The sequence below is a fragment of the Humulus lupulus genome, chromosome 6, assembly GCF_963169125.1.
Source record: "Humulus lupulus chromosome 6, drHumLupu1.1, whole genome shotgun sequence".
NCBI lineage: Eukaryota > Viridiplantae > Streptophyta > Magnoliopsida > Rosales > Cannabaceae > Humulus > Humulus lupulus.
In genome coordinates, this window is record NC_084798.1 from 196,346,630 (window position 1) to 196,418,718 (window position 72,089).

At 38.0% G+C, this 72,089-nt stretch overlaps 4 protein-coding genes across 4 annotated transcripts; 2 read left to right on the top strand and 2 right to left on the bottom strand.

The window, feature by feature from the left end:
• The first annotated feature begins 19,301 nt into the window (after nt 1-19,301).
• LOC133782918 (ABC transporter I family member 1) lies at nt 19,302-20,916 on the top strand. Its single transcript, XM_062222370.1, has one exon. The coding sequence runs from the start codon at nt 19,859-19,861 to the stop codon at nt 20,543-20,545; it is 687 nt and encodes a 228-aa protein (XP_062078354.1). The 5' UTR covers nt 19,302-19,858; the 3' UTR covers nt 20,546-20,916.
• A 301-nt stretch (nt 20,917-21,217) lies between these two features.
• LOC133782917 (probable CCR4-associated factor 1 homolog 7) lies at nt 21,218-22,833 on the bottom strand. Its single transcript, XM_062222369.1, has 2 exons — nt 22,257-22,833; nt 21,218-22,122 (listed from the first exon to the last, which is right to left on the bottom strand). The coding sequence occupies exon 2, from the start codon at nt 22,098-22,100 to the stop codon at nt 21,303-21,305; it is 798 nt and encodes a 265-aa protein (XP_062078353.1). The 5' UTR covers nt 22,101-22,122; nt 22,257-22,833; the 3' UTR covers nt 21,218-21,302.
• A 155-nt stretch (nt 22,834-22,988) lies between these two features.
• On the bottom strand, nt 22,989-24,537 carry LOC133782916 (uncharacterized). Its single transcript, XM_062222367.1, has one exon. It carries the CDS (start codon nt 24,424-24,426, stop codon nt 23,224-23,226), a length of 1,203 nt encoding a protein of 400 aa, XP_062078351.1. The 5' UTR covers nt 24,427-24,537; the 3' UTR covers nt 22,989-23,223.
• Nucleotides 24,538-25,149: 612 nt separating this feature from the next.
• On the top strand, nt 25,150-27,396 carry LOC133782919 (small ribosomal subunit protein eS12-like). The gene is made up of 5 exons (XM_062222371.1): nt 25,150-25,292; nt 25,778-25,813; nt 26,174-26,474; nt 26,832-26,897; nt 27,108-27,396. The coding sequence occupies exons 2-5, from the start codon at nt 25,806-25,808 to the stop codon at nt 27,165-27,167; spliced, it is 435 nt and encodes a 144-aa protein (XP_062078355.1). The 5' UTR covers nt 25,150-25,292; nt 25,778-25,805; the 3' UTR covers nt 27,168-27,396.
• The last annotated feature ends 44,693 nt before the right edge of the window (nt 27,397-72,089 follow it).

Genomic DNA, 72,089 nt, shown 5'->3' on the forward strand with positions numbered 1-72,089 from the left:
TTTTGGCCAAATGACTCGATTAGCGAGTTTAGCACTATTTAGAAGGCACACCATAACGGTCCCTGGAGTTTAGGGCGTTACACCAATCCTGAAAAAATCAAGGCATTGTTGGAAATGAGCCCACCACGGAGCAAGAAGGAGGTGCAATGCTTAACTGGGAGAGTAGCATCCCTCAATAGGTTCATCTCCAGATCCACTGACAAATGCCTCCCTTTCTTCAACATCCTAAAAGGGAGCAAAAATTTCGCTTGGGATGAAGATTGTCAGGAAGCCTTTGCTAAGCTAAAGGAACACCTAGGAAAACCACCCCTTTTGGCTAAGCCAGAAAAAGGGGGAAAATTGTACCTGTACTTAGCCGTATCAGAGCATGCTATAAGCGCTACCCTGGTCAAAGGAGAAAAGAAGCATCAGCAGCCCATATACTATGTAAGCAAGCGGTTAGTAGACGCAGAAACCTAGTACCCAGAAATAGAAAAGTTAGTGTATGCCTTGATAGTGGCTTTGTGAAAGCTGAGGCCCTATTTTCATGCTCATGCTATTGAAGTTCTCACCAACACCCCTTTGCGTCAAGTCTTGCACAAACCGGAGACTTCGGGAAGGTTGTTAAAATGGTCGATTAAGTTAAGTCAATTTGACATCACTTACACCCCAAGGACCTCAGTCAATGGGCAGGTACTTGCAGATTTTATAGTTGAATTTGCACATCGACCCCATGAGGAGGGAGAAATAGAAGAGAATGAACCGATGGGTGAAAGGGAAAAGTAGCCTGAAGAATGGAGCCTCCATGTAGACGGGGCGTCTAATGAGGGAGGGGTCAGCGTTGGCATAGTAATGACGGGACCTGAGGGACATAAGATGTATTGTGCATTAAGATTCAGATTTGAAGCTTCCAACAATGAAGCAGAATACGAGGCACTACTGGCTGGCCTGCGGCTGGCCAAGGAGTTGAAGGTAGCACGTTTGCATGTCTTTAGTGACTCACAATTAGTAGTGTTTCAGATGAAGGGAGAATATCAAGCTAGAGGCCCAAAAATGGTTGCATATCTCGCCAAAGTGAAGGGATATTTGGATCAATTTGAAAAATACACCATAGAACAGATCCCAAGGGAACAAAATGCAAATGCTGATGCTCTCGCATAACTCGCCTCCACCCGAGATGAAGACATGCTTGAATCCATCCCTGTTGAATACCTCTCTAGGCCAAGCATAGTAGAAGAGGAGGTTCACGTGGTCAATAACCCTGAAGAGTCATGGTTTGTACCCATCTCGAGGTACTTAAGTGATGGAACGTTGCCTTTGGACAAAAAAGATGCCCGCAAGCTAATTTACAAGGCCGCCCAATACACCCTAGTAGATGGAGTTTTGCATAAGAAATGCTTCTCCACCCTGCTCCTGCGATGTATAGACAAGGAGGAGGCTTTAAAGGTCCTGCAAGAAATACACGAAGGGGAAAGTAGAAATCATGCTGGGGGCAATCCACGGCTAAAAAGGCCATGCGGTAGGGATATTATTGGCCTACCACGGAGAAGGATGCGAGTGATTTCGCGAGAAGATGTGATAAGTGCCAACGACATGAAAATTACCCCAGGCAGTCACCAAATGAGTTGGCGAGCATGACCAGTTGATGGCCCTTCACTGTGTGGGGGATTGACTTGATAGGAGCACTACTAGCAAGAAGAGGAGGAGCAAAATACACAGTTGTAGCAGTCGATTATTTTACTAAATAGGTGGAAGCAGAGCCTCTAGTCAACATAACGACTAGGAAAATCACTATCTTTATCAACAAATTTATCATCTGCATGTTTGAAGTACCCTACAAGATAATCTCTGACAATGGGACACAATTTGAAGGAGGGGTATCTAAAGAATATTTCCGAGAAAAGGGAATCAAGAGGAGTTTCTCTGCTGTAGTGCACCCACAAGCCAATGGATAAGTGGAGGCCATCAACAAGATCCTAAAGAGGAACCTGAAAACAAAGTTGGAAATGTTGAAAGGGGCCTAGGTCGATGAACTGCACAATGTGTCGTGGGCCTACAGGACCACGTCTCGGTCCACCACTGGAGAAACGCCTTTCGCCTTAGCCTATGGGTGCGAGGCTGTCCTTCCAATATAAATGAAAATTAACTCCTTCTGCATACAAGCATATGATGAATAGACTAACCTCGTAGAATTGGCCAAACATTTGGACTTGTTGGAAGCAAGGAGAGAAAGGGCACAACTGAAGTTGGCTACGTACCAGCAACGAGCCGTAAGATACTATAATTCAAGGGTGCGAGAGAGGACATTCAGGGTTGGAGACCTCGTGTTAAGGAAAGTCCTGCCCAACACTCGAGACCTGAGCGCGGGTGTATTAGGGGCAAACTAGGAAGGGCCCTACCAAGTTGCCCAGGCGGTGCCCCCTAACACCTACAAGCTGGCACTTTTGGATGATACCATGGTACCCAGAGCGTGGAACGCAAAGCATCTAAAAAAACATTATCAGTAAGACCTCCATGTTTAAGGCAAGAATATTATTGCTTTGTCTAAACATGCAAGTTTAATGTAAAAGCTATTTGGTGGAGGGCTAACTTGGACCCCTTTATTTGTAGTAGGAACAAAGTCACCATAGGTTACCATGTACTTTTCTCATTTCCAATGAATATGTTTTGGCATCAAATGAATATATAGTAAGAACTCTTGTTTGAGAAAAAGGATCACACTATCTAACTCTCATTTTCAATAATTATCAAAATGCGTGAGCGAAATGATCAAAGTGCCCGACAAGATAAATCTCACCAACCACTTGGGGGTAGAGTATACAGCCAAAAAAGAGTCCTAAACGAGACCCTTATATATATATATAAAGACCTTGCAAGGCACCACTTGAGTTCACGAGCATTAGCTACCCTTATGAACATCAAGGAGGTCAAAAGGTCCTACAAGAAAATCCTCCTAATAAAGGTTGATACCTCCATGAGAGGAAATACCTCAGGAAGAGCATCCACCAATAAGTCTAGAATGACCACTAAGCCACCTAGCCAAAAAGGGTCCTAAAAGAGACCCTTGCAAAAATAGTACTATGCATAATGAAGAGAAGGACACTTCTAGCAAGAAATAATAAGGGCGCGCAAAAGTATATAAAAGGATGACTAGAACCCAAAGGGTCAACATATCCTTATAGATACAATCAAGGTGCACCAAAGTGAGACCTATCGAACCCTTTTTTGCGGGCTCAAAAGGACCTCAAACATAGATGAAGAGCCCTTTGCCAGGGCCTTCTCAAACTTAAGCATGGTATCAGTGAGTTCCCTCTTAAGCTCCTGAACCTTGACCGTTAGACGGTACCTTTCAGTGTTCGACGAGGAGAGGTCCTGCGCTGAGTCGGCGAAGCGTTGGGCCACCAGAGAAGCCTGCACAAAAAAAAACTCGTATATAAAAAATAATGAGGATGAGCAAACAAGGAATCCAAAACAAAAAAAAGGGAAAGAGTAAGGCCAATGTAAGACGCATGAATTCACCCAAGTTGCGGAGCGCACAAGAGTCTCCCCAAGATCCGACATGGAAAATTTCCTGAGACTTCTCCACTCAGTCTCAGGAATACCCTCGGCAACCCGAGCATACCTTTGTCCATAAGAGGCCGCCATACGACCCACCCAGGGTGCCCCCTCCAAATCAGGGGTGCCCGGCTGAGTAGGGCCAGATGACCCACTCACCGAAGGAGGAGGGGGCGCAGGAACACCGGGAAAATGGACCCCTGACGGACCAGGATTGATGGGAGCATGAGGAAGAGTAGCGTATTCCTCAAAAAAGGGCACAACGAAGCACCCTGGCATGGCCTGCGGACTGTGGGAGTGAGAGACCATGTCATGGTCCATAGGGACCAAAGGAGGGCACCTCCTGGGAGACGAAGATGACCAAGATGGGCGTTTGGGCTTTGGGGAAACCTCCTCAGAGCCCATCTAGTAGGAATGTTGAGCACAATTTTTCTAACTCCTACCATGAACCTCCACATAATGTCTGGACTAATATAGATTCCTTAGAGGAAACATTATATACAATTATAGAGGAACAAATAAACTTTACTGAACACATAAGAAACATTACTAAACACATTATGGAGGAACTTAGAGAAATTCGGACTCATTTCAGAATTGACCGACAAAGTTAATTCACATTATTTCAACCAATTCCAATCAGATGAAGAAACAATGTTACCAATCTCTAATCCTATTTCCTACAAATTTGATGAGGATGATGTCCAACCAGTTAATATTGATCTCCAAGCCCTTTCATCAAGGAATTTGATAAAAGCTTTCATCCTTACTTTCCAGTATGGATAGTTTGTATCATTCAGTAATGGAGGGCGAGTGATAGATCCTCCTTCTACAAAGATAGACATTTCACAAGAAACAAAACAAACAGAAAACCACAAAATCTCACTAATATTTTAGTAACCTGGCTCTGATACCAATTGAAATTTTGTTTTTAGTAATTACCAAATTATTTAATCCATGTGAATTAATTAAAGTGCGGAATGGTAATTAACTGTTTAAACATATTGCAGTCCTGTCGAGACATAATTCGAACTTGTTACGACAGAAACTGAACACAATAAAAAGACAGTGCAAAACAATAAAGAACACAACGAATTTTTACAAGGTTCAGAAACCCTTTCGGATACCCTACTCCTTGGAGCCACGCCTAGAGAATAAAACCAATTAATAAAGAATCACAAGTACAAAATATTGACTTAAACAAAACAAGACTCCCTCTTGAGATTTGCCGCAACTTTGTTGTACTTCTCTTCACTAATCTGATCTTGATTGAAACGCTTAACCACTTGAACTCCCTTCAATGGCCAGCGAGTGCTTGCATCCTCCCGACGCAAGGCTTGTAAAAATCCTCTCCCGAAGACTTATAAAAGTTGTGTTCAAATTACAATGTGTATTCACTCATGAACGTGGTATAAACTCACCACAAAAACTAAACTCTCATATTTCTACAAGATCACGTGAATACTATGATCTTGAATACAAATAAGGAACTCTCACAAATATTACAATACACTCACAAATTATGCATCTAAGAGTTCGCCTTTTCTCACTGCCTTTAGAGCTCTATTTATAGAGTCCTTTTTTGTGCTCATAATGGCTGAGAAAGAATCTCCTAATAAAGGCAAGAATAATTGAAGATATTCTTGATTGATGAAGAATTGCCTTTTTTAGAAGATGCTGATCCGACAGATACGATTTTGGTGGGGACAACTCAGACCTGTGTCGGATCGAAAACATGCTCAAGATAGAAATAATAATTAATGATATTAAATATACAGTTTCCTGAATTTAAAATCTTGAGCTGCACGAAAATATAATGTCAAATATTCCAGCAAAGATTTTGAGTAAGTACTGAATATTTGCAAGATATTACTTCCCTTTATAATCAAATAAAGTTAAATAGGAATGTAAATATTCCACAAATCACAAGAAAGGGAAAGTTAATTCCGAAAAACACGAGAAAGGGAAACAAAAAATTGATCTTTTAATAAAACGATATTTCTATAAAATATGCCAATTTTAGGATTTACAATCTCCCCCTTTGGCAATTTTATAGACAAAGCATATCTATTTTTAAAATATCCCTGCAAAACACAAGTAAGTGCTTAAAATCACAAGAGTCACAAAATGACTCCCCCTGCCAAAAATAACCAAAGCACAAGATAAAACAGTTAACAAAAACCAATGAGAAACGGGAGAAACAGCAGGTCAAACAACATAATCAAAGTTCCAAAAATAGAGTTACTCTCTCTCCACCTCATTGTCTAAGAAAATGCCAAAGAACAAAGGAAACGAAACCAAAAGAAAGACACATCTAATGTTCTTTTACATTTAGAAAAATTAAATAAAAAGAAAGCAAAAGGAACAGTAACCAGCATGGAGAGGGAGAGGTAGATGCATTGATGATTGCCAATGAATCAAGAATTTGGCGCTGAGCATCTTCCATGTTAGTGAACCACTCGGAGAGACTTGCAATTCCTGTATGGACAGAAGCGAGAGCAGTCGGGACAGCAGGGGTGTTAGGCTCCTCGGTCTTCATGGCTGCTAGAAGAGGAACAAACGGAGACACACAAAGAACAAAAACCTAAACAACTTGGGTACAAGTGAGCGAGAAAGAAAAACAAGAAAAGACTAAGAATTAAGCAACCAAGGTGAATCCGAATATATGGAGAATTCGGGGAACAAATGAGGCAAGTTCGAAAATGAGTAACCAAAAATGGGTAACCAAATTTAATGTGATTTATGCCAAAACATCTCCTTTTTAAAACAAATTCTTTCACACCTCAAAATTAGAAACTTTTTGCATGATTTTGAATTTATTGAGATAAAACAAATAAAGTGCATCAATTAATTTTTCAAACTTTTTTTTTAAGTACACGGTCCAAAATAGATTTTATTTTATCATTATATATATATTTTTTTTAAATTGTCGAAAATAGAATGTAAATTTCCATACCATACGTGTCCATGTAAATGCCAAGTCCTGTTCAAAAGAAACAAGATAAACATATTTTTCACAAATTAGAGAAATGAGTTATAATTCAAATATTAAGTGACCATAATTCGAAAAATATACCAATCACAAACATATTTTAATCAATTCATTATATGTATGAGTCTTACAACCATCTTACACAGTCTTGTCAATAGGCATGTGTGTGTGCATGTGTAATCAATTTGGCGTTTCTTTTTGGCCTTTTAAAGCTAGGGACATTGCCCATATTTGGCAATTGTAGCCTTTTTCAAATTGTAACCATAATGGAGGCTATAACTCTTATACTGATGGTAGCCCTTTACACTGGTAGAGTATCCTCCAATATAATTGCTAATTACCTAGTACCAACTTACTCAGTGTCGACTTTCACACATCAGTATAGGTAGCTCTTTTCCAAAATGGAGCCTGAAAAAAAAACTGGATTAAGGAATGCTCATACAAACATAATGATTTGATCAAATATAAATTGGATGATCTATAATTTTTCAAATATGGTTTTTTTTTTATTCCTAACAAAGTATAAGACTTATAACGTTCATTTTCTAAAATACAAAAAAAATGCTCATCAAATTTCTTCCAAACAGGACAAGAGATTTACACAAACACATATGCAAGGCAAGATAATCAATTTATTGGAAATTTCAAATAAAACAAACCCCCAAAGATTTCTTGAGGGAATCGAATCTGACCGTGTCTAAAGCTTTAGTAAAAATATCTGCAATTTGTTTGTTAGTCTCAACATATTCTGAAATCAATGTTTTGTTTTCAACAAGTTCCCTAATAAAATGATGATGAATGTCAATATGTTTGGTGCGAGAGTGTTGAACAGGATTTTTGGAGATATTAATAGCACTTGTATTATCACAAAAAATGATTAAAGTTTTAATATCAAACCCATAGTCTGCCAACATTTATTTCATCCACAAAAGTTGAGTACAACAGCTACCAGCAGCTATGTACTCAGCCTCAGCTGTTGACAAGGAGATGGAGTTTTGTTTTTTACTATGCCAGGAGACCAAATTGTTTCCTAAGTAAAAACAACTACTACTTGTACTTTTGCGGTCATCAGTGTTTCCTGCCCAACCTGCATCACTATAACAGACAAGGTTAGAGTTTGTTTCTTTGGAGTACCAAATGCCTAAATCAAGAGTATTATTGATATAACGAATAATTCTTTTTACAGCAATCACATGAGACTCCATGTGGTTCCCTTGGAAGTGAGCACACACTCCAACATTGAAACATTTTTCATGGGAAACTTTCAAATGTTTTCCCAATCGACATGGTTCACATTTACCAAAAAAATATTTACTTAAATTCGGTAAATCATGAACATGACTCACACTTCCAATTTTTCTCAAATTTTCAAAAACCACATGACCATGTTTTTCATGACACAAATTAGTATCACTCCTTGTGTTTGTGTGACAACTGTGTGATTGAGATAATATGTAACAATTGTCAACAGATTTATAACCCTTCAAAACACAATTTCCATTTTGGTCAAGCACAAAACAGTTATCATGAGAAAAATTTACAAACAAGTCTTGGTCACAAATTTGACTTATACTAATTAGATTAGTTTTAAGTCCATCAACCAAAAGAACATTTTGCAACTTTGGTAGTCCTTCATAATTTAGGGTGTCACTACCAAGTACCTTACAAGACTTACCATCTCCAAATGTGACTTCCCCATTTTTCAAAGTCTTGAAGTCAGTGAGTATGCTTTTATTACCTGTCATATACCTAGAACAACCACTATCAAAATACCAAGAGTTAAAAGCACATGTTCTAAGACAAGTAAAGGCAGCAAGACATTTGAATTCATTTTTATTCACCCAAACTTTCTTAGGTTGTGTCCTTTTCTTCAAGGGAATGTCTCAAATTGCCATCAAACGATTATCTGAACATACTTTCAACCATTGATCATACATGTTTTTGTATGATTCTTTCAAGGAATCCTCATCCAAATCAGATTCATTTGAATCACCATGGGAACTCTCATCTGTTGAAATAGTATTATTTAAACAAACAGGGTTCTCATTCACCTGCACAGAAAGAGGTAAGCAAGAAAAAATAGAAGTTAAGGCAAGATTAGAATTTTCTTCCTCATCACTACTTTCAGAGTCCTGGTCACTCCAAGTGACTGCCATGACCTTCTTATTTTTCTTTAAGGTATTGGCACATTCGGATTGAATATGACGAAAACCTTCACACTCCCTGCATTGAATACCTTTGTTATTAGTAGATTCAAAAAGTTTTGAAAAATTATTACCTTTGGAGGATTTATACATGTTTTTCTTGTTACCAATCTTTTTCATAAACTTCTTAATTTTTTTTTGATAACAAGATAATTTCATCATCATTGTCCTCATCTGAGCTTTCCATTTTCTCTTTGGAAGATTTCAAGGCAAATGATTTCTCTTTCACGGCAATTGGTTTCTCTTGATGGCGGATCTTTTGATTAAATTCAAAAGTTCCAAGAGAACCCATCAATTCCTCAACTTTCAAGGTGTCAAGGTTCTTTACCTCCTCAATGGCTGTGATCTTGGATTGAAACTTGTCAGGAAGAGATCTAACGATTTTCCTAACCAAAATAGAGTTAGACAACTTTTCTCCTAAAGCAAAATATTCATTAGCAATGTCAGACAATTTTTCATAAAATTCAGTGAGGGTTTCTTTTTCTGACATGCGAAGATTTTCAAATCTAGTGGTCAACATTACAAGCCTAGATCGCTTAACATCAGTGGTTCATTCAAATTGAGTTTGAAGGATTTCCCAAGCATCTTTAGCAGACTCACAAGAGGAAATCAATTTTATATAAGTTTCACCAACTCCATTAAAAATTGCATGTAAAGCTTTATTATTATAAATTGACAATTTATCTTCTTCATTAGACCATTCAAGTTAAGATTTTACCTGTGTCTTACCGGATTTTGAATCTGTCTCGACAGGTGGTGTCCAACCAGTTAATATTGATCTCCATGCCCTTTCATCAAGGAATTTGATAAAAGCTTTCATCCTTACTTTCCAGTATGGATAGTTTGTATCATTCAGTAATGGAGGGCGAGTGATAGATCCTCCTTCTACAAAGATAGACATTTCACAAGAAACAAAACAAACAGAAAACCACAAAATCTCACTAATATTTTAGTAACCTGGCTCTGATACCAATTGAAATTTTGTTTTTAGTAATTACCAAATTATTTAATCCATGTGAATTAATTAAAGTGCGGAATGGTAATTAACTGTTTAAACATATTGCAGTCCTGTCGAGACATAATTCGAACTTGTTACGACAGAAACTGAACACAATAAAAAGACAGTGCAAAACAATAAAGAACACAACGAATTTTTACAAGGTTCAGAAACCCTTTCGGATACCCTACTCCTTGGAGCCACGCCTAGAGAATAAAACCAATTAATAAAGAATCACAAGTACAAAATATTGACTTAAACAAAACAAGACTCCCTCTTGAGATTTGCCGCAACTTTGTTGTACTTCTCTTCACTAATCTGATCTTGATTGAAACGCTTAACCACTTGAACTCCCTTCAATGGCCAGCGAGTGCTTGCATCCTCCCGACGCAAGGCTTGTAAAAATCCTCTCCCGAAGACTTATAAAAGTTGTGTTCAAATTACAATGTGTATTCACTCATGAACGTGGTATAAACTCACCACAAAAACTAAACTCTCATATTTCTACAAGATCACGTGAATACTATGATCTTGAATACAAATAAGGAACTCTCACAAATATTACAATACACTCACAAATTATGCATCTAAGAGTTCGCCTTTTCTCACTGCCTTTAGAGCTCTATTTATAGAGTCCTTTTTTGTGCTCATAATGGCTGAGAAAGAATCTCCTAATAAAGGCAAGAATAATTGAAGATATTCTTGATTGATGAAGAATTGCCTTTTTTAGAAGATGCTGATCCGACAGATACGATTTTGGTGGGGACAACTCAGACCTGTGTCGGATCGAAAACATGCTCAAGATAGAAATAATAATTAATGATATTAAATATACAGTTTCCTGAATTTAAAATCTTGAGCTGCACGAAAATATAATGTCAAATATTCCAACAAAGATTTTGAGTAAGTACTGAATATTTGCAAGATATTACTTCCCTTTATAATCAAATAAAGTTAAATAAGGAATGTAAATATTCCACAAATCACAAGAAAGGGAAAGTTAATTTCGAAAAACACAACAAAGGGAAACAAAAAATTGATCTTTTAATAAAACGATATTGTAGCGTCCCGGAATTTCACTTAGTTAGCTAGATAGTAGTAGTTGTAGTATTTTAGATTCCGTGGATTTTGGTTCAAACCAAGACTTAGTTGTAAACTCATAGCAATAGTTATGAATTTTATAAGTTTAACCTATAGTTTAAGAATATTAATTATAACATAAGGTTTGATTAATATTGTTGGTCCTAAGTGTATTTATTTATTATAACCTAAGGTTTAAATAGAGCCAATAAGAATATGACACTTTTCATAAGCATGATTAGTAGGGAATTAGAGTTTGTTATTTTATGGTTAGTTAAGAAATTTGTAGATTAGGTAGTTATTTAGATAATTAAATAGATTTTCCCGTAACTTTAGAGTACTGTAACTTCCGACCTATTTTTGACCTAGTTATATTATGAATTTTGAAAAATAGTATTTCTAGAAAGTTGTAGATAATTGAATTAGCTTTTTAACAGAATAAATATGGTCTAAATTGGAGTCCTACAGCTACAGTTATGTTGATTTTACTACAGCTGAGTTTAGAGTTACGAGATTTAGGAAGTTAGAAGTTAGGATTTTATTTTTTTATTTTTATTTTTAATTTTTAAAACAAGTTTTATCTCCTTAGACCTACCTTTAAACGATTTGACCGAGTCCTAAGCCTTTTACTGAAGAATATTCAAATATTTGCAATTAAATTCATTATTTTTAATAAAAGCCAAAAAGAAGATCTTTATTCCTAGAACTCTATAAATAGGACTTAGATTCCAGCCCTTCCATTCACTCTTCAGCTGTGATTAGACTCCAAGGTGCTAGTGAGACCTTAAGAGTGATAAACACTTGGGTTGGGAAAAAGCCTTGCCATTCTTAAGCTTTATCAAACACTTGGGAAGTGAGGATTAGAGTGTTTCTGTATTGGAGTTAGACCAATCCATAAGGTCAACTGAGGTACCCTTATTCTTAAGTTCAATTCTGTTTTATTCCTTAGTTTCTTTAGGTTTCATTCAGGTTCTAACTTTTGTTATGGTTTTGTAGTTAGATTTTTAAGTTCTTTGAACCTAAGTTGTCTTTTCGGTAAGTTTCCTCTTGGTGGCTTAGTTCTATTCCTTTCGTCTCTTTCCTTTAGAAATACTCACCATTTTTATTGCTGGTTTTAGGAGTGTTCCAAGTCCCGCATTTGTTCTCAATTATCTCGGTGTTGGTAAGGAAAATTAGATAGTTTAGTATTATGATCTAGTTTATGTAATGTATGATATAGTTTATGTTTGTATGACCTAACATTTCAGGTACAATAAAGGGGTAAGTGTGTCTGGACCTAAGGTGTCCAATGATGTACGACAGACTATGTTCGGTAGGCTCGGTTGCCAAAACTTTATGACGGACCTATGTCCGGTGTATGATGGACTTTTGTCCGGGGCTTAATTTCCACCCCTGTATAAGCACTTATCTTTTTATTATATCTGACGTGTTATTTTTTTAGTTATGATTATGATATATGGCCTATAATTATGATTTATGACCTATGATTTATGATCTATGACCTATGACCTATGACTTATGACTTAGAGTATGACCTGTGATCTGTGACTTAGATTTATGATTTAGAATTATGACTTAAGATGTGATATGATCTAGATGTTTGTGTTTGTATGACTTTGGTGAATATATGTTATGTTTGATTATATGACTAACCCTTGTTTGTATTTTCCTTACTGAGCTTGGAAATTCACTCCTTATGATGTTGTTATTTCAGGAAATTAAGGATAGAAAGGCCGGTGGCGAGTGGGACCTAAGAGCTTCGTGATGTATTCGTTGGGGACCATATAGTCGAGCAAGATCAAGTAGGCCAAATTTTTTTTTTTTTTTTAAAGTTTGTTTTATTTAAATGTTGCTTATTTTTATGTTAAAGACAAGTATTTTATTTTTATAAAACCATGGATCCATGTATTTATTTTTTTAAGTTTTTATTAAATAAAAGAGCAATATTTACGATTATGACCCAATGCTGTGTTCTCGGTAGTCTATGAGACATTAGGGTGTTACAAATATTTCTATAAAAACATGCCAATTTTAGGATTTACAATGCCATTACTATTCGGAGTGAAAATATTCCTCATGCTGAAATTCTTCTAACAACTCCGAATGAAAACAAGTGTTATCATATTGATGTGATAAACCTTATTGTGGAGGAAATTCGAAAAAATTTCTCAAAGAATCAATCAAACAATTTCCTCCACGATACTGAAAACGAACATTTTCTTTACCCTGAGAATGTTACTAATACTTCCATTTTTGAGACACGAGATAAAAGAAAATTCATTTTTGATACTGGATAGTCAAGAATATTGAGTTGGTGAACCAACCTGAGGAGACTTTTCTCTGGTTTGCCAAGACTAATCAGGTTCTATCTTTCCTTGCTTTCTTTATTTCTAGTATGTTTTATTATTTATTTTGTTTTTCCTTTTTGTTATTTTATTATGATAGTTTGTCTTGTCATTTATTTTTCTTTTTCTAAGAATCAATATCATATCATTTTGTAGTAGCTCACTCTCTACGTGTTCTCATTTCACGCTTCTTATGTATATATTTTTAAACAATGAGGACAGTGTCTGATTTTTGTTGGGGATGGTGAGCATATTCATGCACGTTCATGTTGATTTTTGTCATATTAATATTTTTACGGTCAATTTTTTTTAAAATTACTTATTTATTCTTGCAAAATGTTACTTTTGAGTCAATTTTTGCTATCTTTATTACTAAGAGTTTCTCTAGAGTTACCTAATTCACATGCCAAACATTGTGGTAAGATGGTTGTTAGCACATATTTTCTTAGAAATTTGCCATGTTTAAGTAATTCATTCTTTTGTGTGAGAGGTGAGACTTGAGAAAATAACTTTTAAATTTTTATTGATTATTAGAAATTGTTGACTGCGTTTTTGGCCAACGACGTGAGAACGTAAAAAATGATGAAACCTTCAAGAGAAATAAAACGACATAGACGGTTTTGAAAAGAAAGTAAGTAATACACGTAATTTTTATAGTGGTCCAGCCCCAATATGTCGGTAATAGCCTAATCTACTTGGAGTTGTGATTATAGATCTGTACTCAAGATCAGATGAACCTGAGTCAATTGAGTTTCTTCAGTACAGATTAAAAGAATACAAGAACTCTCTCAACTACAAGCACTTCTCTCTCTAGAAAATAAGAGTTCAAAAAAGAAGAGTCCTTTCCTAATCCCATACGCCATATATTTATAGGCTTAGGATCATACATCTGCTATCCCCTAGAATCGGGATATTTTATTATATTTATTACATTTAAATTACAAAAATATTCAAAATGTAACAGAACACCAAATTTGTGGGAAGAATGAGAGATTCCCGCGTATACCAAGACCGATTCTTGTTGAAGCCGTTTCTGGGAACCTTGACGTAGTCTGTTCTATCTGGTTGATGAATATCACCTTCTGGTCGGCCATACCTCTACTGGGCAGTTATGCTCTTGACTGGGTAGTCATGCACTCGACTGGGCAGTCATGCACTTAGCTGGTAGGACATGCACTTGGCTGGTAAGACATGCACTTGGCTGGTAGGACATGCACTTAACTGGTAGGACATGCACTTGACTGGTCGGCCAAGTTCATGCCTGGTCGGACAAAGTCATGCCTGGGCAGGCAAGGTCACTCCTGGGCAGACAAGGTCATTCCTGGGTAGACAAGTCACTCCTGGGCAGACAAGTCACTCCTGGTCGGTCATGACACTTCTCAAGCCAGTCAAAATTCTTCAATGGCCTACCCGGCTACTCCTAAGCCAGATCACTTTATCACAACTTTGAGGAGCCAATATATTTATTGACTTATTAATGTGTCTTTTACGGACCATGTACTGCCACTTGTCACCTCTATTGCCACGTCATCGATCTCCAATTTTTGGGGATAATAGAAATGGTTATAGTTATTTGGACAATGTATTGTGGTATGAATGGATGATGTTTTAGGGATAATATTTTCTAAAGACAAATCTTATTAGAGAGCCTTTTCATTATGTTCTTCATGAAAAAACAAATAAGAAAACGAAAAAGAAGAAAAAAAATAGAAAAAAAAAAGACAAGAGCAATAGTTCTATCATTTTCAATTATGATTGCCTCTTGTGTCCCAAAAAAATGTGTGTTTATCAATTTCATGTTTTATTTCATGGCTCTTTGAATTAATGTAAAGTTGTCTATTTAACTTAGAATTCCCGAAAAACTGGTTTTGTGGTACTCTTTATGGTGGTTGTCAAAATAGTTTATTTACTATCTTCGTTTCAATGATTATTTAAAAGTTTGTCCTAAATATATATTCATTTGATGAGTGCTTACTTCTTTATTTCCAACTCCATGTGTGAAACCCTTAACTTTGAATATTTTCAATTACATGAGAGGTTAATGGAGTTGAGACTTTTACTTGACATAATTTCGAAGGCTTTATGTGCTATAGTTTGCGGTAAGACGGTACAAGTTTGGTGCACACACTCACAACTTTAGATTTGTTCAAAGTAATTTTGATAACTCTTATTGACTTGTTACTAACATTTTGTGATAATACTTAAATTTGATAATTTTTTACCTGAAATATATCATGTTGACATTTATCATTTCACTTGAATTGCTAGAGACTAGCAATAAGCTGGTAGGGGGTTGTGATTAGTGCTCAAAAATATCATTTTATTAGTTTTATAGTTTAAAATTAACTAAGTTTTAATTAATATTTTCATAGATTTATTGTAATATATTTTATATTTAAAAATATTAATTTTAATTTAATTTGTGTTTGATTTTCAGAAAATAAAATGTATTTTGACACAAAGAAAAAGAAAGAAGAAAGAAAGAATTATAATTGAATAAATCACTATTCATACTCGCATTGGGCCTCCACCGCGACGTTCCGCGTGTGGAGCTCGCCTTGTTAAGTGATTTCTTTGAATCTTGAAAGCCAATGAAGGTCACAATGCTTATCCTTTGACCCTCCTGAAGCAGCCGGACCATCGAAGGTTGGCCTCGATGACGAGAAGACTGAGGTTCATCTCTTCCTCTGGTAGTGAGTTCATTTTCTTGAACCTTTCTTTGTAGGCATCAACGAAACGTGTGCGATGGAAGGGGCCTGAAAAGAAAATGGTTGAGACCAAGAAACAACTACAGGCTAGTATGAACGCAATATATACACTGTCTGAGACTCCATTGAAGCTTGCTCAAACAAGCTTCAAACTCACTAATATCAAAGACTCGTGGACTAGAGCTCTTTTATAGTCTGAACCACGTAAAATCTCTGTGTTATTTTCTTCTAATTTCTGTCGAGTTCTTAGATTAGGTTGATAGCGAAAAATGTAGTCAACAATATTAATATAATTATTAAATATCTAATTTTGTATAAAATATTATTATAATATTTGAATTTATATTAATATAATTATTACTCAAAATTTATTCATGCAAAATTTTATAAAAATGAGGATTAAATATTATATATTATATATTATGATAATAATAATATATTTTATAACATTTGAATTTATATAGATATAATTAATAAATATCTACTCTAGTATTAAATATTATTATAATAATAATGTTTTATAACATTTGAATTTATAATATCCATTGATAATTTATAATTTTTGAATTTAATAATAATATTATATAATATTTGAATTGGTTTTAAAAGTATATTCCGTTAAATATTTGGAATATTCTGATCGAGTTAACAAAAGAAACGGTTAAAATCAATAATTTTTGTTATCTACACACTTTTTATATTTACTAGATACAAGCAACGTGCAGTATGCACGTTTGCTTAGTTTTATTTATAGAATTTATTAATTATTTTTATTAAATTTATATTAATGTCATATAAATTTTAAATAAATATCATATTTTAATTAAATAATTTATTTATTTTTGTTTAATTTTATGTTTCTTCTAGTTTTTTAATTTAGGAGTGACAACAAAAAATTATATATTATATATTTAATGTAATATTAAATATTATACGTGAATTTTAAATTTAAGTTTCTTACTAGTTTTTTAAAAAAAAAAAAGCAATTTGTTACTAATTCATAGTAGATTATATTATATGTTTAATATAATATTATTCTAATAAGTGAGTTTAAGTTTAATTAAATTTTATTTAAGTTATAAAACGTATAATTTTATTATTTTTAAATAATTATTATTGTAAATTATCTCAAAAGTATCATATTTTAATTTGTTTAATTATTTATTATTTTAAAATAATTATCATTCTAAAATATCTGAAAAATATCATATTTTAATTTATTTAATTATTTATTATTTTTAAATAATTATCTTTGTAAAATATCTCAAAAATATCTTATTTTAATTTTTTTAATTATTTATTTTATTTTATTTAAGTTTAAGTGTTTACAAACTACCGTTAAATATAAGAATATTCTGTTAAATATAAGAATATTCTGTTAAAGTTAATATTAAAAAAATTAAAAACCGTTAAAACTAAGAATTTCTGTTATCTACACACTTATTATATAGAAGAGATATAAAAGAGGTATCATGTCAAATGAATTTGACCCATTTTTAACTCCTATCTAATTTTTCCAACCCTGACACACAAAATTTGTGTCATTTTCAAGTTAAGTTGGGGCGTCGAAACCTGTTTTTCCAATATTTGAAAACTTTGGGTTATTTGTTTAGTTTGCTAAAATTTTTTTCCGGCAGTGTGAGATTACAAAATGGGTACTTTTGTTTGTCTTATCAACAAAAAGTTGAGAAAGTAAGTTAAAAATTTAAGTATAATGGTAGTTGTTATTTAGACTTATTTTAGGTACAATGTTTAGAATTTCAATATTAAGAGTTGTTTGTATCAACCTTAGTTAATTATATATGTATATATTTTTGCTATAATTAGATTGTTCAGAATATCGTGGATAGTAATGCAGCAAGGTGATTTGAAATTTTATATATTTCTAATATAATTTTTTTTGTTGTATTGGTATTTTTTGAAAAAAAAAAATTAATTTTATTTGGAACAAATAATATTTTTATTCTTGTGTAATTCAAAATTTTCAAAGAAAAATTTGACAATTGAAGGATTATTTTAAAATCAAAATAAATGAGTTTCTTAAATATTCCTTTGTGCTACCACTAGTAGAGTGGTGTAGTGGTAAGACATCACTCCATGTTTGTTTTGGTAGAACTTATTGAAATTTCGTATTTTATGATTGTCAGGTGAGTAGAATTAAACAACTTAATTAAATGGAGAATATTGATTAAGTTGTTTAAACCGATTACTGTGTTGTTATTACAACTAATACGAATGTCAAGACAAAAATACAAAAATGAGTAAAAATCGACACGAAAATTTTTACGTGGTTCATAAATTCTTTCGGATAACCTACATCCACGGGACCACACCCATAGAATAAACCAATTAGTAAAGAAACAATGTGTACAAAAGCATTGACTTAAACAATGTAAGACTCTGTCTTAAACTATTGTCGCAATCTTGTTGTACTCTTCTTTACAAATCTGGTTTTGATAAAACGTTGCTTTTCTTGAAATTCATTCATAGAACAGCAAGTGCTCTCTTCCTTCCGAAGTGAGTCTTGATGAAATCTCCTCCCAAAGATCCTTAGGAACACATTCACAAGAGATACCACATGTTACACAAGGAATAAGATAGATACATAGACAAGTGTCATCGATACACAAACAAAGATTAAGGTGAACAACTTAATATTTACAAAAAAACACTCCTAAATAATAACAACAAGTGTTTTCAAAATTCAAAATGGAAGAGGTAACTTTTCCAAAGACCTTGGCAATGTATTTATACCTAAGAAAAACGTCCAAGGCTAGCTCTTCTGAAATCTTGTAATTATTACAAGACTATTTACAAATTTATTTGATTGAAAAAATCAGTCAGCGAAGTTGATTCTGTTCCGACAAATCAAGAAATTGCTGAATGAGCATGATCATCTGTCTTGACTGACTGTAACGAATTTGGTCATTTTTCTTAATCAGATTCATTTTCAAATTTTTCTTATCCTCAAATATTCTATCTTTAAAAATACTCAGTCAGAATAAGTCAAATATATTATTCTACCAATAAAGTCTATTTATGATAAAAATGGTAAGGATAATATATTCACGCTAATAAAGATTTTCACATTAAGAATAACTATTTTAATTGACAATCACAAATCACACAAGATATTCCATGAGATTTTCTTCGAGGGTTGTAAAAATATTTTGTTTAAGTTAGTTAATCCAGTTTTACACTAATCTTTCATATAACTCAACATTTGAGGGGATTCAACCCTGACCCTATAGTTGGCTAGTGGTGCGTAGGATTGTCTTAAGGATCGAAGGATCTTGAGAAAGATCTTAATCATGCAATCTCCCTTCTAGGTAGCGAAAAAATAGATCCCTTTGCCCTACAAACGAAAATATTGCAAAGATTGTATGACCTTAAGCCCACACCACACCGATATTGTAGTCTTGCCTATCTCTTTTGACAATCTCATTCTCGGGTACATTGCAGTCCCTCCATTCTCATTCAGCCCTCCTTGAAAAATGATGTTGGTAATAGATGATGTGAATCAAGCTCTCCCATGATCATGGAGGTTGGTCAATGTTCAATCTTTTTCTTGCTGTTTCACTTCTCTTGTAACGTTCCAGAAGTATGCATTGTCCTTAGATTAATTGTTTATAAAATCCATTTGAGTGTCAATGAAATGTGAATTGTTATTTTTCTGGGGTTTCAAACTTTTACATGATAAAATCTTATGCTGTAAACTTTGCTATTCTTAGAAACGACTTCATCATTAAACGACAGGTCGTTTAATTGTAGCAAACAAAGCGACATTTATTTCTAACACGATTACGCATTACTCATTACTCTCTCTCTACCATCTTCATGACTTCATCCATCGAATCTAATCTAAGCTTCTTTCTCTCTAAGCGCCGCCCAAACACCGTCGAAGCCTCCGGCGACCCGCCGAGCAGTTAATCCATCAGGTACATATTTATAAATATAGACACACATATACATATACAATTCCAAAGCTCTGAAACAAAATGTCTCTGAGAAAACCCCAACTCCCTCGCCTTCTTCTCAACAACGTTTCGTGCATGAGAAACGCTCAGCAAATCCTCCGAAACGTGAACGCTACCATCCACGACGGCGGCTCGCTCGTCCTCACTGGCACGAACGGGTCGGGCAAGACGACTTTCCTCCGTATGCTGGCCGGGTTTTCCAAGCCATCGGCCGGAGAAGTCCTCTGGAACGGTCACGACATAACCAAGTCAGGGATTTTCCATCAGTACAAGCTTCAACTCAACTGGCTCTCTCTAAAGGACGCAATCAAGAGCAATATCACGGTATTGGACAATGTTCAGTGGTTTGAGGTACTTGAAGGGAAACAAGGTAAGTCTTTGCCTGCATTGGAGTTAATGGGGCTTGGTAGATTGGCCAAAGAGAAGGCCAAAATACTTTCAATGGGTCAAAGGAAAAGGCTTCAGTTGGCTAGGTTGTTGGCCATTGATAGGCAAATTTGGTTGCTTGATGAGCCATCTGTGGCTTTGGATGATGATGGGGTTAAGCTGCTTGAGTATATCATTGCAGAGCATAGAAAGAAAGGTGGGATTGTGATTTTGGCTACCCATTTGCCTATTGAGATTGATGATGCTATGGTTTTGAGGCTGCCCCCTAGATTCCCAAGGAGAATGACTTTCGTGGATATGCTTGATAGAAGAGACTTCTAAGTTCTAAGGTTTGAACCATCCATTATTACCTATTTTTTGTATTGTTTTGTTTTGTTTTAACAAAACTAGAGTGGGAAAAGAAAAGGAGAATAATTTTGTCATTTAATATGTTAATCTTATCGCAAAAAGGCTCAATCTTGGCCTAGTCTTTGTATTCTGCAAATCTCAAGTGATTTGCTTCTTCATGTAATAGTAGTAGGAGAATATTTGTTTTCTTTTTCTTTGTTTGTAATGGAGTCTTACACAATCACTCACTCAACCACTTCTACTATAGCTAGATTGAAGTGGGTGCCTCAAATGGAGCAATAACTTTTTCAGGTATTATAGAAGCAAAGAAAGAAGTGAAGGCAATATCTTAGAGAAGTGTGTTAGACTATGCTTACAATCACTAATTTATTCTTCATGTCATCTATTACTTTGAGTAAATAGCATAGGCTGTTTTGCAAATGAAGTACGAAGAGAGGGATGAATATTGAATTGAATATGGCTTCATTTGTTATTAAAAGTAGAAGAGGAATCAAATAACGAAAAACAGGCAACTCTCATCAAGAACTTTCTGAAACCGGTGTCCCAATTCACACAGATATAGATATTGACATATACTCAATGGTTAGATGTAGCAATACTAATAATGATTAGAAAAGAAAATGGATCACTCCATGCAGACACAAGTACTAAAGAATTTTCTTTTGCATATATTTAGTTTCTACAATAATTTCATAAATGTTTGTGTTGTTTAAAGGAGTATTGTACTATTTTATCGTCTCAAACGTCCAACTCCTAAACCGTGTAATATTCCTACTTGTTCCTGAGAAATTCCCAATAGCTCTCTAAATTTCATGAATGTGCAGCAAGTGAGCAAACTATCGGAGCCAGCTAGGTGACTCGTACCAATTCTTTGCACTCCAAGAATCGACGAAATCGTGCTCAAACCACCTTCTACACGTCGGAGTCCCATTAGATACTTGATATCATAGAGCTTAGGGAAGTAAATTCTGATCAATTCAAAGAAACCCGCCTCTGTATCTGGAAGATTTTTCCCAGTAAGGAGCTTTAGCAGGTATGCAAAATCACAACTACCATGGAATGTAATCCAGTGCACCTCATCATTCAGCACTGCCCCCGAAGACATTAGCAACTCAGCGAAACTAATACAACTAACACCCTTTTCATTGTTCTTCATAAAATCGATGCCAGATCGCCGTAACAAATTAATGGAAGCTTTGGCACAGAGATCCCGGTCAAGAACAAACTCGCAGAAATTGAATTGCCAAACACAGTATTTATCAGTCCCACAAGTGGGAAGGTTTCCATTCTCGTCAGAAAATGTAAAACCGACTTGAATCAACTTCGTGAGGTTCACATTGGTCTTCATATTTTCATATTCTCTGTTCTCCCAGGAGATAGGCTCCACAACGGTTCCGGGATACTCAGTATCCACAGATACATAAGGGTAAGCATCCACTATATCTCGTATCAATCTAAACTCTTGGTCAAGATTGTCACTCCAAACTTCCCTAAAGTGAATCGAATCATTCGTCAACGAAACTTCCATTTGTGCTACTTAAACATCAAGTCTGGAAAAAAAGAACACAAAAGCACACCATCCCATATCAAGAGAAGAGAAAACAATACATCCACACTCGGTCATATGCCAATACATAATCCAGAACAAGAACAAGAAATATATATGAAAGATTTGAGGCCTTACATTAAATGCTCTGAAAGTCAAGAATGCCCGCTCAAGACGTTGAGAAGAAGAATATCTTGAACGTTGGGAAGAAGAAGAATATCTTGCAATGAATGAAGTTTTCTGACTACTGACCGCTATTGTAGATAATTTCTTTACTAGTACGAGGCGGCTTGGAGGCCAACAAACGAGGGTTTCGTTGATAATGAGTTGTGTGGTTTGCAGAGAAGAGGAAGAAGAGAAAAAATAAGTCACAGAGGGAAGGATTTCTTTATTTCGTTTGTTGGCCTTGATAAGAGTATTTTGGGGTGGACAGAGCAGTTAAGAAGAAGATTTTGGTTTTTAACGAGTCGTGTTTATATAGGGGAAAATTTAAAAATACCCTTTTTTTATTGTTTATTTTTTAAATTATCTGTTTTGTGCAGAGACGTTATAAGGTTATTTTCGGTGTAAAGAACTCAATCAATATTTACATGTACCTATGTAGTACGGTACAGCAATATCAAGAAAGAAAAGAAAAAGAGTAGAATAGATTAGAAATTTATGTATCTAAATTAAAATAGAAGTTATAGTTGGCATGCTAAAGTGTTTTTTTTTCTTCATAAATTGTAAAGAGCGAGAGATTTATAAAGTAGTGGAAAAAAAAAGTTTCATAAATTCAACTGCATATTCTAAATATTCTGAAAGTAGTAGTTATAAATAGACCTTTCAATCTTTAAAGTCAGTACTGACTAGAGAATGATGCAGAAGACATGAAGAAGAAGCCCTTGTTAAATCCTTCACAATAAAAGTCTACACTTTACATTAAAGGAAGAAAAAAGAGTTTTGATAGAAACCAAATACACAAGTTAGTAAAATGGACATCATAATCTCAATTATATCAAATGTTTCTTTCCAAATATCGATCATATTGAAGAGATAACTACAAGAACCTGGCCAAAAGAACAGATCACCAGTCCATTCCTCCACCACTTATTCATCTCACCAATCAATTCCTTCCAAGCGGGAGTGATCTACAAGAATAAGTTTCCTTGAAATCAGACTTCCTCGAAGAAGTAAAAATCGATGCATAAACTTCCTTGTTAGCATTAGGTGGAGCAATATCTGTAGCTTTGAATCGCTTGGCTGCTGCATTATTACTGGAACTTTTCACAGAAACTGCACCATTACTTGCATCTTTTGCAGCCTTCCCATTCGTTCCTGCCATAGATGAAACCTTCAACTCATCTTTAGCATCACTAACACCATGTTTTGTACCACTTAACCGAACCAAATGCGAATCTGAACAGACACCAACCTCACCGCCGTTGGCCGCTACAACTTCCCCATGCTTCACCTTCTTAGCCTTCTTCTCCCTCTCCCTCTGTTTCTGTTTATCCTTCTCTGCTTCCATTCTCTCTCTCAGCACCAAAACTTCCTCATCATTCCCATTTATAACAATCTTATCGGTCTCTGTAAACTCAGCATGGCAAACAAGGCAAGAAGAAGACTTAACTTCTTTTAAAGCCTTCGCACTCAAAACATGCCCACATTTTTTCAGCGCAAAAAATTTGTACTTTCCATTAAACTCAAGCCCAGTAATAGGGCACTCAAACCTTGGTCCAGACCTCACATCGCCATTTCTTTCGACCCCAGGAATCATCGAAAGCTCAATCTTGATCATATCCTTCAAACCCTTTATATGCCCAAACGCCTTGGGAATCTTCTTCCCCAACAAAGCCTCCACTAAAGCCTCCTTATTGAAAATGTTACCAAGCCAATCCACAACACACGGCTCCTTCAATGGCTCATTCGAAAGCGCACAATTCAACCACTTCGATAGCCTCTGCTCATTCGGGTCGACCTTATCGGGCTTCTTCTCCGCGTACATTTTGAGGTAGCAGTCCCGTGACTCTGCTCCAGTCGCACCGCCATCTCCACCACCACCGCGAGCTCTGGATTGTAGAATTAAGGTAGAAAGAGGGGCAATTTGAGAACTCAGAATCTGAGAAGAATCATCAAGCGGCCTACCGTTTAAGGTGAAGTAAAAGGAAGAAAGAGCTTCTGATGAGAAGGGATTGGGCAAAAGAGAGAGCTTCAACTGGCGAAGGGTCCGCACTTCGCTCGAGGTGAAGCTTAGGGTTTTGCTCGGGATTTCCAGGTCCGGGAATTGAACGAAGATCTGCTGTACTCGGTGAGATTCGCGATGCATCTTTTCCTTAACCGGGCTTCAACGATGCGTGAAATTAGGGTTTTCAGATAGAAAATAATTGAAGAAGAAACAAGGGAAAATATCGAAACTGAGAAGGAAGAAGAAAAAGAATGCTGGATTCAGTATTTAAATGATATTCCAAACCGGACCGGTACATAAAATAAACCGACTCGAGTTTGGGCTAGCCACTTCGTCCAATGGCTCATAGACATAAAATAAAGGAAAAAGTTGATAATTGCCCACTTTTATAATAAAGCAAAAATCACATTGATCCAATTTAATCATTGTCAAAATATTTTGTAGAATTTTTTTTTTAACGTTGTGTATTTTTTTTATGTAACCATTTATTTATTAATATAAGCACTTATGTAACAATCAGTTTCAATATCTACCTATTTATATAACTATTTAGTTTCTGGACCGTATAACTAAATTTACCAATTAATTTTACAACTACTAGCTAAAAGTAGTATTTTTATAACACCACAATTAGTTCAGTAATTTAGCAAAAAAATTGTTAATTCTATACATCACTGTCTTTTTTGTAAATAATTTTACTCATCTTTGTATTTTTGTAAATATTTTCTCGTATCCTAAAAGTCAAAATTTCTTATAAATTACACGTATTTTTGTAAACTTTCATATAATGAAGTCCAGACCCTAAGTTTAAAAATAGCCCACTCAAAATAGGCCCAGCCATTATATAAAGAAAGGGTATTTTAGTAAATTCACTGAACTAGGGTTTTAGAAATCATCTCCTACGAATTTATAAGAAATCTTCGTTCGCCTCCTTCCTTTCTCCGTTTGAAACCCTAGATATCGTTGCAGCTTCTGGATCTGTTCTCACCATCTTCGCCCTCTTGAAGGTCAGCTTATCTACGACCTTTTTATGTTTGAAATGTTGTGTGGGAATATTGTAAGTAAGAAAGAAAATATGTATATTAGAACAGCAACGATTGTTTTGTTTGGTTTATGAGAAAGTAAGCTAGGAAAGAAATGTGAATTTTAGAACTTTGACACATTAAACGATTTTTCTAGTGATAGGGTATTTGTAATTAATCTGCCTCTGAATTTGGCAATTGAGAAGGGGGAATTATTAGCTTGTATGCTCATTTCACTTGTGTTGTAGTGCTGATGTGTTCTTTATTTTCGACTTTTCCATTTGATGAGAATTTATAGGTTTGTGTTCTTATATATATATATATATATATATATATCTGCGTTGAATCATATAATTACGATTATTTTTTTAAAAAAAAATACGTTTACTTAGTTTTGCAATATACTAATTTTTTTAATTATATTTTTGACATTTTTTTCTCTTTCTGCTTGGTTTATCTTATTTTTTCAGAGCTCCTGATCCGAACATCTTCATCAAAATGTCTGGGTAAGTTGGATTTTTTTGTGTTACCATTGATTATGGACATGTCATTACATACACCAGCTGTGTTCTTTAAATAATTTATCTAATACTTGTCGTAATCCTTATTTCCTGATTAGTGCTAATTTACTCAGTCATACCAGCTGTTTGCCACATATTTTGTTATAGTAGAACACTTGGGTCTGTTTACTAGTTAGCTAGCTACTACATTTAGTATTTCACTGACTCCTGGTTCGATGTTTTATTTGGCACATGTCATTTTTTTTTCCTTTGGGGTTAATGGTTATCAAGCATGAGCACCATATGATCCTTGTTTGCGTCTATTGCTTGTTATTTATTTTCTTTGTTGCTCATTTGCTACTACAGAGAAGACGGAGCTGTTCCTGTCCCTGTTGAGACTCCCGCCGCCGTTGTGGCCCCAGGCGAGCCCATGGACCTTATGACAGCATTGCAGCTTGTCCTAAGGAAGTCCTTGGCTCATAATGGCCTTGCACGTGGGCTCCACGAGGGAGCAAAGGTTATTGAGAAACACGCTGCACAGATTGTTGTGCTAGCCGAGGATTGTGATCAACCAGACTATGTTAAGTTGATCAAGGCTCTATGTGCTGACCACAATGTGAAGTTGATCTCAGTTCCTAGTGCTAAAACTCTCGGTGAATGGGCTGGGGTAAGCATATTTTTTGCACTTTTTTTGTCAGTGTTGCTTTAGAACATGTAGAAAGTTTTTACTTTGTTTTTGGGTGTTTTTGAATAGCTCCATTACAAAATTTTTATTAAATATCTGTCTCTCATTTTCTGAAATTCCTTAAAAAAAGTTATTATAAACCTGATTGTTCTATTTAACTATCTAAAACATCTACTACTAATTACATGTTATTGTTTTTGTTAAGGGGAGATCTATTAGCAGAATTGTTTCTGGATCTTTAATTGATTTCTTCAGATTCCAATGTACTATCACTCTACTTTTATGATAATGTTTGTTGAAAATCTTCTTCGTAGTAATTTGAATATTTTGTGTTCACAGTTATGCAAGATTGATTCCGAAGGGAAGGCAAGAAAGGTGGTCGGTTGCTCCTGTGTGGTTGTGAAGGTATAATCCTAGACTGCAATCTTTTGCACTTCTGATGTTATTTTTTCTCAAGTCATATGAATGTAACTCAATCACTCTTGGTTTGATTTTCCATCATTGCAACATACTTAGTTTGTATGTTCATATTCACTCGATTCTCTTTCTTTTACACAATTGGAAATTAGATTGTTTTTGTCAATGTTCTCTGCTCATTGATCGATTATTTTGCAGGATTTTGGTGAGGAGACAGAGGGTCTTCATGTCGTTCAGGAGTATGTGAAGTCTCATTAAATTAGTTAAAATTTGGAGTGAGGGCTTTTTTCCCTTGGGAAGTTTTGAGTATTTTTCTGTTTTCATTGTTGATGCTCGGACACTGAAAGACCAATCTGTTCAACGTGGTTTTTTGATTGTCACAATTTCAGCTGTATCTTTTAGCAACAATATTTAAATATTTACAATACTTGTCTGTTTTAGTTCATAGATTCCAATCTAATCCTTTGGGGTGATAATATTTTATTTATGGTGGCCATTTCTCTTTCTTTGTTTGCATATTTTAAATGGAGTTTTTTTTTGGAGAAAAATCCCAAGTTCATGAGAGTGGACAATATAACCATTCAAGTCTTGCTTGGGGGTTACTGATCTAGTGATCTGGGATATATATTTTTGTGGTGTCAACAATTAATCAAGCATTAATTAGAACTTCATGCCCAATCTCATTTTATGTAGTCATAACTCTTATTTTTCATTTGCAACTGTATCTGTCATGTATGATAGTTTCTGAGGTAGACCTTTTTGGATGCGGTTGACGATGGCTGCCCTGAGCTCTGTGCGCAAGAATATTTGTCTCCCCCACCTGAAGAACAGCTTGCGATCAGTGTTGATGCTGCTGTATAGTCACTGAGGTGTCGTGCAGCACAGGGGCGGTCCCCAGAGATCGTTGTTCTTACCCCTCGAGACCCTTAAAATCTATGGTTGCTGAGTTACAAGCCTTTTGGGAAAGTATTAAAACTTGCTAAAGTAATGGAGCTTCGTGATTTTTTTCCATTAATATCATATGGCTTGGAAGTTACTAGTCAATTTGATGTGTTGGTTAGTTAGAGATATTAGCGAGCGATTACCGCTGGAACTAATGGTTGCAGATCTTTGGAGTTCGCTTTTCTGCTCATTGTACTACTAAATATGCTTTATCTACTACAGTTTCTACTAGTTGGAAGTTGCATACTCAGCTATTAATGCTGATTTGTCACTTCCTTCGGTTGGCCGGTATTTGATGTATTTCTCCAAAGTAGATCAAGACCATCATAAAGAAGCCTCGTTGTAAGATAAGGATTCATCTCATTATGGTCGACCATTAAGGTAGGTGGGGGTTTCTTATTCTTGAATGCTTTTGCTGTGTGATTCGTACTCCTCGTGCTCTATTGAAAGCCTATTCCAAGTTCGGTGTAACACCACAAAAACCAAGTTTGGTTCTGGACCACAAAACACTTCAACCACCACTCTCACAGTTGTAGGTTCAATCATCTTATCTGCCCAGTCAGTCAACAAATTGGGTTCAGCTACAACTACTGCTGTTGGTTTTGTAACTTTGGATTCAGCTACTTTCCATTTGGATTTGAATCTTTACCAAATTTAGTTTGCATAATGGGAAGGAAACGAGGGAAACAAAGAGGCATAATTGTGGTTGATACCATTGTCGATGACAATAAGACATCAACCTATCTAATCTTGAATAGGCACTAATTAAAGCCTGTAGTATCTACCAAAGGCTGGCTTAACCTCTTGGCCATGAGGTTGTTGCCTTCTTCTTCTTTTGGTAAGAGGGGTTAGAGAATGATGGATTTAAAAGTAGTGTATTGGACTAACTAATCTATAACTCGCATTTGTTAGGCAAAGAGGAAATAGCCAAAGAAAGGAGTTGGAGTGAGGAAACATTAATCCTTCCATAGTGAGAGAAATTGTGAAATTAAAATAGGAAAAAAATAGCAAATAGTGGGAATACTTAATTTTATATTTATGTCTTTTTTTGGCTCTCAAAGAATTAAAATAATAATAATAATTTGGATAATATGGTACATAATAAATATGTTAACAAATATTTATCATTTCATTTTTTTTATATCAAACAATAAACAAAAAATTAATCATCTTCTTCCTTCTAATTTTACCAAATAATTTTTAAGTACACAATTTATCATTACGTCTTTCTATTTATTTGGCTCTCTTTTTACACCTCATATACAATTTATCATTAGGTCTTTCTATTTCTTTTAAGACATCATAATATAGTGTCCAAACACAACCTAAGGTGATATATTATAAATGGTAAAATTGAATCGTTTTTATATTTTAAATTATAATTGATGAGATCCTATTTTAAATTCAACCGCTCATGGTGTGGTGCCTTATAGCAATACTCCAAAGTGTTATAGTCAACCTCCTATTTTAATCTCTTAGTCAACCTCCACTTCTAAAATCACATATCGGAGTTTTTTCTTTTTAAAAAAAAAATTCATGGCGGTGTTCATTGTAGTTGCAACATCTTTTTTGCAAATTTTTGAAAAATTTCAAATAGTTTACAGTGTCGAAAATAAAGTTCTTGATATTTATTGATATTCCGGTTTACCAAGCATGTTCGAAAAAATACAAACTTATTTTTTATACTGTAAAATATTTTGAATTTTTTGAAAATTTGCAGGATATATATTATAACTATAACGAGCACCACCGTAAAAAAAATGGAAAAAAAAATATTCTAGCATGTGTTTTTGGAAGCAGAAGTTGACTTAGATATTAAAATAGGATATTGTTATGGAATTTTTTTTATTAAATAAATTTTGATTAATGTTTTTATTTATTTTAAAAAATAATGTATAGTCTCACAAAAGTCTACTTTGTACTTTAATGAGCACAATAATACCATGAAAACAACAGAGTCGAGCCCTTACTACTTTTAATGTGAGAGTATAGAAGTTTGGTTTATAATAGTTATAACCTTGGATATATTAGTAAGATATAGCTCTGACTAAAATTCAAAAATTTGGGTTAAGTACAGATTGAAGTATAATTATTTCGGTTAAGTTGACATGAGTAAATTGAAAAGTATAAATTTAATGAGCTAATTTCACTTAATATGTTAGAATTACATACGAAACTAACTAGTAAATTAATTATATGTATTATAACACATTAATTTGACCAATGATTATATTAGTCATTAATCATATGATAAGTAAGTAAACAAGACATCGACATGAATTATCATCTTAGTTTAAAGTGTTTATAAGAGTAACAAATTTTTTTATATACATAAAATAAAAAGTACACTGATATCACATGTATTTTAATAAATTTATTAAGGTGAGAACACACTTAGAATTTATGTGTAGTTTAAAATGACATTAATATATATGGCACCATTTTGGTGCAATTATTTTTTATTTTCAATACATAGACAGTTATAGTTTTTTTTATACGATGATGTACATTGTAGTCATTTAAGACATCCTATAAATTTTTAAAAAATTTAAATTATAATTTACAGTGCTGAAAACAATGTTCAAACAGTTAAATTTTACATGTGTATACAAAAAAGTAGACATGCGTGTAACAAATTATTTGAACATTCTTTTCGGCACTATAAATTATTTAGAATTTATTGAAAATTTACAAGATTTTTTAAATGACTACAATGTACACGTCATTTGAGCCTTATTTTTGGCATAGTAAATTATTTGAAATTTCTTGAAAATTTATATGGTCTTTTAAATGACTGCAATGTACACAATCATATAAAAAATTGAAATTATAACTATTTAAGTATTGAAAAACAAAAAGTGGTTACACCATAACAATAACAAAAAGTTACTAAATCTATTTTGAGTTTGCATCATTTTATTCCCTAGAACTAAATATCATATATAATATATCTCTTAAAATTTCACAACAAATCATTTGATTGCCAAAATAGACATAATCTTTTACCTAATTCTAATCAACTTATTGATAAGATTATAATAAAATTCCAAAAAAAAATATTTATTTAAATGATATTAATTAAAATTAAACTAAATAAATTTAAATTAAAAAAAATTAAAACTAAAAATTTAAATAATATAATTTATTTATACTTCAATCAACGAATATTTAGGAATTTTTTTATTCAAATCTTGTATAAAAAAATAACTAAAATAGGTCAAATATTATTTTGATTTATATTGATAATTACAGGATTTGTTATAAATTTTTTATAAATATAAAATTATCTCAGAATTTAGTTAAATCCCAAAAGTATACAATGAGATATAAGTAAATATATATATATATATTTGATATATGTAACTAGCAATCATGGTGTTTATAAATGAACCCATCCCATTTCCTATCCTAATTTTGAGAAGCAAATGAGAAAAAGGGGAACAAAATGATAAATAGAAGTGGCACAGGGTTCAATGGAAATGGCATAGATATGTCGTCATTGATTTCCTTTCATTTTCATACTTCTCATGCTCGTAAAGATAAGCCTTTTCTCTACCCAAAAAAGGATGAAGAAAAAAGAAAAGAAAAAAAGATAAGGTTTATGCCTTTTATGAATGGAAGTAGAGTGAGTTGTGAAAATGAGATGACCAAAAGAAAAAAACAGGTAAAAAAGGAAATAAGAAAAAATAAAGGTATGTATACTTTTATTAAAAGAGAGTAATTTTTTTTTAGAATTCAGTACATGTAACATTCAATGATGCATATATTATAATACATTACATGTTAATAAATTATTATATCTTTCTATTTACAAGAACAATCCTAATACGATATGACTCACCAGAAGAAATACTTTTGAGTTTTGACAACTGCACAACTACTTCCTTGTAAATTTGATCCCTTAACCTTGGGTTTAAGACCCGAGACCTCCACCACCCCATCTAAGAGTAGTGGGCTAAGAGTTAAGAATTTGGATGCTACTAATTTTAGGTTAAAATGTGATATTTTAGGAATTTTATTTAAAAGGGATCATTTTGCCATTGTTTTGGTTTGGCCAAAATTTATGAGGCACTAATTATTAATAATAATCTTATTCTTTTGATTGGAAGAAGTACAAATATCTTTTACTTTTCTTCTTCTTTCTCAAAATACTCATATTTCCTTTTATTTTTTGAGGCACTAATTAAATTTCTTATTTGTCAACAACATTGTTGACTAGAAATTTAGTCAATAATATTGAGTCAAGATTACGAAATTGGTAATGACCTACGCCTACTTAGATACTCTTATTATTGTAGAGAATCTCAAACCCACGATTAGATGAGCCAGAGTTAACTGAGTTTCGTAAGCTTGAGAGGATACAATACTTTATGTATAAAAGTATGGAAATGACAACTTCTAGCTTTTTGTCTAGAGCTTAGAGGATTACCACTTATCTAATAATGATTTGCTAAGCCCTCTATTTATAGGCTTATGAATTTACATAATTGGGTTGCTGACTTTACATGACTTGCGCAACAAACTATAATAAAATAATACGTAAGTCATACATTTTACATTTGAAATAAAAGATATCTAATAAATATATCTGCATTAACTAGTTCAGAGTATTCTTTTTGCAGCATCCGACCAACCCTGGTCGAGTATACATCGACTAGCCTGATAGCGTTTTTAGTAGACTGTCGAGTGGTTCTTTGACTAAGTCTTGACTAGTTGTATGATGAATCTTACTGTGATTCTTAGCCACTCCATGTACAGAATTCATGCCACGTCATCACACCAATTTTTAGGTAAAACAAACACAATATGACAATTATGATTTTTTGGTCTTTTCCAAATTAATTTCTTTTTATTTTTTGAGGTACTAATTAAGTAGAGTTTATATTAGTGTTTCCATGATTATTTTTATGGCCGATGTGTTCTATGTAGTATGTGAAACTCGTATTCTCAAACAGAACATGACTAAAATTGAACATAATTTCCTCCTCGAAATTGTAAGAATGTTTACATAAATTTCAAACGTTGGAACTTGCTCTAAATTATTTTAGAAAAATGCTTATCATGCCGATTGAATTTTTTTGACGATCTGACTTGTCCTCAAATGATTGGGCCTTAAAAATTTTTACTATGCTTTGAATAAACATTTCATGTTTTTAACTATTACTTGGACTAATATTTTGAAAGCATCTGGATCGTGAAACATTTCCAGTCGTGATGTATAGCACGGTTCATTATTTTACTTGTCAAAATTTAGAGTTGAATACAAAGAGGAAAGGCGCAGGTGCTAGAGATGGTTGGAAAAAGAAATTACATAACGAGCTTGCAAAGCATCTTTATAAGACTATTTCCAATAGATAATAAAAAAATGTTAGATTTGGCAACAAAAAAGAAGAAATATTATATTTAGCACAACATTTAATTGGACAAATAGTATTTTTTTTCCTTGAACTATATGACTATTGTAGAGTTTTGCTCCCGAACTTTTTTGCGTTGCGAAATTGCCCCCCGACCTATAGAATTAAATCATTGAAAATGTGTCATTTCTGTTGCATTTTGTTCATTTTTTGAATGGTTTGCTAATGTGATTACATGACACATGTATAGTTGTAGTATGCGAGTCTATTTAACTAAATGAAACTAACCGAAATTGAGTTTATTGGTGCTAAGCATAGAAACATTAGCTCTAAAAATGCACATACATACTTTTAGAATTTATCATTAGACCACTATTTATGTATGTAATTTCTGTTTAGATTCTTGAATTGCGCCACATTAGTCCTACATTAGCAAACTATTTTAAAAAATGATCGAAATGCAACATAAGGAGTACATTTTTAATGTTTTCTATGGTTTGGGGGAGGGGGGGTTTGACACACAAAAAAGTTTGAGGGATAAAACTCTATAAATGTCAAAGTTAGAAGGAAAACATGTTATTTATCCTATTTATAATCATGCTCCAATGCACAATAGCATTTTAAAATGTAAATTGATTTAAAAAGTAACTATCATAAATGATTGTTAGTAAATTAAATATTTTAAAAATTGATTACGGTCAATATTGTAATTAAAAAATATGTATTAAAATCTTTCATCAATGTTTAATGGTAATATTGTAAATAAAAAAGTGATCATATATTGCTCATCTAAATTTAGATCATGCTATGTTCTTATCCAAATATGGATTACCTTTTAGCATATATTAAATTTGCCACAATTTTAAGCACACCATTGGAAAAGATTTTATTTGAAGTGTGTTATATTTTAGCAACGCATCAAAGATTTGCATCTCTATTGGAGATGCTCTAAGGCACCCTAGGGTGTCGAACATCACATTGTAGGACGTGATATATTGTTATTGATGTGAATTAGGATTAGGTCGTACATAGTTTAATTTAATTTAATTGAAATAAGTGAAACTTGATATTAACTTATACTTATAGCGGTATGACATGTACTAAGACCATCTCCAATGGGAAATGTAAATATTGTGCTATATTGCACAAAAAAATCAATATGTGGCATATTTGACACAATTTTTAACACTATGCTTCAATGCACAATTATAAAAGTTATAAAAATCAATATTTCATTAATGTTTATTTGATATTTATTGAAAATATACAAAAAGTAATAATTTTCCTTTAAATTTTATTGTTAATAGTTAAAGATAATTATAAAATAATGAGGAAAAAAATCTAATATTTAATGGTGATTATTAAAAATAATACTAAAATACTAAAAATGACATAAAAATAAATAAAAATTATAGCATTTATGGTGATGCAAAATATGCATCATGTTATATTTTCTACAAAATTTGGAACAACTTTTAGCATTTGTCAAATTTAGTAATGCTTTTGGTACAATATTAGAGCAACTTTTTTATAAATTGAGCTATATTTTAGCAATGCATTACTAATTTGACAATCTATTGGAGATGCTCTTGAATATCCTTAAGTGTTCTTTAGCATTCCTCTTGTAGATGTGTAGTTGACTCCCTAAATACATTAAGGGGTGATTTTTTCTTAAAGAACATTTAATGATTGATTTTTTTTTGTTTGAAAAATCGTGTATTAGTGTGGAGTTACGCATATGGCCACTTATAAGGTTGAGTTGATAGTGGTGAAATCATATTTATATCTGAAATGGTCATCATGTGAAATGATACATCAATTTGATAATCGATTGGGGTGCATTGTGAAGCCTATATAAATAGTGGCTTATGTTCTTCATTCTCTTCATTCCAAAATTCACAGAAAAAGAGTGGTGTAGTTCTTTGAGTTGTTAGAGAAATTGTGAGATTTTGTTGAGAGTGGGAGAAGAGTGATTCTCTTACTCAGTCTCAGGGTTTAGGCTGTGAGAAGAGACCCGTGAGTGTTTGCACACACTTGTAAAATTCATTTTCTTCCTATAGTGAAAGTTTGCAGTAGCTTCGTAGAAAATAGCCTAAATTAATTGAATGGATCACGTAAATTTTTGTGTTATATAGCTTTTCTTTCTTTCTTTCTAATATTTGTTTATTCTACTTTTATTCAAGATATTTTATTTACTTCTTAATATTGTTTATTTGGGAGGTCATTTCCGACAAAATTTAATAAGAAGCATATTAAACTATTTTCATTTTTTTTTTTTGGGTTTGTACCATTTTTCGTCCCTCTATTTTTTAATACTATTTTGGTCTATGAATTTCAAATAATTATAAAAAAGACCTCTGCTTTGTAAATTTGTAAAAACAATGAACCTTTTTACCTCAAATTTGGCCAGCAGTACACTCGAAAATGGCTTCAATTTTTATTGTTTGTCTTTCGTGGCAAATTGAATTTGTAGGAGCAGAAAGTGAAAAATTAAGAATGAAGAATCCAAAATGTTGAGCTAAGGAATAATTTTTTTCATCAATTCACAAACACATAAGATAAAGTTTGAAATTATTTAAAATTGAGGGTTTAAATTGGTACTAAAAAAACAGGACAAAAATTGTATACACCCTATTTTCTTTACAGCCGACTATTAAAGAACCCACATCCACATACCACATACCACATATGTGCATGAGAGATTGTGTGCGTATTTTATTAATTTTATTTTTTTGCCTTGGTTGTAAAAGTAGTATATAAATTTTCATCATCTACTCATTTTATTATTCAACTGTATAGATGAAGTTATATTTTTTCAATTCTTGAAACATAGAGTCATGTGCACGAAAGGTAAACGAAGTAAAATATTGAAAAGATTAAATAAAATTTTTGCCCCCAAATTATAACTATTTTCATATCATGCCCCCTAAATTTTTGGTGTAATTAAAAGTCCCCCCCTCCCCCACCCCCACCCCCACCCCAAACTATTACCACTGCTAAATTGTGTCCATCTGTCTAAAATTCAAGTCGAACGTTTTGATAGTTGTAATAGTTCGGGAGGCATAACTCTAAAATTCAATAAAAATTCAGGGGACACAATTCTACAATGACGATACTTCAGGGGTTGTGAAAAAGTTACGTGTCAATTCCTCAGTATGTGTAACGCCATGGTTAGCCAAGACCATTACACTGTGTGTTGAAAATAGTGCTTAACTCGCTAAACGAGTCATTTGGACTTAAATATGTAATTAAAGACTAAGTCAAGACTAGGTATTAAAAATTTGGTCAATGAAGTAATAATTTTTCATTAAAATATTAAGTTTATACACGGGATCCCAAAATGTGTTTACAGACTGATAAAAGACAGATAAAATACAAATTAGCCGTCCTAAGCAACAAAACAGGGTTCAACCCTAGTTCCTCCCAAGCTATCCCAGCCGTGTCGATTGAGTAGGATGCATATATACACACCGCCCTCAAAGCTCTCCAACTCATGGCTGGTCCAGCTCTCCATTTCCCTACCTGCACCACATAACACCCGTGAGCCAAGGCTTAGCAAGAAAACTTAAAGCGACAAATACATATGAGCAACATTATATAAACATTAACCTTAGATCAGTAAATTCAATCAGCAACAAGATATAGCAATAAGCTTAGCGGTATTAATCTGCTCAATCAAACACATAATCCAATCTCAACAATAAATATAGTTAGTTAAGTGCAATCAACTCTTTTGTTTATTTGTATAATGTTCAGGCCCAGTGCCCTTAGGCCGAGTCCTCTGGTCTTATAACCGACTCTGGCACGCTTAGGCCGGGCTGCGTTCCGCACGCTTGCTATCGGCCTCTAGCGCCCTTAGGTCGACCTTTAAAACAGATATAATCACAAATATACATTTCACAACAAGCAATCAGAGGCAGCATATACAAGTATGCCTGTCCAGATATTCTCAGATTCAGATATAATCACAATCATAACATATTCATTAACAGGGGTCTAAGCCCCATTCACAACCCGGGTACAGTTTTCTTACCTCAAGTCCCAATCAGCTAGCGTATGGCAATCCTGAGCACGATCCCTATCCCTGAGCCCTAGCTATATAACTTAGTCACAACGTAATAACGAATAACTATCAAAACCTAAATCAATTATAAGCTTCAGAATAATATTCTACTAAATCATGTAATAGAACCCTTCCCGGGCCTTTAGATTTGAGTTCCCGAGCTTAAAAACCTGATTTGGCTATTTTCTTCAGTTTAAGCCGCGGCCCAGCCCCCTAGGGTTGCGACGCACTACACCTCAGAGAGTCCCAAGGCTCTCTCTCCCCTGGGGAACGCGGGCCGCAGCACGCCCCAACTTGTGCTGCAACGCCTAGGCGATTTCAGGGAACTGCCAAGCCTTTCCATGCACACGGGCCGCGGCTCAAGCCCCAAAACCCAGAATTCCCAGCGTTTCCCCTGCATTTTTCCGAGCTAAATCCATCCAAATTCACCCTAAACAATGGATAAATCTAAAATTGAGCTACAAACCCCAAGCAATACATTCAGAACAACCATTGAACACCACAACATATCCAGAGATTCCCACAAAACCCTTAAATCCAACCTTGGGCTTTGAAGCTCAAGAACATAAAAAGTGGAATTTAAAACTTAGAATTTACGACAGAATTGAAGTTTACCTCCTTGAGAATCATGAACCCTAAACTGAACCTCAATCAATCCCAACTCCAGCCTTCAATTTCCTAAGCCAAACTCCTCCAAAAAGCCTCAAATCCCAACTAAACCTCAAGAGAGGGAGAGAACCGTGAGAGAGAAGGAAAGGCTGAGAGTGTTTGTTCCTTCTATTTTCTAGTTGTTTCTAGGCTCCTAAGGCCTTTAGGCAGCTAAGACAGTCCAAGGGTGAAGTCTATCCCTTTGACAAAAGACTAAAATATCCCTTAATCATAACCTTATTCTTTAATGCCCCCGAGGGCAAAAACGTCATTATTCACATTTCCCGCTAATCATCAATTCATCTTACAAATTCCCAATTAATCCCGACATTCTCAAATAATCATCAAATAACTACCTGTTACCCGATAAATTCTGAACACGCACTAACTCCCCAAAATACCCCTAGGTTCACCCTGACCTGGGTATCTGACCCCGTTGTGACTATTCCGCTAATCCGCCCACTAGGATCACCTTGGACCACACATCTCAAATATATCCACATAATAATTTGGTCTCAATCATTTAACACATATAATCACATTTATACCCTCAACGAGTCAACATTACACATATGCCCTTATTAATAAGAATGGACCCACATGCATATTTAATACACATAAACATGCACATATATTCATATTACCATATAGATCATGTATGTCACGTAATCACATATTTATTCGTTTATTTCCACATATATATATCATATTGTGCCTTCCAGGCACCGTAATCAAGGCACTTTGCCTTAATAACGAATTCGAGACGTTATAGTATGTCACATCACCTCTTATGGACGAGGGGGTACAATTTAGTAGTGGTTTATAGTTCAAGAGGAATTTTTAACAAGGAAAAAAATTTGGGGGGAGGGGGGGGGGCACGGTTTTAAAGTGGTAATAGTTCGAGGGGTAAAACTCTTATTTATTCTATTGAAAAAGACAATACACTTATGATTTTATTTTTCTCAATAATTTAGAAACTCAATGACATGGAAAAGTATCTTATAAGGAAAGAATTTGCTACATAAGGGTTTGCGAATGCGAATAGGTAATGGGAGAGATACTTTGACTTTTAATGATCCTTGGACACTAAGACCTCATTCATTCCTCCCCAATTTAACTAACTTATTTGACCCTCTAAGAGTTTTTGACCTTTTGGAAACACAAGGGAAATGGAACATCACACTAGTTCAACAACTTTTTATTACCCCGGATGTTCAAATTATTTCAAACATACCTTTAACTCCATTTGAACATTCAGACTCATGGTTATGGCACTATACAAAGCATGAGAACTACACTGTCGAAAATGGCTACAATCTAGCAAAATCTAATAATAGTTATTTACCCTCATCATGAAGTGAAGTGTTATCTATATGGTGGAAATCCTTTTGGGGATTAAAAATTCTGTGCAAAATTTTGCACTTTGCATGGAGAGGTTTTGCGAAATTTACCGATTCTAAGGAACCTACATAGTCAAAATATTACAAATTATAGTGTTTGTCCAATTTTTGGTTTTGGGGTTGATTCTAATGCACATGAGATTTTCTTGTGCCCATTCGCTTAAGAAGTTTGGGATTGTGAGGACTACCCATTACTCTCGCACACAAAATAAGGCATTTCTTTCATGGAAACCCTACCTTATGCTTAAAAAATGATAGAAAAAGAATCTTTGAAAAAAATGTTGATTGTAGCATGGGTCATATGGTTTGAAAGGAATAAAAGAACACATGGGAAACCAGTAAGATAGCCACACCAAATGATTTAATGGGTAACAAAATATTATGAGACAATTAAAAGTGCACAAATTTCAACCAGACAAACTGTTTTACATCAAAGATCTCCAAATCAAAGAGGAGAGGATATGGGGTATCATTCCCTTGCTTTGTTTGTTGATGTTGTAATTTTAAATCATACAAACATGATATGTTTTGGAGCAATTATTTTTTCCTCAGATAAAAAAGTTTTGGCAGCCCTGTCAAAACCTTTGAAAGGTATTTTGGTATCCTTTTTAATTTTTTTAATTGGTTTCAATTAAATCTTAAACATAGCTAGATTCTTGAATCATTTATAAGAAATCATGTAGGTTAGAGCTACTAATTATAGGAACCTAACCGAAGGGAATTCCCTTTGGTTGGATTTGTTTTCACTTTTTATTTTATGTTATAACTATTTTAATTTAACTACTTCCTTTATATTATCTATTTTAATATTGGCTGGTTTTGTATGCATGTGACTTATCAGCATTGTTAGTAGGACTGGCTAGGCTCAAAGACTTGGCCTTTCACTTGTTGCAGTTTCTTCTAATTCATTTTCTCTTGTTTTGACATTAAACAATAACACAATCTATAATAATAAATTGGGTTTTATCTTTGCTAATATTATAGATCTATTGTCTAACTTGTAGGGAATTTATGGCTCACTTTCTAAATAAACAATGAATAATAGGAATAATTCAATATTAGAAACTCTAGATGCTAGTTCTTACATTCTTCAAAGTATGAATTCAAATCTTGATGATTAAAGATTAAATGATTATATCATGAATTTAAAAACATTTAATCATCAATACTAACAATATAAACACAATTAAAAGATAGAGTTTAGATAAATACAACCTTTGATTAAGTAACTGAATCTTCAAAATTGAGGAACATCTAAATGCTTATATACGATGAGCATCGCTGTCCAAAATCTCTATTCCAAATCTTCACATTGTTACTTGAAGCTTAACCAAGACATAATGAGATTTGAGATTGAACAAGCCTTTGAAACTCATACAAGTCAAGCAATTCTTGATGAGTTTATTGGAGAAAACTTATGATCTTTAAGAGCTAGAAAGAGAGAGGTTAGATAGAGATTGAAAAGTATGATTAAGGTTTTGCAACTCTAATAACCCTTATGTATAGCATAGGCACACTCATTAAGTCTAACAAATAGACTTAGAGCTTTGAGCACATCATTTTGAGCTAAAACCACCTAACTATACGGACACGTCAAGTGATACTTCACCCTCCCTGCAAGTGATGCTTCACCCTCCCTGCAGGTGATGCATCGCCTGCAGTGTCTCATTACATAGTTCACACTCTAGGCAATGCATCACCTGCAAGGTGGCGATGCAATGTCATATAAGTAGGTCTAACTTTTCAAAAGTAACCTTAAACACCTCCAAATGCTCCTAAACTTTTTGGGCATGCTTAGATACCTCATTGTATCACTTTAGACCCATAAAAGTCAATTATAGAAGCCTACTACAATATCTCATATTTTCACTTCAACTTAAGTGAAATACCATCCAGTGGCTTGCACCACATTATGTAAATAGCTTAACCATTATCTTTAACCAATCTCAACATTCCCCCACTTGGTTAAATATAATCATCTCTTCTTAGCTTAGACAGTATTAGTACATAAAATAAAGTATATTTAAATTTGAACTTTACCTTAGTGAAAACATTACAGAGTCTCATCGAAGTCATTGGTGTCTTAAAGATTGAAACAAGTACTCGTTAGTGATAAGAGCAGTAACACCTCACACACCTTCACATGATCATTCAATTTCCCATTTTTCTCGCTTTGTACTCATATGACCATGTGCTCATCCCTTTCATGAACTTTCCAGGGAGAAACTCCAACTCCCATGAGAGGCGACACCACATCTAAGTTCACATAGGTAAAGTTCTTACACAATATTTGCTACCTTTAGAGATGCTTGTTGCACACAAATGAACTTCATAAAAAGTCATAGGCTTAATCCTCACTCGGTAGCAACCAACACTAACCATCATTGGATGGAACTCACTATTATGCTAGTGTTGAAACTATTCACTTATCAATGACTTGTTCTTACCCATTAAACTCTTGCCCTTGATGTTCACAAGTTTGGAGCTTGGTTACCATCCCTCTAGATGTAGAACTTACTAACCTCTCCAAGAGAGGTTTTGTAAATGGATCCGCTAAGTTCTCACTAGTTCTCACATATGAGATCGATATGAATCCTTCTTGAATAAATTTTCTCACATACTCATGTCTTAGACTTATATGTCTAGATTTCCCACTATATATGTGTAATGATCAAGTAATTCTAGACTTTGGACCATTAAAACTACTTATACATAGACACTATTATTAAGAAAACACACACACGAAACATTCATAACTTTATTAAAAACTATAAAGGAAATGTCGAAATACATAAATTCGGAGTATGATATGGGATCCCATTGTTTAAAAAAATATAAAACATAACTTAAATCTTAAATAAATTTGTTACAAAATCAAGTGCGGAAAATACATAGAAAACATAATTAAAATGACTAAAAACAACGTCGTCCTCGAATCGTTCACGCAGTCCACCGAATCCATTCTCCCTCAATACACAATCCCAAGCTGCCACAAATCTTTCCGCCGCCATAACTATTTTCCTGCACATATAAAAATAAAGGAATGAGCCTAATGCCCAGCAAGGAAAATCTACTAAAAACATATAAACATAAACTATAAACATATAACATTACTATAAAGACGTATACCATGTAGGACTACACTATTAATGGCCATTATGACATGTGATAAACCATCTTTGTCCCCTGTCTAATATCTGAGGTAGGTTAGATCACATGACAGTATATGATAACCCATCTAGGTCCCCTGTCTAATATTTGAGGTAGGGTATATCATAATTCTAAACATAAAAATAATAAACACTGGGGCACTAAGAAACTATGAGCCCTAGATAAAACATAACATAACGTATTATAGCATAAACATATTATACATAAACAAATAAGCATATAGAAACTATCCTATTTTCCTTACCAATACCAGGATGTGAGAACAAGGACGAAATTTTGGAACACTCCTAAAACCAACATTGAGAAGGTGAGTATTTCTAAAAGAAGGAGATGAAAAAGAAATAAGTCTAAACCATCGAGAAGAAGAGCTTACCGAAAAGAAACCTCAAGTTCAAAGAACTTAAATGCCTAACCAATAATGGAAAATATTGAGTTAGGATTTGAGTAAAGAAAACTATAAGAAACTAATGAAACATACATAAATGAACTAGGAATAGGAATACCTTTGAATGCACTATTAACCTTACTTCCCAAGTGTTTAATAAGCTTAAGATGATAAAGCTTATAACCCCAACCCCAAGTGTTTAATACTCTAAAGTAAACCTAGCAGCTTGAAGGCTCTGAACTCAGCTTGAAGAATGAAAGAAATGGCTGGGTACTAGGTCCTATTTATAGAGTTCAAGAATCAAAAGATCTTCTTTTAGCTTGAATAAAATAATGACTATTTAATTAAAAAAACATTTGAATAATCGTTTACCAGAGGCTTAAGACTCGGTCAAAAAGATTCAGAGGCTTGCCAAGAGGTTATGGGTTAAATTGAGCTTGGTTTCAAAATCATTCAAAAATCTTGCCCTAGAGCCGATATATCTCCCATGGTAGGCGGTATATCGCCTAGGCTTATATTCCCGAGGCTCGTCGAAACGTTCGTGCGAAGTTATGTATTTTTCGTATTCCCCGAGTGGCGATATATCGCCCCTAGAGCTACGATATATCGGCATATGCTGAAATATTATACACGTAATTGCACTTTTTCAACCTAATTTGAATTGAGTAAACAACTTTGACTGAGTTCTATAACGATTTTAAAGCTACTGGAAGATTCTGGGGTTTTCAAATATTCCTCTTATAAAACTATTCCTAAAAAATATTTAATTTCCCAATAAACATGCACATGACAAGTGTCATGATCTTATTAGTTCTATCTAAACCTTATAGTATAATAAATATCATCTTTATAATCAGCTATATTAATCAAACCTTATGTTATAATTAATATTCTTAAACTATATGTTAAACTTATAAAATCTATAAGTGTTGCTATGAGTATTCAACTAAGTCCCGGCTTGAACCAAAATCCACAGTAATAAACATACTATAACTATTACTAGCTATTACTACTACTACTACTACTACTATCTAACTAGCTAAGTAAAATTCTTGGACTCTACAATATGCCATTACATGCTCTAGCTAATGTGACTTGACTATCACAATGTATCGATATCGTCGATACCTCATCCGTAGAAATTGGGATATCCAACATGAGATCCTTAAGCCCCTCGACCTCTTTGCTTGTTGCCGCTAGAGTTATAAACTGAGTTTCCACAGTTGAGTGTGAAATACATATTTGTTTCTTTGAACCCCAAGAAACCACTCCTACTTCAAGCATAAACACCCAACCGGTTGTGGTGAGAATATCTCCCACACTTGATATCCAACTTGCATTAGAATATCCCTCAAGTATCTTAGGAAAATTTGAATATTGGAGGCTTAGCTTCTTGGTGCTCTGAAGGTAAACTAGAACTCTCTCAACTACCTTCCAATGTTCGATACTTGGATTGCTAGTAAACCTACTTAGTTTACTAACCGCACATGCAACATCCCCTCTTGTACAATAAGTGGGGTACATCAGACTCCATAATGCACTTGCATACTCAAGTTGAGCCACCACTCTACCATTTTTCTTTTCAAGTTTTATGCTTGAATCAAATGGTATATTTGACTATTTGATTTTGAGAAGACTAAACTTTTCAAGCACTTTCTCAACATAGTGAGCTTCACTTAAGGCATAACCCCCACTATTTCTTCTCACTTTTATACAAAATATGGTACCGACCTCTCCAAGGTCCTTCATCTTGAAAGTGGAAAATAGAAACCTCATCGTTTCTATTATGTTTCTCATATCATTACTCAAAAATCAACATATCATCAACATATAGACACACCAAGATGACATAGACATCACAAGTCTTAGAATATAAGCACTTGTCCACATTAAGTGAAATACTGTTAAGTGTTTTGTACTGGGGGTGAACATTGGGCCCGAAAAACCCAAAAATTCGGCAAGCAGGTTCAATCCGAGCCCAATGGGCCCGAACATCTACAAATTCCATTTCTGGTGGGTTAAATCTGATCCAAACCCGAGTATGTTCAAATCAAGTTCAGGTTTGAAATATTTAAAATTTAGATTCAAGTTCAAACCCGAAACCCGATTATGTACATTTAAAAAAACTCATATATATTTTCCGAACCCTAAATAAAAGAATCACTCAATTCTCTCTCTCTCTCTCTTTGGTTCCATTCGTCCATCTCCTCCCATGCCCTCACTAGATCTTGTTCCAACTATCTCTCATTCACTTGCTCACTCACATCACTTTTCCCTCTAACTCTCTCTTTTCTATTACTCTCTGTGGTTCCAACAATGGTGATGGGTGTTGTCGTGGTGGTGGGAATGGCCGTGGTTCCAGCCATAGTGGTTGGTGTCGTCGTTCCAGATGCTGTGGTGTGATTGGGTGTCTCTGTGTCGTCGTTGGGTTCGATGGGCTGTTGGGTTCATGGCATTGCAAGGTAGATCTAGATCTTTTTATGAGTTTATGGATTAGTTTTTTGTTTTCTCTGATTTTTTTTTTTTTTTTTTGTAAAATATTTTATGGATTTTGAACTAGATTTATTTTTTTATGAGATTTGTTTAAAAATCATGCATATATGAAATGATATAATAGATTGTGTCTCTGCAAGTATATATTAATATGTATATATATATCTGCGTGTTGTCACTATAAATAAACATTTTCAACTTATCAACCAACTACAACTAATACCAATACATTTTTTATATTTGATTCTATTTCTATAATGATTCTTTTTAGTTATGTTATAATGTAAATATATATATATATCTTCTATATAAAAAGTGGGTAGATAACAGAAATTCTTGGTTTTAACAGTTTTTTATTTTTTTCCGTTAATTTTAACGGAATATTTTTATATTTAACAGAATATTCTTATATTTATCGGTAGATTGTAAACATAACTTAAACTTAAATGAAGTTAAATAAATAAATAATTAAAAAAATTAAAATAAGATATTTTTGAAATATTTTACAATGATAATTATTTAAAAATAATAAAACCAGATATTTTATAACTTAAATAAAATTTAATTAAACTTAATATTATATTAAACATATAATATTTTGTTTTCACTGCCAAATTTAAAAACTAGAACAAACATAAACTTAAACAAAAATAAATAAATTAAAATATGTATTTTTAAGATATTTTATGATAATTTAAATAATTAAATCATATTTATTTAAAAATAATAAAGACATACATATCATTTTTTTTATCTTATAAATTTGTGTGATAGTTTATTTTTTTATCAAGTGATTGGAGCTCTTTTTCTTCATCAAAATCACCAAAGGGTATTGTGAGATACATTAGAAACTAAAAATAATTAATGCATATATATACTACTGTCTACACTATAACTTTTTCTATTATTATTTTATTTCTATTATTAATTTCTTTTTAAATAATATTGTATTTTATATATATATATCATGTAGCCTTGTAAATATATATATATATACGTTGTGTTTAGATGTCATATATGTAGAGATTATTGATATAAATATTTATATATACTATAGAACTATAATTCATTCTATTATATATATATTTAAATAATAATGAACTGGTTTTTATTAAAATTATTTATAATTTTATATATTTACGTGATATGCAACTTGTCCCATTGATAATCTATATGTGATCTTCACATTGTCATCTTTCTTTAATTAAGTAAATAGTTCAGTAAGTATCATTCATTCATTGCAATATTAGGAAAACCAACACAAATTTGATCTTGTTTGAGTGCATATATTGTTATGTTCACCATGTGAATTTAGGACTGCGGCTATCCCTTTCTGCGTGTTTGTATATGTGTTTGTGAAATCTGGTTTTGAAATATGTTTGTTGCTTATAATGTATTTAAGTCATTATGTTTGAAAATTTTGAAAAGAGAAAGAGATTTGAAACAATGTTATGTTTCTCACTGTTTTGCTATATCAGATTTTATTTATTTGTTTTGTTTGAAAATTGAGAATAATTTAGTTGATGGTTGATATCTTGATGATTAGTTAATGGTATTTTTTTAGTTGTGATATTGATGATGAGTTGATGGTATTTCATTTACAGGAGATGAAATGATGGCTTATTTTTTAATGATATAAGTTTGTGTTTATTTTATTAAGCTTTTATAATAAGTTTGTATTTTTTAAATTAATTAAGATTTTATATTGTTGGATATAAAGTAATAAATTTTATTAGAGGTCCAAAGCCTTAATTCACAATTTCAAATTGAAACCAAAAAAAGAGGTCAAAACCTCATTTATTTATTTTTTTAAATAAGAAAATTGAATTATTAAGCTTTATTATCTTATATTAACATTTTAGGATAAATTGCTTTATAAAAATATATTTTAGGATAAATAAAAGTAAGAGGTCTAATACCTCAGTATCAGTTCGAAATTTAAACTTATTTAAAAAAAAGTGATAAAAATAAAATTTTGGATCTTAAAATGTTAATTTTAATTAAAGTTGGGCTCGAGGCCCATTTCAGGCAGAATCCAAAATTCGATTCGAATCCGTCCGAAACCTGAAATTTGAATTCGACCTTCATTTAGATAGGTTCGGTATATATTTTTCACATCTGAAATTTGACAAATCCGAACCCGATGCACCCAAATTCGACAAACCCGCCCGATGTACACCCTTATTTTGCACCACATTGTGTAATAAACTGTAGCGTCCCAAAATTTCTAATAAGGCTTAGGGCTTTGATTAGCGTGCCTGGAGGGTAATAATTATTAATATGTGAATTTGATAAGTATGTGATTAGAAATGCATGTTTAGGTGAATTAAATATGCATGTGGGCCATATTTGATTATTAGGGGCATGTTTTGAATTTTAGCCTGTTGAGGGCATAAATTCAATATTTGTGTATATTTTGATTGACACCACGTGTGAGTGGTGATATATTTGTGATGCACGATCAGAGACAGTCCTAGGGAGCGGTTTAGTTGGAAAGTCACAACCGGACCCGATACCCGACTCGGGGCGAGTCAAGGGGTATTTTGAGTGTTAGATATTTAATTGAGTTATCGGGTTGTGAGAATAAATAATTGGAGATATATTTGAAGTTAGAGAATCTAGGAGGGAATGTTGGAAAAATTTACTATTTTGCCCTCGGGGACGTTTTTGGTACCCGAGCCTTGGGACTAACTTAGTCACTTAAGTTAGGTAAGACAAAACATAGAAACACTTAGAATTTTTTCCCAAAACTGACCCTATCTTCATTCTCTCTCACTCTTGTTTTCTCTAGACCTTTCCAAGGGAACCATTGAAGCTAAAACAAGGAATTGAAGCTCTAAACTTGAAGATTAGCTCAGTATTAGCTTGTGGATTCAGACAGAGATTGAGGTAAGCTTTGAATTATGATTTTAACCATTAAATTATGTAATTCTTGGCTGAGTTTTAGTGTTCTTGGGTCTTTGAAGTTAAAGATTGAATTGGGGATTTGATGAGGTTTTAAGCTAGCTTTTTGTTGGGTTTTGTTGCTGGGAACATTTTAGAACTATTGTGATAGTTAAATTGTGTTGTTGAATTGATTTTGAGTTAAATTGGTTGGGTTTTGGTTGTTGAAATGATGGATTTTTCTGGGTTCAAAGGGGTCGGGTCGCGGCTCTGTTCTTGGTGAGCTGCGACCCTCTAGAACAGATGGGGGCCAAGAAGAAGGGTGGGTCGCGGCTCACCTATGGTTGGTGTAACGCCCTAAACTCCAGGAACCGTTACGGTGTGCATTTTAAACAATGCTAAACTCGCTAATCGAGTCATTTGGCCATAATCATGTAACTAATTATGATTAGCGGTTTAGGGATTAAATTTTTTTGTTAAAATATAATGTTTCATTAGAACGTTTACTGTATATATTGAGATCCCAAAAATACAATTTAAATGTTTATTACAACAAAATAATTACAACGAGCCGATCTAAGCGGCAAAACAGGGGTTAACCTTAGTTCCTCTTTCAAACCTCGGTCGTGGTGGTCGAGCAGCTGCATATGTACACATCGTCACCTAAGCTCTCCAACTCAAGGATGGTCCAGCTTTCTTTTACCTTTACCTGCACCACATAGCAGCCGTGAGCCAAACCCCAGCAAGAAAACTCAATATGCTCATGAACAGACATATCACGACATCAAATCACATCTGGCATGCCTAGCAAATATAGCTTTATTTAAGCATGCAAATAAATTCAGACAATGCTGGGGAATCTAGGATAAGAAATCCCGCCCTCCTGATTGGATGATTATCAAGTCAATCCTAATCAGATGGGTGATTTAACACTTGAGGTTCTGGTAAACCATATTGAGTGACTGACAAGCAAGTCACCACGGGGCTCAGCACCCACAACCATGCCAATGATGATCATCATGATCATACAGAGCTTACATCCCTGAGTAGATGAGTGAATATCACTTTGAGGTTCTGTTAAACCATAATGAGTGACTGACAAGCAAGTCACTATGGGGCTCAGCACCCACAGCCGTGTGACGAAAATGTCACCTAGGCTTTCTGGCAATGGCTCTAATCAGATGAGTGATTTAACACTTGAGGTTCTGGTAAACCATACTGAGTGACTGATGGGCAAGTCACTAGCTTAAACAGATGAGTGATTGATGGGTAAGTCACACGGGGCTTGGCACCCATAGCCATGTGACTAAACAGTCACTAGGCTTGCTGGCCCTGGCTCTAAATGACTAGCCTTTGGCTAGACAAGCGCTTTTAGGTTTCATCAAACTTGAGGTCAGTCCGGCATTAATGCTTATTTGAGTCATTCAATGCAAATGCCGATTAGATCTAATCTTTTATTGGCTTGCGTTAAACACGCTAAGTCTATCCTAGACTTTTTAGTCAATACCAGGTGACCAGTGCTCATTACTACTGCGAGCTTGACAAGTAGGTCACAGCTTCATAGCTAATACTGACACCATTGCCAATTCTGACTAGTTAGTCAGAGCCACGCACAAGTAAGCAATGCTACTAGACATATATTATATGTCAAATATCCAAAAGTAAGGCATTCAGCATGCTTACTTAACAGTTGCTAGCATAATTATGATCATGCACAAACACAGAGACTCAAGCTCTGATCAATCTCGTATTCATCCGTCATGGCATGCCCTAATCACATGTTTCTAGTGCATCACATGCATCACATTTAAACATCCAACATGCATCAAGAATAACAATGCATGTCACATATGGGGTGCAGTTTTCTTACCTCTGGTCCAAGCATAGGTTACCAATAAACGAGCCACAAGCACGATCCTGATTCCAAGCCTCTAGTGATAATGTAGTCACAACCATAAACAGTGATCCAATGAGTTCAAGTTCTAAACCCCAATCCCGAAACTAAGACCTAGCCTCCGAGACGTCGAATCCCACTTATCCAGGTAGTAGGAATGATCCTGAGGCCTAAGGTTTGAGTTCCCATGACTAAAAACCCATTTTGGCCATTTTCCCCCTTTTGAGTCACGACCCCAAACATTAGAGCCACAGCCCCACTCAAGTCAGGCCCATAAATCTTCTCCGACAACAATTAGAGCCGCAGCTCAAATAGCCCATCAGCCCCAAACCACCAGCTTCTTCAAGCTTGAGTCGCGGCGCCCAAGAACAGAGCCGCGACTCAACCTCGAACCCAGCTAGAAAACCTCCATTTATTCATTTAAAAACCTTCCAAAAATCCTACCCAAACATATCCAAATCCCAAAATCAAAGTTCCCAAACATCCCCATGATCCAAAACCCAAAAAACCCAAGCTTCAATCAAATCAAAAACTCATCAAAACACAAAATCCAATTCAAGCTTAAAAACTTAGAACTTAAAACTTGAATTACCTCCGATTGAGTTGTTTCCTAACTAAATCCTATGGCTAATAAGGTTCTAATCTTTCCTAGAATTGCTATGACTCAATCCTCGCTTGAATCCGAGTCGTAGAAGTTTCCTTTGAAAATGCGATCGGGAGACAAAAATGGAACTTTGAGGGAGAGAGAACGTTCTGAACGTTCTTTTTATTTCTTAAAAGGTTACTTCAAGCTTAAGTAGCCTCAAACAAATCCTAACGCTCGGGGTCCCAAAAACATCCCCGGGGGCAAAATAGTCAAAACCCCCAGAATTTCCCCCTGATCTTACTAACTCCCAATTTATCATCAAATATTTATTCCCATTACCCAATAACCCGGTAATGCTCTAAATACCCCTTGAATCACTCCGAGTCAAGAATAAATCCCGTTGTGACTTTCCCATTAACTTACTTCCTAGGATCGTCTCATGCTGAGTAACCCTAGCATAACCAAATAATAATAAAGCACCACACACATATCACATATATGCCAAATATGCCCGAAATGGCCAAAATATGAAATCACCCAATTAATCAGAAATAGGTTCGCATGCATATTTAATACACCTAAACATGCATATTATCATTAAATAGCATAATAAATCAATTATGGCCCTCTCGGCCTCCTAAACAAGGTCATAAACCTTATTAGGAAATTTGAGGCATTATAGTTGGGTTGCGGCGCATGTCTGCTGATTGGGGAGGCTGAGCCTCTAGTTGAGGTGCACTGCGACACAAGGCCATGGGGCCGCGACTCTTAGGGGGTTTTTGGACCCCGAGAAGGTTTTTGGCTCGGGAACCCAAAAGTTAAGACTCGGGATGGATTTTATCACCTAGATTGATAGAATTCAAAGTCCCGGAGACTATAATTATATCCCAAAGTTATTTAATGGATTAGAGCTTGATGGATGGATGTTGTTGATACGTTGTGACTAGGGTTTCAGCGAGGCTCGGACTAGGGGACTGTGCTCAGGATATCAATGTTTAGGAAGCTTGGGAAACAGGTAAGAAAACTGTTGTACCTGTAGAGCAGGGCGTGGCCCTATAGTTTGTATTGCAGGGCACGACCTTATGTGATTGTGTTGCAGGGCATAGCCCTATTCTATATGTAACGACCCAAATTCACTAATAAGGCTGAAGGGTCTTGATTAGTGTGCTTGGAGGGCATGATGGGAATTATGTGTGATTTTAATTATTAAGATGCATGATTATGAGTTAAAGCATGTTATATGACTATTTGAGTATTTGAGATGCATGACTATGTGTATTAGTATGCATGTAGGCCCTGACTAGGTTAGAAGGACATAATCGTAATTTTGGCCATTATGGGCATCACTGCTTTGATATATGTGGTAATTGTCGAGACCACATTATTATGTGGATATATCCGTGATCTGTGACTCGAGACGATCCTAGTGAGCAAAGTAGCGGAAAAGTCATGGCGGAGATTTATACCCGGCTCGGGGTGAGCTTAGGGGTATAAATGGGAATTTACCGAATATACTGGAGTCTAACGTGACATTGAGGAACATTAGTGGTGATTAGTTAGGTATCGGGAATTAAGCGGGAAATATTAGAGACACTCGAGGAGTTAGCGGGAATTGGGTAAAATGACCAAAATGCCCTTAAGTGGGTTAAAGGGTTTAGATTTAATAGGGAGAGCATAACGGTCATTTGGCTTACAGGAGTTAAGTATTACCAAGGCTTTATGTTAGTGGGAAGTGTAGAGAAATGTAGAAGTCTGAAAAAGAAGGAAAAGGAAGGGAAAAGAAAGGAAGGAAAACAGAGAGAGTTCTCTAGGTCGGTTTATAATTTCCTTCACCTGTTTCTTGAGGATTTCTAGAGTAAAGCTCAGAGGAGAGCTGGGATAAACTAAGCATCAAGGATTCTAAGCTAAGTGTGGGGAATTGGCAGAGGTTTAGCAAGGGTTCATCAACACTTGAGGTAAGACTTTAGAGTTCTTCAGTTTCAGTTTCTCGTTTTTGAGCTATGGTTTTTAAGTTGAATTGGATGGAACTTTAGGGGAATTCAGGCCTAAGGCTGAGGAGGAGCAAGCCAAGGAAGTCTAGTGGCACCTTGAGGTCGAAATTCCACCAGAGGTATAAATTCTAAACTCCAACTTTGTTGTTCAGCTGGTTTTTACTGAGGTTTAGAGCTTAGGAGTGGCTATGGTGAATTCTGAGTTTGTGGATGCATGTGCTTAAGTTCTAGGTATTTGGGGTGCTTGGGATGAGTGGAGTATGGTCATAGGGTTGTTTATGAGATTGGGAAAGATTTGGAAGAGTTTTGGTTGAGGTTGGTTGGAGAAAATCGCATAAGGGAAAAAACTGGTGTTGACCTGCCTGTGACTAGCGCTACAACGCTAGTCTTTGGGTGCTGTAGCGCTAGGCCAAGTTTGCTGAGGGATTTTGTTTCTGTTTGTAGCGCTGTAGCGCCCTCCCATGAGCGTTGTAGCGCTACCCTGCCTTCTGAAGGGGATTTTAGGGTTGTTTGCAAGGGTTTTTGACCTAAGGTTTGGGGTTTGTTTCCACCACCTTGTTTGGTGGAACTAGGACTTCCCGGGGGCTCGGGATTGGCCCTGGGGCTACGTTTCGAACTTGGGGGTTGATGATGACTTTGGTCCATGATTGTGTTTAGGTGAGCGCTAGGGCTTGAAGGGGATCGTGCTCAAGGAGTCGAGGGATCAAAGCTAGTGAATTGAAAGGTAAGAAAACTGCACCCGAATATATGTTTGTGATGGGACTAAGTGCTCCCGAGAGTTGTATCGTGTCAATGATGGTATTACGCCATGGGACATGTAAAGCGGCCTAAGAGTGTCGTACATAGTGTTTGCGCACAGGGCGCGGCTTGGTCACTAGTAGCCGAGAATATTCACTGAGCTCGGCTTAAGCGGGCCGGAGTCAGTGGGATAACGGAGGGAGCAGCCTGAGAGCGCTAGCCCTAGTTATCATTTGTACAGTGATATATGATATGAATTGATATGCCTAGCATGTTGGATACTTGATTATATTGATTGACTATATGTTTGGGATTATGTGATGCAATGTGAGATATTGACTTGTCTGTTGATTGTTTATGCTCTGTTGTTGCGTTTTCTTGCTGGGCCTTGGCCACAGGTGCTACGTGGTGCAGGTAAAGGCAAAGGCAAGTTGGACCAATCCTGAGTTGGAGGGCTGCGGGGCTGAATGTACATAGCCAGCTTTTCGATTGCCGTGGTCGAGGAGTGGATCAGGACAGGGATTATCTAACTGCTTGTTTTGCCTTAGTATGGCTGGTTATTGTATCTGAATCTTATAACTTTTGTAAACGATCTCTAAACTTGTATTTTTGGGATCCCGTGTAAACAAATGATGCTTCTTAATGGAAATGTGGCTTTTGAGACCAAATCATTTTAAACCCTAGTTCCTTGATAGTTTCAGTAACACGATTTTAACTAAATGATTTGATTAGCAAGTCTTCTACTTTATAAACACACAGTGTAACGGTCTTGGCTATCCAGAGCGTTACAGTATATGTTTGTATTTGTTGATTATATGCTATGTATTGCATATTTGTGAGTGAACGACGAAGGTCGGGAATGGTGAAGGCCGAGAATGGCGTTAAGCACGTGGAGTGCAAGGTCGAATACGACAAGGCCCGGGAACGACGTTGAGCACGCGGAGTGCAAGCCACTTGGGTGAGACCCTTCTTGGATGCTTGAGTCATCCTCACGGTGTAGACTGTGAACCCAGGGCCTGGTAAAGCGCCTGGGACGGCGTGGCCGCTATGTGTTTAGCCTGTTGGCTGCCTGGTTATATGTTGATTGATAATTGTGCATATGTTAATTGTTCGTGTTGAGTTTTCTTGCTGAGCTTCGTCTCACGGGTGCTCTATGGTGCAGGTAAGGGCAAGGGAAAGGTCGTCCAACCATGAGTACAGAGAGTGTGAAGCGGCGTGTACATGTTCGGCTTGCCTGGCTGCCACGGCCAGGGGTATTTTTGGGAAATGATATGTATTAACCTGAATTTTGTCATTTAGTCGACTTTAAATGTATTATGAGTTGTAAATATATTTTCTAAACAATATTTTGAATTTCCAATTGTAAAACCTTATGAGATTTCAATGAGTAACCAAACATTTTGTATTTAATGATTGGAATGGGTTTTGTCGCAACTTAGCTACACTTTTAACCTAATACCTCGATTAGCGAGTGATTAGCACATTTTAAACTCACTTAGTAACGACTCTAAGGAAGTAAGGCGTTACAATTTGGTATCAGAGCGAGCCATGGTTTATGGTTCCTGGAGATTGACCGAACATGTATGCTCGCTGTCAGTGACAAGCTCGACTCAGGGTTGGTTGGTAATGATTGAATTATATGCTTGATTATGTGCTTAAGTGCCCTATTTGCCTGACTATTTTATATAGAGCTGATGAATGTGTTGACATATGTATGATGTTAGGGCATGGCCCCCTTGAGTGTTGTATGTTATGTGTGTATTGTGGACTACTGTTTGTGGTTGGTGGACGTGAATTGGGAGGTGGTTTTGGATGTTTTTATCATGCCTGATGAGCGGCGTCGTTGATTGCAGGCATATTGTTGAGATGCCTCGAAGATCAACCAGATTCCGCGGCAATAGGACCGAGGATGACAACCAGGGCCAGGACCCTCCACCTGCCCCACAGAATTGGCAACAGTTGTTTTCCGAAATGGAAGCCAGACTGCACCAAATATAGAAGAAGAGCTTCGACAGTTGAGGCAACAGGCCCCTCCTCAGGGCATTGGGTTGCAGGTTCAACAGGCTGTGGCACCTGTGCCAGTTCAGTCTGTTATGGAGAATAGGTGGGAACCTTTGTATGAGAGGTTCATGAAGCAGCATCCTCCCACCTTCGAGGTTGGACCAGACCCATTGCGGGTAGAGCAGTGGATGAATATGATATCTTCCATTCTGGACTTCATGAGGGTGGAAAGGAACGAGAGGGTAGCTTGTGCCAGCTACATGTTTAGAGAGGATGCTCGCATCTGGTGGGATGTGGTAACTCATAGAAGAAATGTTGCAGTTATGACCTGGGAAGAGTTCATAAACATTTTCAACGAGAAGTATTACAATGTTGCAGTCCGAGCTGCGAAGGTTGGCGAGTTTACTAACCTGACTCAGAACGGGATGACAGTTACTGAGTACGCCTTAAGATTTGACCAGTTGGCAAAATTTGCGCCGGATTTGGTATCGACTGATGCGGCACGAAGGGATAGGTTTGTGTGGGGTTTGAATTTTATGATCACCTGTGATGTTAAGATAACTTTGGATCCAAGGACTACTACGTATGCTCAAGTAGTGGACAAGGCCATTACTGCTGAGGGGGTCGAGGATCAGATATGGAGAGAGGGTTCTGCTAGGCGCGATGCTAGGAGCACGGTGCCTCCTTTTACCGGAGCTAGTTGGGGTAGTGGCCCCAGTGAGTAGAAGAGAAAGGCCCCAGACTTTTTCGTTCCTCCTAGTTCAGATAGGAGGGCACGAGGTGATTTTAGTGGCCGTTAGGGCAGGGGTGACAACTGAAGGAGTTTCCTAGTGTGTCCTCAGTGTAGAAGATGACATTAGGGGGAGTGCAGGATCAGGGCCTGCTTTATTTGTGAGAGTGTCATCCATTTGAAGAAGGACTGCCCACAAGCCAGGAAAGAGGAGCTGAAGCAGAGCGACAGCCTCGCTCCTGCCAGAGTATTCACCTTGACCCAAACTGAGGTTGAGGCTAGCCCCTCAGTCGTGGCAGGTCAGATTTCTAGTGCTGGTTCTTCTTTTACTGCATTGATTGATTTGGGGGCTACTCATTCATTTGTGCCTGCTAGAGTGATAGATTAGTTGTGTAGACCTAGTGATTTGTATGCTATGAGATTTCAGACTTTGTTTTCGACTAGAGAACTGGTAGTCTCTAGGAGATAGGTTAGAGCATTGCCAGTAGAGATAGACGTAGATAGTTGTCTGTTGATCTGGTTGAGTTAGCGATGGATGACTTCGATATGATTCTAGAGATGGATTGGTTATCGAAGTACGGGGCGACGATTGACTGCAAGCGCAGGATGGTGACTTTTGAACCAGAAGGGGATGTACCCTTTGTATTTGTGGGGACAGTTAGTGGATCACGAGTAACTATGATTTCGGCACTGAAGGCTAGATACCTAATGCAGGAAGGTTGCATAGGATTCCTAACAAACATTGTGGATACCTCTAGAGTTGTGTCGGTTGGACCAAGTGAGACCAGGTTGGTATGTGAGTTTTGAGATTTATTTCCAGCAAACTTGCCAGGGTTGCCGCCACAACGGGAGATCGAGTTTGTTATAGAGTTGGCGCCAAAGGCGGAGCTAGTATCTAGGACACCTTATAGAATGGCTCCAGCAGAGTTGAAGGAATTGAAGATTTAGTTGAAGGAGTTACTAGATTTGGGGTTCATCAGACCGAGTTTCTCGCCATGGGGTGCTCCAGTGTTGTTCGTCAAGAAGAAGGATGGATCTTTAAGGATGTGTATTGACTACAGGAAGCTGAATAAGTTGACCATTAAGAACAAGTACCCACTACCTAGGATCGACGACTTGTTTGACCAGTTACAAGGGAGGACAATGTTCTCTAAGATCGACCTCCGATTAGGTTATCACCAGTTAAGGATTAAAGAGGAGGACATACCAAAGACCGCTTTCCGCACGAGATATGGACACTATGAATTCTTAGTTATGTCCTTTGGATTAACCAACGCCCCAGCAAATTTCATGGATTTGATGAATAGGGTCTTCAAGGACTATTTGGACAAGTTTGTGATCGTGTTTATTGATGACATACTAGTGTACTCTTAGTCAAAAACAGAGCATGAGCAGCATTTACGCTTGGTATTACAGCGGTTGAGAGAGCATAGGTTATACGCTAAGTTCAGCAAGTGTGAGTTTTGGCTACCGCAAGTCACGTTTCTGGGCCATATTGTCAGTAAGGAGGGGATTCTGGTTGACCCAAGCAAGATTGAGGCAGTGAGAGATTGGCCTAGACCGAGCAGTGTACCGAAAGTTAAGAGCTTTCTGGGATTGGCAGGGTATTATCGGCGGTTTGTTGAGAGGTTGTCTAGGATAGCCACACTGTTGACTGAGTAAACACGAAAGAAGACTAAGTATGTGTGAACAGACAGGTGTGAGAACAGTTTCAAGGAATTTAAGCGGCGACTGATCACCGCTCCAGTATTGAGTTTGCTGTCAGATAATGAGAAGTTTGTGGTTTATTGTGATGCTTTCAGTTTAGGGTGTGTGCTGATGCAAGCCGGAAAGGTGATAGCCTATGCATCGAGACAGCTAAAGAAGTATGAACATAGATATCCCACGCATGATCTGGAGTTGGCAGTGGTGGTATTTGCACTCAAGGTTTGGAGACATTATCTATATGGTGAGAAGTGTGAAATATACATCGACCATAAGAGTTTGAAGTACTTCTTTACTCAGAGGGATCTGAATAAGCGCCAGAGATGGTGGTTAGAACTGGTAAAGGATTATGATTGTGATATCCTATACCATCCTGGGAAGGCTAATGTAGTGGCCGATGCATTGAGTCGGAAGGGCCCAAGAAAATTGTTTAGTTTGAGGCAGATATCTGAGGAAATGACTAGAGCGGGTATAGAGTTAGTGGTTGGTCAGTTATCCAACATCACTCTTCAGTCTACACTCATTGAGAGGATCAAGGAAGCGCAGGGGGAGGATCCCCAGTTGAGAGGGCACAGAGAGAGTGTCTTAGTTGGAGCGGCTAGGGACTTCTGTATTTCAGAGATGGGACTATTGAAGTACAAAGGTCGAATATGTGTTCCGATTGATTTTGATATTCGGCGAGAGATCTTGGATGAATCTCATACCACTCCCTATTCTTTACATTTAGGTACGACGAATATGTACCAAGATTTGAGAACCTTAGATTGGTGGTCGGGAATGAAGAGAGATGTGGTGGAATATGTGGTCAAGTGCTTAACTTGTCAGCAGGTAAAGGCTGAACATTAGAGGCCAACATGGTTATTGCAGCTTCTAGGGATTCCAGAGTGGAAGTGGGAGGATATCACCATGGACTTCGTGGTTGGTTTTCCGAAGACCGTGGGACAACATGATTCAGTGTGGGTGATTGTGGATAGGTATATCAAGTCCGCCCACTTTTTGCCTGTTAGAATGACTTATATTGTGGAGCAGTATGCTGAGTTGTATGTGAAGGAAATTGTTCGACTCCATGGGGCTCCGAGGTAGATAGTATTCGACAGGGACCCCACCTTTACCTCCAAGTTTTGGGAGAGCCTGCAGAAGGCTATGGGCACACAGTTGCGGTTTAGTACCACCTATCATCCTCAAATGGATGGATAATTTGAAAGGACGATTCAGATTCTGGAAGATATGCTACGAGCCTGTGTGCTAGATTTTGGGAGATCTTGGAGTAAGTATCTCCCTTTGATTGAGTTTTCGTACAACAATAGTTACTAGGCGACTATCGGAGTGACTCCGTATGAGATGTTATATGGGAGGAAGTGCAGATCATCTATCCATTGGGATGAGATGGGTGAGAGGAGATACTTGGGTCCTGAGTTGGTTCAGAGGACCAATGAGGCGATTGAAAAGATTAGAGCTCCAATGCTCGCCTCCCAGAGTCGCCAGAAGAGTTACTCGTACTTGAAACGCATAAGCGTAGAGTTTCAAGTCGGTGACCACGTGTTTCTTAGAGTTTCTCCCTTGAGAGGAGTGAAACGATTTGGTGTTCGGGGCAAGTTGAGCCCTAGGTTTGTTGGCCCCTTTGAGATTCTGGAACGGGTTGGAGAGGTAGCTTACAGATTGGCGATGCCTCCAGTTCTATCAGGGGTTCATGATGTATTTCACGTGTCCATGCTTCGGAAGTGCGTATCAGATTCTACTCATGTATTGAGTTATGAGAACTTGGTGTTGGACCAGGATTTTTCATATGAGGATAAGCCGATTTAGATTCTCGACCGGAAGGATAAAGTCAAGACCATCGCCTTGGTAAAAGTGTTGTGGGGGAACAGCAAGGTTGAGGAGGCGACGTGGGAACTTGAGTCAGATATGCGGGAGCGGTATCCCGAATTATTCAGGTAATTTCGAGGATGAAATTTCTGTAAGGAAGGGATAGTTGTAGCTTCCCAAATTTGCTAATAAGGGTTAGGGCTTTGATTAGCATGCCTGGAGGGTAATAATTGAATTATTGTATTAATATGTGAATTTGATGAGTATGTGATTAGAAATGCATGTTTAGGTGAATTAAATATGCATGTGGGCCCCATTTGGTTATTAGGGGCATGTTTGTAATTTTAGTCCGTTGAGAGCATAAATGCAATATTTGTGTATACTGTGATTGACACCATGTATGAGTGGTGATATATTTGTGATGCACGATCTGAGACAGTCCTAGGGAGCGATTTAGTTGGAAAGTCACAACGGGACCCGATACCCAACTCGGGCGAGTCAAGGGGTATTTTGAGTGTTAGATATTTAACTGAGTTATCGGGTTATGAAAATAAATAATTGGATATATATTTGAAGTTAGAGAATCTAAGAGGGAATGTTGAGAAAATTTACCATTTTGCCCTCGCGGACGTTTTTTGTACCCCGAGCCTTGGGACTAACTTAGTCACTTAAGTTAGGTAAAACAAAACATAGAAACACTTAGAATTTTTTACCAAAACTGACCCTATCTTCATTCTCTCTCACTCTTGTTTTCTCTAGACCTTTCCAAGGGAACCATTGAAGCTAAAACAAGGAATTGGAGCTCTAGACTTGAAGATTAGCTCAGTATTAGCTTGTGGATTCAGACAGAGATTGAGGTAAGCTTTGAATTATGATTTTGGCCATTAAATTATGTAATTCTTGGCTGAGTTTTAGTGTTCTTGGGTCTTTGAAGTTAAAGATTGATTTGGAGTTTTGATGAGGTTTTAAGCTAGCTTTTTGTTGGGTTTTGTTGCTGGGAACATTTTAGAACTACTGTGATAGTTAAATTGTGTTGTTGGATTGATTTTGAGTTAAATTGGCTAGGTTTTGGTTTTTGAAATGGGGGATTTTTCTGGGTTCAAAGGGGTCTGGTTGCGACTCTGTTCTTGGTGAGCCGCGACCCTCTAGAAAAGACGGGGGCCAAGAAGAAGAGCGGGCCGCGGTGCCCCTATGGTTGGGCCGTGACACGTATCTGCTAATTGGGGAGGCTGAGCCTCTAGTTGAGGCGGGCTGCGGCACAAGGCCATGGGGCCGCAACTCTTAGGGGGTTTTTGGATCCCGAGAAGGTTTTTGGCTCGAGAACCCAAAAGTTAAGGCTCGGGATGGATTCATCACTTGGATTGATAGAATTCAAAGTCCCGGAGACTAGAATTATATCCCAAAGTTATTTAATGGATTAGAGCTTGATGGATGGATGTTGTTGATACGTTGTGACAAGGTTTTCAGCGAGGCTCGGACTAAGGGACTGGCTCAGGATATCGGTGCTCAGGAAGCTTGGGACACTTGTAAGAAAACTATTTTACTCGTTGTTGACGTGGTTCTTCGCCAACAGGTAATTAAGAAAATAAGAGGAAGGGATTAGTGCTTATGTTGAACCGAAATAGAAGAATGATCTTTTTAGATGGACTGGTGACACAATCACGTTTTTTAGGTGGTTCAAAGGTTAAAATCCTTCTACTCCACCAGTCAATATTATTGCTATACGCTTGGTAGTCTTTTACAGGGTATTTCTTACACAATAGAATCCAACCTTTTGCAACTCCCAGGGTCTCCATATTTATAAGAGAGGGCACCTGGGAGTTGATAAGAAGGTCATCCCGTGACCTTCTTACCTATCATGTCAATTCTGTGACATTCATGATTAATTCCTAAAACCTGACACATGAAGTGTGGTCTAATCAATAGGTAAGGGGGATAATGGGCCGCATAGCCCAACCCAGTCGTGGGTGCCAGAATACACACGTTCATGCTGTGTGTCCGAGAAGTCAGGGATATATCAGACACGTGATGTCTGATATATGCATGTTTACCTTGCGTGGTTGATTTTATAAAAGGTCACAGCCTCCAACATCCAGTTGGTACCACGAGTTGGATGCTTCCCTCGACCTTTGGCCTTCAGAGTCCAGACTCAGTCCTTAAGTAATCTTGGCGAACCTTTAGGTTACCTCGAGCTAAGGAGGTAGGATCTTACGATGGCAGCTCCGGTCTTGGGGATGTCCGCGTGGTAGACATGATTAGGCCGTATCTCAGCCCGCTAACAGCCCATGGGAAAATCAGGGCGTACATTTGCCCCCAAGCCCCTGCTCGTGGTATACGACGTCGCATAGGGCCACAGTAGGGGCTTTTAGGCTTCCCCATGAACTCTTCATATTCCACATTTTACGCAGGCGCCGAATACGTGGAACCTCGTGGTTGGTGACGGTACGTCTTCCGAGAACCGCATTAAATGGCCTAGCCTATACTCAGCCGTCGTTTCGTCTTTCGAGTGGAGAGCCTTGGATCCCACATCAGGGCAATCCAAAGGCCTTCTTCACGTGGCCTTTCACGCATATAAAAGGGGTGGCCACCTTACGCATGGGCCACCTGTTCATTTGAAAATTTTCAGAATTTTCTCTTCTTCTTGCTCTCAAAAATCCCCCTTTTCTCCTTCCGGTTACCATCTTCGGCGTTCCAGAAATTTAGGTGCAAGGGCTCCCTTGAGGCTTTGGGATCATCTACTCCGACAAGGCCCTCAACCCAGACGATCCCTTCATCCCCTCTCCAACCAGAATACTCTGTAAGTCTCCTGAATGTGCATGCTTTGAGATTATTTTTGACTGTAGCCTAGGTAAATATTTACTGTAGCTGCATGCAAGGTTTTGTTGGTTTTTTGTGGGCATGAAGGGTGAAAGCCTTTTAGGTTAGGGTATCATTTGTAGTAGAAAACCATTTAGGAGCACGGTTTATAGGGTGCGTTTTCTGGGGAAATTTTCTGGGTAGGATTTTAGGTATGCTAGTTTAAAGTATCCAGTACTTTGGGTGCAAAACCGGGTAGCTTAGGGGACACGCTTCACAGGCGGTTTTGCACCCCTCGCCTACCGAAACTTTCCTTCCAAGGAAAATTTCTATCCTGACCCTCCCGACACACGAATTCTAAGTAATCGGGGATCTGTTGGGAGCACAGGCGCGTGTTCATAGAACCGTGTGGTCTCACTCTCCACGGGCTGGGCTTACCTCAGCTCGTGTCAAGGAAACACATTCAGATTCTTCTCCATTTTTAGGTCGCCTTTTTCTAAAATTTCTTCTTTTTGTTTGCTAGGCGACCAGATCGGACCCAAGAAGAACGCTTCCAAGAAGTCCGTAGGCAGCTCATCCTCCCAACAAAATAAGGGAAAGGAGGTGATGGCTGAATCCCCGATTCCCAACTTCGGGCCAGCAGTGGAGCGGGAGCTCGAGGTGGCCCCTGACGCGTTCTTCGAGGCGGAGAAGATCGTCTCGAAGATCACTGACCAGGCGAGGGTAAACAAAATATTCTTCTCCCATAACATCGAGCTGGGGAGAGGATCCGTGATTGCCCGACCTCCCGCAGAAGGCGAGCGGAGCTGCGCGCCGCTTGATGAGGTGTTCTCGGCCTGGAGCGACGAACATTTCAAGGTGGGGGCTTTCCTCCCGCTGGACCAGTACTTCATCGATTTCCTCAACTACGTGAGGTTGGCCCCATTCCAGCTCCCCCCCAACTCTTACCGTTTGTTGGCGGGGTTAAGATACATGTTCTTGAAACAGGAGTGGGAGGTCCCCACTCCTGCAGACATTCTGTATTCCTTCTGCCTCAAGGCCAGCCAGGAGGAGCGGGGGCGAGGTGACGGGTTCTATTATTTGACCCGGTTCCCCAACACGGCTGCGGTCATCGAGCTGCCCAGCCACCCCAACGACTTCAAAGACCAATTCTTTATGTCAACGGGGTTCCGAAACTGCGAGCTGCACTACTTCAACCGTCCTCGTAAGTGCCCTTCAACCTTAGCACGTAAGTTAAGTATCGGTTAGCCCCCTCTGTATCCATTTCTAACTTAGATTAATTCTGCAGCTATCTTCGCGAGGACAGAGAAGTCTGTGATCCTCGGGAGCCAGTACGAGACACTGGCGGGCTTGCCCCCAGTGAAAAGGACTATCGCCAGCTCGTGACAGACGAGACGATGCTGGCCTTCAAGCTGATCTCCCCAGGCCAGACTTTGAATCTGAGGAGACCCCGGGTGCCTCCCCCAGCTTGCGAGATGAGGGCCATCCCCGAGGAGGAGGTCGTGGGGGATGAGGACAAGGAGGACGAGGTGCCCCTCGTGAGGACGAGGAAGCGGGCGCTGGAGGTCGCCCAAAGGACGGACGAGGAGAGGATCCGGTCCGGAGCAGCTGCAGGTCCCTCCGGCCAAGGTAACCCATATATGTTTAGGAACTTAGATAGGGCCACTGCAGACCCCCGGCTAGCTAGGTTCAATCCCAAGCAGCTCGTCCAACACCATCGAAGTGACCCAGACTTTGATGTAACCCTGCTCCACTGCGTCGACCAGCTCGTATTGGATTACGAACGTAGCCGCCCTAGGGGTACCATAGTTGTAGACAACACCTTAGCCTTTAGGTCGGTCCTATTCGAGGAGTATGAGACCAACCTTCGGTCATGGCCATCACTTTGAGAGGGTGTCGTAGCTCCGGGTCTTAGGCAATATGTAGAAGAGTCTAGTCCTTAGACAACCTCGGATCCAGAACCCATGCCAGCTCGAGAAGTAATTGTCTTAGATTCCCTCGCAGAAGCTCCGGGGCCGATGGTCGTGACCATAGATTCCTCCTCTAGCTCGGGGGGTAGGATTCTTATTAGTATATATATATACTTGAGTTTCGCCCCTTTTTTTTCTTCCTTTTGTCTTTGCATGACTGCTTACTGACATATTGATGTTGTCTTTGTTTTGCCAGAGGAAATGTCTCAGCCCGGGGGAAAAAATCTGCGAGCTATGTTCACCGGAGGGAACTCCTCAGCTGGGGCCTCTGGGCCCAAAATGAAGAAGCTCCGGGTGGCGAAGAAAGCCGCTGGGACCCCAACCAAGTCCCCTGCAAAGGGGAAGGAGCAACCCCCAGCTGCCCAGGCCGAGGACACTGCACCTCCTGCTGCAGTGGAGAACATGCCCCCACCCCCTCCGCGAGCTCTGGCCTTTGTCCGGGACACAGGGGCGGAGCTCGGGGCCTCGGCAACTATGCCCCCCGAGGTACATATCCCAGTGGACCCCTAGGACATGGAGAAGATTCCAGATGTCTTTCGGGGGATGGTGTATGAGACGGCGAGCTACGCCGTCAGCCACTTCTACCGCTTCAATGAGAGAGAGTTGCGGGCCATCGAAACCAGGAGCCCGGTGGACGTAATGGAATCGTCATTGGGCATGGCCTTAACGGTAAGCTGACTTTACCCTTCTATGATTTTTGATTATTATGCCTTGCCCTGCTTTTCCTTTTTTTTTTTTTTTCTAAGGCAGTTGCCTCTTTGTTTTTGCAGAGCGTCTTGGCCCTTCACCGGAGCATAGCCAGGGCCAAGGCTCAGCTCGAGGATATGAGGGGCGAGCATCAGACGGCCTTGGCCACCCATCAGACTTCCTTGCAGACGGCCCAACAGAAGGAAAAGGAAGCCAAGGATGCCCTGGCGGCCGCGCAGGCCAAGCTGGCTGAAGCCCGTCCTAAGCTTCAAGAGGCCGATGCCACCAAAGACGCCCTCTCCGCTGCGCGGGCAGAGCTAGACACTGCGAAGGCTGGGGCCGAGGAGGCCAAGGCCACCCTAGAAGTCGAGAAGGCAGCCTCCAGCTCCGCCATGGAGGATATGCTCTACCACTGCTGGGTCTACAACTTGGATGGTGATTTCTCCTTTTTGGGAGCAGACATCTGGGAGCCCTTGCTGGAGGGGTTTAAAGCTCGCCTCCAGAAAGAGGCACCTTCTGAGACTGGGGAAGCCTCCGTACCGACCGAGCAGGAGGGCGAGACGGCGACTTCCACGGGGCCGACTGGTGGAGCTTAGGGCCTTTCTTTTTCGCACCCATTCCTTTAATATTTCCATTTTTTGTGTAACTTTGCATGAGGTTTTTTTTTTTTTACCTCGAGACAATCGGTTTTTATCAATTTTTTCCTTTGATTGGTCTATTTCCTGTTGCCTTTACGCATTTATGTTACTGCTTTAAAAAACTTAGTTCGCGTTAATTTTTATCAATATCTCGTGCTCTTTTAAAAAAAAACAACGATCAATCAATTTAAATTACTTCTAAGTTTTGTGACCTGGTTATGTCCAGGAACTTAGTTTGAAAACTTAGTTCGCGTTAATTTTTATCAATATCTCGTGCTCTTTAAGAAAAACAATGATCAATTGATTTAAATTAACTTCTAAGTTTTATGACCTGGTTATGTCCAGGAACATAGTTTGAAAACTTAGTTCGCGTTAATTTTTATCAATATCTCATGCTCTTTAAGAAAAATAACGATCAATCGATTTAAATTAACTTCTAAGTTTTATGACCTAGTTATGTCCAAGAACTTAGTTTGAAAACTTAGTTCACGTTAGTTTTTATCAATATCTCGTGCTCTTTAAGAAAAGCAACGATCAATAGATTTAAATTAACTTCTAAGTTTTAAGGCGACCTGGTTAAATCCAAGATAGAACTTAGTTCGCGTTAATTTTTATCAATATCTCGTGTCTTTTAAGAAAAACAACGACCAATTGATTTGAATTAACTTCTAAGTCTTTAAGGCGACCTGGTTATATCCAGGTACCATATGCCCCCCAAGTAACTAGGAAAGGGTCTTTCGTGGTTACTTTAGATTACACTTGTAAAAATGTACAATTATAAACGAAAAGTTAATTCTCATTGCTTAATACATAAAAAATGGCCTTTTAGGCCTTACAAGGGGGGTCATTGATAATATCTCTTCAAATGGATGGCGTTCCAAGTCCGTGGGACTGCCCCTCCATCGAGCCGAGCTAATTTGTAAGTTCCTTCTTTAATGACCTCGATGATTTGATATGGCCCTTCCCAGTTCGGTCCCAAAACTCCATCTTTGGGATCCTTACCAGCTAAGAAAACCCTCCTGAGGACTAGGTCGCCAATGCTAAAGGCGCGCTTTTTGACTTTTGAGTTGAAATAACGAGTGATTTTTTGCTGGTAATGTGCGAGCTGGAGTTGCGAATCTTCTCGTCTTTCATCAACCAAGTCAAGGGAAGCATAAAGTAGCTCGTGGTTGAGATCCTGGTCATATGCCTGGACCCTATGAGAAAGTACCTTAATCTCCACAGGGAGGACTGCCTCACTCCCAAAGGTCAGAGAGAAAGGAGTATGAACCGTAGGAGTCCGATGCGAGGTTCGGTATGCCCACAATACCTGGGGGAGCTGTTCTGGCCAGACTCCCTTGGCTTCGTCCAGTCTCTTTTTAAGGCTCACCTTTAACGTCTTGTTGACGGCCTCGACCTGGCCATTCGCCTGAGGATAGACCACAGAGGAGAAGCTTTTCACAATTCCGTATCTTTCACAAAACTCGGTGAATATGCCGCTGTCGAACTGAGTCCCATTGTCGGAAACGATCTTCTTGGGCAGCCCGACTCGGCAGATAATACTCTTAACCACGAAGTCGAGGACTTTTTTGGAAGTTATTGTTGCCAAAGGTTCTGCCTCAGCCCATTTCGTAAAGTAGTCGATGGCCACCACGGCGTAGCGGACCCCGCCTTTTCCAATAGGGAGGGCGCCAACCAAGTCGATCCCCCAAACCGCAAATGGCCATGGGGAAGAGATCATCTTCAGCTCGACTGGGGGAGCTCGGGCAACAGTGGCGAATCGCTAGCACTTGTCGCACTTCTTGACATACGAGATCGAGTCCTTGGACAGAGTGGGCCAGTAATATCCTTGCCTCAGGACCTTTAGGGCCAAGCTTTTCCCCCCAGTGTGATCTCCACAAAAACCCTCATGCACTTCCTGCAGGATGGCCTTTGCTTCGCCTGGAAGAACACATCGTAGGAGAGGTAGGAAGTGCCCTCGTCGTTACAACACCCTGTCTACTATCATATACCTGGGAGCTTGATACAGTACTCACCGCGCATCATTACGCCCTTCAGGTACCTTCCCCTTGGTGAGATACTCAAGGATGGGGGTCATCCAGGTCGGCCTAGCGTCGATCATCTCAACATCCGTCCTGACTTCTTCTATACTTGGTTTCTCCAAGAATTCTACCGGCACTAACCCTAAAGCCTCCATCTCCCCGGAGGTGGCAAGCTTGGCAAGAGCGTCTGCGTTAGCGTTCTGCTCCCGAGGTATCTGCTCGATTGAGCCTCGCCCAAATGCAGACAGCTCGGCTTTTACCTTTGCCAGGTAGGCAGCCATATTGGGTCCTCGTGCTTGATATTCGCTCAGCACCTGGTTTACCACGAGCTGGGAATCACTAAAGCACTGAACGGAGCTCGCCTTCAGCTCCTAGGCTATTCTTAGCCCGGCCAGCAAAGCTTCGTATTTGGCCTCGTTGTTGGAGGCCTTGAATCCGAATCTCAGCACCGAGTGGAATCTATGTCCCTCGAGGGATATCAAAATGATTCCAGCCCCGGAGCCGTTCTCATTTGACGAGCCATCTACGAAGATCTTCCATGATGCCTGGGCTGAGGTGAGCTGGGGTGAGTCTTCTGCAGGATCCTCCCGGAATCCTGCGCACTCTGCCACAAAATCGGCGAGGGCCTGACTTTTTATAGCAGTTCGCGGGGTGTACAGAATTTCGAACTGACTGAGTTCGATAGCCCAATTTAATAGGCGTCCAGATGCTTCAGGTTTTTGCAAAACCTGCCTTAAAGGCTGATCGGTCATGACGTGTATTGAGTGGGACTGGAAGTACGACCTGAGCTTTCGAGAGGTCGTGATAGGAAAAAACGCCAATTTCTCCATCAACGGGTACCAGGATTCAGCTCCGAGAAGTCTCTTGTTGATGTAATAGACCGGTTTCTGAATCCGGTCTTCTTCTCAGACCAGTACGACACTAACTGCATCCTCTGTGATAGCTAGGTAGAGAAAAATGGGCTCTCCTGCCTTTGGCTTGGATAATACGGGTGGCTCGGCCAGATGTGCCTTCAGGTCAAGAAAAGCACCTTCGCACTCTTCTGTCCATTCAAACTTCTTATTTCCTCGGAGCAGGTTGTAGAATGGCAGGCACTTATTGGTGGATTTTGAAATAAACCGATTGAGGGCTGCCACCCTTCCTGTTAGGCCTTGGACGTCTTTGCGCGACCTGGGTGAGGGAAGCTCGAGCAATGATCTGATCTTGTCGGGGTTTGCCTCAATTCCTCGGGTATTGACGATGAAGCCCAGGCGTTTTCCAGATGCGTCTCCAAAAGTGCACTTCTGTGGATTAAGCCTCATGCCATACTCCTGTAATATCTTGAAGCATTCCTCCAGGTCGGAAACATGGTTATCGGCAGTCTTTGACTTGACTAGCATGTCGTCAACGTACACTTCCATGTTCTTCTCGATCTGGTTGGCGAACATTCTATTTACTAACCTCTGGTATGTAACGTCGGCGTTCTTCAGCCCGAATGGCATGACCTTGTAACAATAAACGTTAGTCGGGGTCATGAAGCTGGTGTGCTCCTGGTCCGCCGGATTCATGGCGATCTGATTGTAGCCTGAGTACGTGTCCATAAAGGACATGAGCTCGTGCCCCGCCGTGGCATCCACCAATTGGTCAATCCTCGGCAAGGGAAAACAATCTTTGGGGCAGGCTTTATTCAGGTCGGAGAAGTCGATGCAGGTCCGCCATTTCCCGTTGGGCTTCGGGACCAGCATGGGGTTGGCGACCCAAATTAGAAACTTGGCTTCACGGATAAAGCCGCATTTCTTGAGCCGGGCTACTTCTTCCTCTAAGGCCTCAGCCCGGTTTGTTCCTAGGCGCCTTTGCTTCTGGGACTTTGCAGGAACGCTTTTATCCAGATGAAGGGTGTGCATGATGACACTCGGGCTGATTCCCACCATATCCTCGTGGGACCACACGAACACATCCAGGTTATCCTGCAGAAATCTGATCAGCTCCGCTTTCCTCTTGTTACAGAGGTTTTTCCCGAGCCTGACCATCCGTGAAGGGTTCTGCGGATCGATGTTTACTTCCTCGAGCTCTTCAATAGCCTGGAGCTTGGACTTATCCTCACCTATTCGGGGGTCAATATCCTCACTTAAGACGATATTTTCCCCTTCGGCGCTCTGAGGTTTTTCAATCTCAGGATCAGCTAAAGGTCCCTGAGATTCCTCTCCTCCGCCTTGGATGGCCATTGCTAGCTGCCCGGGTTTCGAATTTCCCTTCATGGAAATGCTGTAGCATTCCCTGGCAGCGAGCTGATCGCCACAGACAGTGCATATTCCCGTGGAAGTGGGGAATTTCACCGCGAGGTGGCGAACGAAGGTGATGGCCTCAAAAGCTATGAGTGTGGGTTGGCCCAAAATTGCGTTGTACGCAGCGGGGCAGTCGATGACCACGAACTCGAGGAGTTTGGAGACTGTCCGAGGTCCTTCTCCTAGGGTGATCACCAGCTCGATCGTCCCTATGGCCGCTGATCCTTCTCCTGAAAAACCATACAGCATCATGGAGGTCGCCTTTAGCTCGGCGACAGTCAAACCCATCTTCTCCAGTGTGGACCGGAATAGGAGGTTTACCGAGCTCCCATTATCGATCAGCACCCTCCTAACCTTCCGATTAGCGAGCTGAACTGCTACGACCAAAGGGTTGTTATGAGGGAACTGGACATGGCCCGCATCTTCTTTTGTAAAAATGATCGGTTGCCTCTCCAATCGCTGCTGCTTTGGCAGATGCTGCTCTGGGACGAACTCTACTCCATTATGCACCTTGAGTTCGTTTACGTATCTCTTCTGGGCGCCCCTGCTCGCGCCAACTAAATGCGGACCTCCAGAGATTGTGGATATCTCTCCTCCTATCACGGGAGGAGGAACGTCTTGGTCTACCCGAGACCCGGGCTGACTGATAGGGACTTCTGGAGCAGGTCGACTTGCTGGAACTCTGTTCCGCGCGTACTGAGCCAAGGGGCCGGCTCTGATGAGAGTCTCGATCTCATCTTTCAAGTGCCTACAATCATCAGTATTGTGGCCAACGTCGTTGTGAAAACGACAAAACTTTGAGGTATCCCTTTTCCCCTTCTGGTGCTTTAACGACTCCGGCTTCTTCCAGGGGAGGCAAGTAGAATTCGCCAGGAAGATGTTCTCCCTAAAGTGGGTGAGCTCTATATAAGTCGCGTAGACCGGCTTAAACTTGTCTACGGACTTATTCTTCTTTGGGCCGTGCTGGTTGCCCTCGTCGTTCCCCTTTCTTTTGCCTCCGCCAAACTGGTTATTCTGCGTGACGTTTTGGGTCGCTGTCACGACCTCCGTCTCCACTCCAGCGGGCTGCTCAGGGACCTGGCTGGTTCCTACAGCTGAGGCTTCGGCCTCCTCCAATTTGATCCATTCCTGGGCCCTATTTAGGAACTCATTCACTGAGCTAACTCCCTTCATTTGTATTTCTTTCCAGAGCCCACCTTCGATGAGGATTCCCGTTCTCAAGGCCATGAGCTTGGAGCTGTCATCTGCGTCTCTGGCCCGAGCAGTGACATTCGTGAACCTGCTCAGGTAAGCCTTCAGAGGCTCGTCGGGCTGCTGCCTCACGTTAGCCAGAGAGTCGGCCTTGACGCGGGTAGCCTGGGAGGCTCGGAATGCCCTTTTGAAGTCAGCGGAGAAAGTTTTTCAGGAGCTGATTGATTGTCTTTTGCTTTGTTTGAACCACTGCCTGGCTGGTCCAGTCAGTGTGGAGGGAAATATCAGACACCTCAGCTCAGGGCCAATGTTGTGGGCCATCATCAGGGTGTTGAACATCCCAGATGATCCGACAGGTCTCCATCTCCGTTGAATTTGGACAGGTGCGGCATACAGAAACCGGGTGGGTATGCCGTTGCTGCTATGCTGGGGGCGAAGAGCTCTAGCTCATCCCCCGAATCATACTTGTCTTTCTCTTTCTCCAACAGGAGCTGCCTCATTAGCTCCTCCATCTGAGCCAGGTGCTCGAGGGTTTTGTCCTGATTTCCTTGGTTATTCCGGGGTTGCTCAACAGCTCTGGATCCACTGTGTACGCTTGGTGGGTTATTGCCCCTCCTATCTTGAGATAGGTTATTTGGGGCATTCCTGCCGTTACGTACTTCAGACTGGTCTCCCCCTGAGCGAGCATGGCTGCCACCTCCTACTGGCTCTCCTCTATGAGAGTTTAGGCGATCTCGCAGGTCGCCCCCCTGGGTGGTTTGAGGACTTTGTGCCGAGCTTAAACGTTGATGCAGGTCTCCGCCAGAAAGGTCGCTCCGGCGACT

Bases quoted from the DNA above. Each gene is read 5' to 3' on its own strand.
- LOC133782918 (XM_062222370.1), top strand. From the start codon at position 19,859: ATGTCTCTGAGAAAACCCCAACTCCCTCGCCTTCTTCTCAACAACGTT.
- LOC133782917 (XM_062222369.1), bottom strand. From the start codon at position 22,100: ATGGAAGTTTCGTTGACGAATGATTCGATTCACTTTAGGGAAGTTTGG.
- LOC133782916 (XM_062222367.1), bottom strand. From the start codon at position 24,426: ATGCATCGCGAATCTCACCGAGTACAGCAGATCTTCGTTCAATTCCCG.
- LOC133782919 (XM_062222371.1), top strand. The intron at 26,475-26,831 runs GTAAGCATATTT...TTGTGTTCACAG, and splicing joins CTCTCGGTGAATGGGCTGGG to TTATGCAAGATTGATTCCGA. The intron at 26,898-27,107 runs GTATAATCCTAG...ATTATTTTGCAG, and splicing joins GCTCCTGTGTGGTTGTGAAG to GATTTTGGTGAGGAGACAGA.